The 72089-nt window shown below is 34.6% G+C and overlaps 2 protein-coding genes across 3 annotated transcripts in view; both read left to right on the top strand.

The window, feature by feature from the left end:
- LOC120075255 (aminotransferase ALD1, chloroplastic-like) overlaps window positions 1-4805 on the top strand; it is a 9360-nt gene extending 4555 nt beyond the window's left edge. The window contains exons 5-10 of the mRNA XM_039028472.2: window positions 616-678; window positions 774-878; window positions 1753-1803; window positions 3093-3413; window positions 3509-3715; window positions 4273-4805. Coding sequence (XP_038884400.1) covers window positions 616-678; window positions 774-878; window positions 1753-1803; window positions 3093-3413; window positions 3509-3715; window positions 4273-4590 — 1065 coding nt within the window. The 3' untranslated portion in view covers window positions 4591-4805. The remainder of the gene's footprint in view (window positions 1-615; window positions 679-773; window positions 879-1752; window positions 1804-3092; window positions 3414-3508; window positions 3716-4272) is intronic.
- Window positions 4806-45246: 40441 nt separating this feature from the next.
- On the top strand, window positions 45247-57238 carry LOC120075433 (ENTH/VHS family protein). Of its 2 annotated transcripts, XM_090313287.1 has the most exons (9): window positions 45543-45780; window positions 45993-46847; window positions 46918-47042; window positions 47828-48075; window positions 49569-49688; window positions 49780-49936; window positions 53247-53386; window positions 53489-53524; window positions 56103-57238. In XM_090313287.1, exons 3-9 carry the CDS (start codon window positions 46967-46969, stop codon window positions 56904-56906), a joined length of 1581 nt encoding a protein of 526 aa, XP_090169413.1. In that variant the 5' UTR covers window positions 45543-45780; window positions 45993-46847; window positions 46918-46966; the 3' UTR covers window positions 56907-57238. The 2 variants fall into 2 exon arrangements, with proteins under 2 accessions (XP_038884747.1, XP_090169413.1); XM_039028819.2 differs by lacking the exon at window positions 45993-46847 and having other exon boundaries at window positions 45247-45780.
- Window positions 57239-72089: the final 14851 nt, after the last annotated feature.

Here is a 72089-nt window from a genome sequence, read left to right as displayed (position 1 = left end):
TTAATATATACATAAAACAAGCTACTATTTATATATAATCATTGACCTTTTTTTTTTTTGTTTAATTCCATTTGATAACATAATTAAACTTCAAATTTTTATTAAATTTATAATAAACAATCTATAATATTTTTTTAGTTATTAATTTAATAAATAAAACAATAATAATACTAATTTATTAACTAAAATATTTATAATTTCAATATGAATATCAAATTTTAAATAAATAAAATAACAATTAAAAATGAAAATATGAATGGAGAATTTTTTCCAAGGGACCTGATCTCCGAAGGGAGATTTCCCGACCTCGACTTCTCAAAATGGGGAATGGAACAAAGACGGAGATAAAAAATCCGCATGAGGACAGAGATGAACAATCCCCTGCCTACCCTCTTGCCAATCCTATATCGTGATTTAGGTAGTGATATTTTACTATATTTATAAATAAGTTGTTTATTTCTTTTTATTATTATTTGAAATAGTCCTAAAGAATAGACTTTAGAAACTCATATCGAAATTTAAGTTTTTTTTTAATATATATTTTTAAAAACATAACTTTATAAAAAATTTGCTACATAAATAGACACAATGAAGGCCTTAATCATTTTAATGCAGCAAGCACTAGATCTGTCAACTGTCAAAGGCTACAGTGGGTATGGAGATGAGCAGGGTAACAAGGTAAATTCCATAACCTATTTTTAACATAAAATAAAATACTATTGTAATTTAATTAACCAATTAATTTTTTTTGGCCAATTTTGAATTTTCTTTAGGCACTGAGAAAAAGAATTGCTGAAAAGTTTTACAAAAACATGTGCATAAAGGGGGAAGAAGTCTTTGTCTCTGATGGAGCTCAATGTGACATCTCTCGCCTTCAGGTATTTGTAATTTATAAATAAATTTATTATATAAATAATAAATATAATTTTTTAAAGCAAAAAAATATATATTTTGGTCCCTAAATTTTTGTATTTTCTAACTTGAATTTTGACTTTAGTTTTCATGTGATCATAGATTTCATTATTTTACGCTTTTATCCTTGGATTTCTACTAATATTCACTTTAGTATTTGGCTTTAATTTTCAGTTAATTGATTTAAAATAATTATAATTTAAAAAATTTAACTAATTCTAATATTGATGAAAAATTAGAAAAACTAATTTAATTATAATTGTTATAATTATTTTAAATTAATAAAAAAAAGTAACACTGTGACTAGAAGTGAATATTTAATTAACAGTGTTCTTGAAACTATAAAGACCAAATTGAAACAAAGTCCAAAAGTAAAATTGTAACATTTTTTTAAATTAGGAACTAAATAAAAATTAAACTCGAGACTCAAGGATTAAGTTGTAACATTTTGAAATATATGGACCAAATAGAAACAAAACTCCAAAACATAAATATTCTTTTTTATTTATTTATTTTAAATATAACATCTAACTTTTCGGTGTCTTTGATATGCAAATTATTAACAAATATTAATTCAAGGGTAATTACTTTAAATGTAAATCTGCTGAAAATATTTTAAGTAGAGCAAAATGTTACTCAGTGATAGACTACGATAAACATTAATCTAATCATTGATACTGATAGACGTTGATAGACCACAATACAATGATATTTTGCTATATTTATAAACGAATTGACATATTTCAAGTTCATGTAGGTGTAAAATTATTTTTAAAGTATTTTGTTTATACGAAAATTTGAAAATAAAACACACTAATGTTTGGATGAACTGATTTGTAGATGCTTTTAGGGTCACACGTAACGGTGGCTGTACAGGATCCTTCTTTCCCCGTAAGTTTTCTACTACATATATGGAGAATAAATGAACTCATTTGACTATGAATCTAATAAGTAATTATATATTTATTAATATAAATAAGACTTTGACAATTAATATGTCAACGCATAAGGAGAAAAAAACAAGCAATTTGCTAATATTATTTAACATGTCCACACACATGACTGATATTGTGTGTGTGAGTGAGAATGGTTGTTGGTTGTTATAATTTTAATGAATTTGTTTGGTATCTATCATATAACACACACGTTTTAAGTTAGAAACTTGTTTGAATATTGAGTAAAGGAGGGTAGCTTGTCAAAATTAAAAAATGTATATATACATTAATTATGTTTCGTTGGATTATTCTTTCATTTTTTCATTTTAAATTTTTAAAAATTAAATCTATTTTCTCTCAAATTTTTACAATGTTTTGTATTTTCTTAAAGTACAATGATTGAATTCTTAGCCAACTTTCAAACTATATTTTTTAGTTTTCAAATTTTGACTTGGTTTTTTTAACAATTGATAAAAAGTAGATAACGAAGAAGAAATTTAAAGGTGGAAATAGTGTTAATATACTTAATTTTCAAAAATAAAAAAACAAAATCTAAATGATTACCATACGGAACCAAAATATTTAAAGCATAATGTCAACAAAATAAGTTAAACTATATAAGTTTCTATCTAAACTTTTAGAATGAGTTGCTTTACCGTCTCAGTGTTCTAATTAGTCCATTTATCGATGACAATTTTCTATTTAGAAAATATCTTTCATTAGTTTATTTATGGCTAAATTACATTTTAGGAGAGGAGATTCAAAGTAACTATAAATCTATTAGTTATTAACCGATACTATAAATCAGATGAACTATGTTGAATTTGACGGTTTGAATAGTTATTAATTCATTTTTTATTAGGAAATTTGGAAGGAACTGTGTTGAATTTGAAAAAAAAAAAAAAGGTTAGACAAAATAAATTAAACTAAATTCGTTTCCTCTTAAATGTTTAGGATGAGTTTCTTTACAATCTCATGCTTTATAAATGTTCCCATTAGTCCATTAACAAACAATTTTGTATTTAGAAAATATTTTTCATTAACTTATTTATGGTTAAATTTTAGAAGAGATTCAAGCCTGAATTTATTTGATCACTAATATATACTATATTTCACAGTTTGAATAATTATTAATTCCTAAAAAATATTAAAGGCTTATTAGATTTCTTATTATGGTTTATAATTAAAATTTAGTTCCTATTGCACCAAATTTACGATTTAACCCCTAACAATACATTGGGACAGGCATACATAGATTCAAGCGTGATTTTCGGACGAGCGGGGGACGTACAAGGGCAAAACGGTAAATACGAGAGAATAGTGTACATGGAATGTAACCCAGACAACGGGTTTTTTCCAGATTTATCAAACACTCCCAGAACAGATATTATCTTCTTCTGCTCTCCGAACAATCCCACCGGAACCGCCGCCTCGGCCGCCCAACTCCGCCGCCTCGTCGACTTCGCCACTGCCAATGGTTCTATCATCGTCTACGATTCCTCCTACGCCGCTTACATCTCCGACGGCAGCCCTACCTCCATCTTCCAAATTCCTGGAGCCAAACAGGCACTAATTTTCACCAAATTAAATTCTACGCCCTAATTTTTCGCTTTACATTTTCCTTAAATTGACGCCGATCATCCTCGATTTGTCTCTTGCAGGTCGCAATTGAAATATCGTCCTTCTCCAAATTCGCAGGCTTCACCGGGGTCCGCCTCGGATGGACGGTGGTCCCGGAGGAGCTATCGTACTCGAATGGATTTCCAATCATAAAGGATTACGATCGAATCGTCCGTACGTGCTTCAATGGCGCCTCCAACATTGTTCAGGCCGGTGGCCTTGCTTGCCTTTCCACTGAAGGTTTTCAGGTAAATAAAAACTTAGATCTCCAAATCTTCCCGTAACCATGGCTCCACCGCCTGCGGCAGTTCCGGTAAATTCAAAAGTTTCTATATTTCAAAACGATCGTCGTATCTCGGCCGCCTCCGAGATTTGAATAAAAAGATTCTTCTGGACTTTCTCGATGCAAAATGAACATCGAGATTCTCTTATTTTTTTTTCAAATATTTCGTAATCTTTACCAATTATACACCAAATCTTAGGTTTTTTTTTTTTTTAAAAAAAAAATTTCTTCAAATTCATTTATCTTTCGCCTAATTTCTCTTTCAATTATTTGAAATATCAGATTTTGTAAAAATATATGAAACAACAATGTGAATCCTACACCCAATTTATATTCACCCGAATTCTCAAATTGATAAATTTTGGAAAGGTTTAGGATCTTTGTGAATCTTTGTATGTTAACTTTTAAAAAAAATCTCAGTTGGCCAGTCTCAATCGAAACTACTTATGAGAGTGAAATTTAAAAAGGGTTATTTCGGACGATTTCAATTTCTCTAACACCGATCTGATTGATTGAGTTCAGGCAGTGAGCAATGTGTTAAATAACTACAAGGAGAACGCCAAGATTTTGGCAGAGGCCTTCCGAGGTCTGGGAATGGAGGTTTATGGAGGCCAAAACGCACCGTATCTGTGGGTGCATTTTCCAGGATCAAGCTCGTGGGAGATATTTGCAGAGATTTTGGAGAAGACACACATCGTGACGATTCCGGGAAGGGGATTTGGTCCCCGCGGTGAGTCGTATATACGAGTCAGTTCTTTCGGCCATAGAGAAACCATTCTAGAAGCTTCCCAGCGGCTCACAAGTCTTGGCAAATTAAACTTCAATTGGGTGAGAGAATAATTTAATGGATTTTCTCGAGCCGTTAAAACTTTATATTATAATTTTAAAATTTTCGTTATGATAAAAGTGAAAATTAAATAAATAAGTGAGAAATGTTTTCTTCTTGAGAGAAAACTCTAGTAATAGTTAATAAAGTTTAATGTAATCTTATTATGTTTCATAATGTAATACAATTGCTATTTGTCCCTTTAGAAATTGAACAATTATATTATTAATTTTTGGCGTGGGATTTTGGACTGAGTAAGAATAAGAACCACAAGTTTATAATTTACAACAATAAAAATGCATGGACTTGTTTTCATTTAAAATGTCAAATTAATGTACAACACTTCTTAAAAAATGGAAACATTTTTTTATACAACCAAACAAAAACCAAAATAACTAGGAATGATTCAAAGAAGTTAAAGAATCAGTCATTTTGAGGAATATAACAATACTTTTCCTAAGATGTAGCATAAGTGGTCATCCAAATATCTTCGAAAATATTTAAGATTTCAACGAAAGGATGATTCTTCTTGTTAAGTATATTAATGACAAAGAATGGATCCCATAATTGAGGCCAACTTTAAGCCTTTAACACTGTCGCTGCCTCAACTCCTATCGCAGACAAATCTTAATCATGGAACCAGTAGGAAGCTGCTAATATAAACATAGAATCGTCAAGTTTCACAATCCCAAAACCAATTTTGTCCATCCCCTCTCGACATGAGGTATCATTATAAATCACACATGAGCTAGACTAACCAAACAAGGATTCCCCTTTAATACAGCCCTGAGAACCTAGACAAATGAATTCAATCTCGAATATTGATTGACGTAATCAATAATCCATTAACATTGAAGTGGAACAGGAGCTACCGAGGTTGTTGTAGGTTTTCTTATTACGATCAGACTAGATAGTTCAAACCCCAACACAGTCAAAACGAATCTATCCATCACCAAAGCCATAAATTTATCCACTAACATATTTAGTTAAACATGTTAAAATCGAAAAGGAATCTATTCTATAATTAGCATAACCCAAATATGTTGAGCCCTACCACACTCAAACAACATATGCTCGATTGTTTCTGTCGTACTTCCACAAAGAGGACACCACCCTTTGCAATCCAAATGGTACTTCTTGAGATCAACTTTTGGAGGAAGATAAAATAGAACGCCCTCCATATATAGCGCTTCATTTTTTTTAGGGATTTGAGCCTTCCAAACCCGATTCCATCAATTAGACCAACCTTTCAAACTAGACGAGAATGTTGAGACTTTCAGTGGCATCACCAACTTATATATACTTTTGATGGAATATAAGTCCCATTTTGTCAAAATGTTAGCTACACGAATCAACCCCACCATATCGACTCAATGGAACGTCCGGAATAATATCAACATCAATAGGATAGAACATACCTTGAACTAGTTGTTCATTCCATTGACGGTCTAAAATAATTATATTATTGTAATGTTTAAAATATAAGTTCCCATATGGATAATTTTGTCATTAGCACATGATCATCAATGACTCAACAATCCGTTGGACAATACATTAATAGAAATCTATCACTGATACATTTCATCTATTTAAAATATAAGTATATTAAAAAAATTTCTTAGATGTGATAAAGTTTAGAAAAGAAATAAAGATATACGTAGATATCGCATTTGGTTTGACTCTATTTTTAAAGTTATGTTTACTTTTATTTTTTTTAACTTATTAATGAAATTTGAAATTTAATAAAAATAGGATTCGAAAAAGAAAATCTTCCTTTAATTTTCTTTAAAATATTAAAAGAGGTAAAAGAAAATAAAAAGTAAAAAATAAAATATGAAAAAAGTAAACAATAAATAAACAATAATAACAAATTCTCCAACTTCTCCCTCTTTTTTTTTCGTTCTTGCTTGGTCTCGTCTCCCAATTCACTCACCATTTCCTACTCCCCATATTTTCAATCGTTTCAGCTAATTTGAGCTTTTACCCAAATGCTTATATATGCAGGATACAATGGTGAGCAAAGGAATGGGGGAATACAGTAGAGTGTAGGTGAAAACAAAGGAAAAAAGAATTATGAGCAAGTTGTTGGTGAAAATTTATTACTTTTTAACGAAGGAAAAAGAAAAGTGGAGAACCCGACAACAAGTAGATGTCGCCTTATTTACCCCCTACCTTTCCTTATGGGTTTGGGTCGGAAGGGGTACCCAAGTTTTAGAAAGGGTGAGGAGGTAGGCAAATGAGAGCTTGATGGTCTTTCCACGCACGTGCGCCATTGTTCGGGCGAGCAGGCAAGGAATAAATAGTTTATTTATTTATTTTATTATTATTTAAAAAAATTTCCTTTAATTATTAATTTTTTTTTACCCACGTTACTAGTCAATTAATCACCTTCTTTTTCCTCTAATCCGTTTTTTCACGTTCAGTTTTTGCTCCATTAAAATGTGCACGTTACTCCTAGTTTTACACATTCATCGTTGGCTATAAATTGGGTTCGGTTCTTTAGAGGAGACACATACATAATAATCACAGTTCTTGTATTTTCTTTTTCAATCACAATTCTTTCTACATTTTTCGAGCACAGTTTGTAACGGTGTAAGCATTTTCAATCGATTTTTGGTGTAGTTTTGATCGAGACAGATTTGAACTGGACTGTTTTATCCTGGGAACGACGTGGTTTTCTTTCTGAATAGCTTGCACAAAGGGCAGAGCTGCAAATGTCTTAAAGAGAGCATGATCCACAACTCAACTTTTCACATTTTGTTTTGAAGTTTATGTATGCTACTAAGAATTTCCAAGCTTCCATTTCTGTCACTTCTCGTCGGGTAGTCATTCCAACAATTTTAAGACGTTGCAATCTACTACTGATTGTGATGGTCATGTCAACATAGAACAACATTTTGTCTACCAACCCCAACCACTCTTTTCAATTCGAAAGAGCACACTTCAAACGTTGGAAGCAGAAGATGTTGTACTTCCTTACTGTGAAGAAAGTTGCTGACGTTTGCACCATGGAGAAGCCAACTGTCCCACAAATAAATCCAACCAAACAGCAGATCAAAGATGCTGCTGTTTGGGAAGAAAATAATTTTCTCTGCAAAATTTTCATTTAAAATCGTTTGGCTGATGATCTATATGACTATTACAGCATGATGACCACAGAAAAAGAAGTTTAGGACGCTTTACAGAAAAATACGATACCGAAGAGGCCGGTTAAAAAAAGTATGTTGTTAGCCATTATTTGAAGTTGCAACTTGAAGGAACTTTAAATCTAGAGAACCAATGAGCGGAAACAGATCGTTCCAAACCCCATTGTGAAAGAACATAAGCATTTACAATCAAACAAAAAAAGTTATGCATCAAGGATAAATTACAACACGCTTCAAAGATTAAAATACAATGGATCGAGTAAATGATACCTTTGAAGAACCCTTTCTTCACGTATCCCTCTATCGTTCAGCAATTCAGCCAACAACACGAATGCACGAGCAACTGGAAGATCCTCGATCACCACCCAGTACAACTCAATCCTCAACCCTCGAATAGAACTGGACACCACCACTCAATTACCTTGGTATTCTCGGTGTGAGAATCCAGGAGTTGTGGGCTATGTATGGATTTGGATAGAGGGATGGAGGAACTAGACGATCGAGTATGCGACAGAAGGAAGAAGTCTATTGTATAGACTTGATACTCAATCGTGTAGTAAGCGAGTAACCATCATATAGTAAACTCGATCACTTGTCGTTTACTCTCTCGAATCTGAAAACGATCACTTGATGTGTGTGTCGTGTGTAATGAATAATGGAAACAATTTTCATCTTTATCCATCAGTTGCCATAAATCGTGTATAGCCACTCACTAAGTTGGTTATTGGAGAAAAAGAAAACTAATTATCTCATAATTAATATATTATAAACAAATACAAGAACTAACTTATCATATTATATTTACAACCTATAGTTTTAATATTTCATCATATGAAACATATAAACCATATTTTTTTTTCTCTTTTATGGAATTTAATATAAATCATATTCATATTAGTTCCTCCAATCAAATAATATATCAAATACATCAAATCAATTATATCATATATAATTGAACTAATTTAATTTTATCATATATAATCAAATTCCCTCTTGTTAATTTGAACATTTCAAACTAACCTAAAAACTGATTCTTAACATGAATCCATTGAGCTATCAAGGGGACCTTATGGACCTATAGCTTGAAGCTCTAACGGTACGTGAATAACTGACTAAATTCTTTAATCACGATATCCACCATATGTTAACTGTCGGGCACTCCACTAAAGAGAAACAGTTGCACTCTTCGCACTATAGATATATTTTTGTGTCCATTGGATATAACCAATCAACAATACAATGACTCTTCACAAAACGCTCGTAAGTACAGTTGGGCCAAATTGATGTTTTGTCCCTATAGTTACATCTAACTCTTTAAGTACTACTGATCCCTTTAATGAACAATACATCATAGTCCCACTATGACTAAACCCTTCTCGGGCCAAGAGAAGGTGTGACGCCACATTGTTCAAGCCTCAGAATCAGCTCTTAAGGGAGCAATTTATCTACTTACCCCTGCTTCGGGGAAGGAGTGAATTCTGTCTTGTGTAGTTGAGTTCCCAGCTCCCCAATAAGATGAATCCCCAAAGTTTTAGGTTTGAGTCGGCGATCTGCCCACTCACACCCATGCAAATTAAAAGACCGCCTTCATAGGCAGGAGTTCACAACTCACTCAGATTAAGGTCATATTACCTATGGTCATCCTAGTGAAATGAAAGTCTCTGTCATGAACGAAGTTATATAACGAGACTAAACATTTCGTGGTCCGGTCTTATACAAACTCCTTTGTATAGAGCATCACTGCTCGCATGTCTAATACACAAATGATCAGGATCAGACCATTTGTAGCACTTTACAATATTTATAACACCTACAAAATGGGTCACACTCGTAATGTCACTAGGATAAGACAGACCATTTAGGTTATCCCTTAAAGCATGATCTGTCATACCCCTTCCCAGACTATTCTCTTAGCCTAGGCAAGGACATGACTGCAACAGTTATCAACCCTTTTATGACACTTATTGCTTACTATATCTATTTAGATAATCTGATCACAACATGCAATCTCAAACACAACGACTGCCACTAAGGACAAAAGCCGCCAAAGAGTGGTCAAATTTATCCCTCCTATGAATTGAGACATTCTCAACCAGTCATTAATACCAGAACAATTCTTGCTCCTATAACGAGTAGCCATCATTGATTTGGTCAAGAAATAATTAACTTACTTAACAATTTCTTGTAAGTGTGACCTGTCATTTTAGGCCCTAGAGTTCCGCCTCAAGCAGCCAATCTGAAGGGAAAACATTAGATTGGGGAAAAAACTAAAGTGACCCTATCCATTTCTAGTTCACCTTGATATTGACCAACTGCACAAAACCCATTCGAAGGGGGACGTTCCTAGGGCGCCATGAGGGAGTGCAAGAAGATCTCACAGTGCGAACCAATGAAGGAGATCGCAGGACGTGTTGACACACACCTTTCACCCATTTACTATAAATACTCTCTTCGTCCACCTTGATATTGGTTCATGCAAACACCATCCGAGGGGTATGCTCCCAGGGCACCACTAGGCCAAGTATGAATCTCACGACGTGAACATTCAGGGAGAAACGTGAGTGGAATCATTGACATATCATATATATCTCTTCCTCCCACTGAGTATTTTATAACCTAGGGTTTATAAAAAATACGGCTAAGGATTTTAACTAAGTGACTTTTAAGTTTGCCCAAGAGTAACTCTTACCTTGGAAAGTTGAACAACTTTTGATCATCATTCATTAAAATCTTTAACGAAGCCATTGATCAACTATCACATGCTTGCGAAAAATCTATCTAATTCTTTCCAGGTAGGGGTATTCTATTTCCGTTAGCTTAAGTACCCCAACCTAGACAAAACCCGCCTTAAACAAAGGGTCCCTTATAGATAGATTTAATACAATTTTAATCTTTTATGCCAATCAACTTAATCCTATTAAACTGATTTAAAAGATTAAACTTAGGTATCTAATCTCATTAGAACCTTGAACTTAGGTCTATCTCAATCCAATTTTAAAACCCTTTTAAAACATGAGTTCGCCTAAGTCTGCTTGCAACTCTTTCTTATCGATTTTAGCTCTAATTTCCGTTATAACGCTTATAACAGGAAACAACTAAAACCAACAATGCGAAGCTACACATACAAGGCATTCACAAAGTTTATAAGCAAGCCTAAATGTCATGCTCTATGCATTGTTCATTCATTGTTACTTTTATATAACACTTATATAACTAAGCAACGAACCAAGCATACATGCTTCCATACACCCTTATACTATAACTCTTATAATATAAAGATGATACATGAAAATGCTTACTGCATGCATAAATATAACTCTAATATTTCATGATGCATGCGCATGCTTTCTTGTAATTTCATCATGCCAATAAGTATATTATAACACTTATAATATATGATATGTGAATAAAATGCATAACCTAAAGTGGGTTTCAAATCTATATGTCATACACTAAGGCATATAAACCAACATACATCTCATGTACATTAAATAAAAATCGATGAACCGGGATAATTAGCCTTAAATCCTAAGAAAATTAAGCTAACTATTATAAAGCACAATGAGTCTTTGGTTCAAACAGGAGAACCGGGTCTTGAACCGCCCGGGCGAAGAAACACGTCTCTTTGATCGTGTACCAAATCCTTGTGATCGCCTACACAAAAGAGTAAACGCTTTACTCAATCGTTTACCAATACTTCCTGATTTTAAACAATCGTTTAGTAACGATCGTGTACCTTTTACTATACGATGAAGCATGAAGGCACGCGATCGTGCAGTGCACATCGTGCAACGCAAGCCTTCAGCGATCATCTAAACGACAACGATGCGGTGAAGCAAAATCATTTAAACGATCGCTGAGCAAGTGCGAGGTATCATATACCGCGTGATTGTGTAGTCAGTGACTATGCGATGAGGAATGTTAACTACACAATCGCATAGTGCACGCACCTTTTATTAAACGATGAGCATCAAATGCTCTACACGATCGTTTACCTCCAGCGTCCAAGTGATCGAGCAACCAACGCTACACAATAGAGTAAACGCTTTACCCCATCGTTTAGCATTGGCTAAACGATCATTAGTACTACATGGTCGCGTAGAACTTTTCTACATAATCGTTAGCCAAATCTCAACGGTCGTACTTAGGCTACACGATACGACCAACCTTTGGTCTTCTTCCTTGATAAGAATTGTATCTCCCTGCTTCGAAACTACATCACGAACAACTCAACAAACTCAAACACGTTGAATTACATACTCAATTGCTTGTTAATTATGCCCAAAAACGCAGGGGCCCTTACAAATTAACACTTAATCTTAAAGAAAGCTATAAACAAAGGCAACCATCCCGTAAACATTCATGAACATATCCACAAACACATTTAACCTTTAAACCCACCACGACTGTAAAAGAAGTTCAAAACAGAAATGGCATTTGGAAGATCAGAACAATCTGGCTCTGATACCAATTGAAGGAAATCGAACATGAGGATTTCCATGAGCAGCGGAAAGATCATTCCAAATTCCATTCGAGTTGAACATAAATAATTACAGTACAAAAATGGAAACTAACAAGTCATGCACAACATGAAATTACAACATGCTAAGACGATAGAATCAAGGGATAGAGTATGCATACCTTTGAAGAACCATTCTTCAAACTCCCTCGATCAGTCTCCAATGTGTTCAACGCAGCCCTCGAACACAATGACTGAAACACAACATGAACACAACAAATGATAGCCTCCACGAAACCAATCGAGCCACACTTGATTCACAAAGTGAATGAGGACACCACCACAATGGTTTCCTTGGTATTCTCGATGTGAGAATCCAGGAGTTTGTGAGCTCTGTATGATCTTGGCTCGAGGAAGAGACTGGGGGACAGTGATCGTGTAGACGATCGAGCAAGTGGGAGATAGAAAGTTGTCTATCGTATAGACGATGTGCTTGATCATTTAGTAAATGGTAGCCTATCATATAGACTTGCCACTTGATCGTTTAGCTATGATCAGCTGATGAACTATCATATCGTCAAAGCACCATGGTCGTTTAGTCTCTCTATACAGCTATCGCTTAGTGAAACACTTTCACTTGATAGCTTATCACCGTTAGTTATTTCCGAATGAAGTAGCTCTTTAATTTTAAGAAAACATTTTTCCTTTTATCTCACGGTTACCATAAAACCACCAATAACCTCCCACTCATCAGTTATTAGAGGAAAAGAAATTAATTATCATATAATTAATCTATTATAAAAAAATATGATAACCAAGTTACCATATTATATTTATAACCTATAGTTTTAATATTTCATCTCATGAAACATACAAGCCATAGTTTTTTTTTTTTCTATTTTGTGGTAGTTAATATAAATCATATTTACATTAATCCTCCACTTGATGTATCTCATACATCACACTAATTATATCATATATAATTGAACTTCCTCTTGTTAATTTGAACACTTCAAACTAACCCCAAGAACAGATTCTCAACTTGAATCCATTGAGCTACCGAGGGGACCTTATGGACCTGTAGCTTGAAACTCCAACGATACGTGAATAACTGACTAAACTCTTTAGTAACAAGATCCACCATCCGTTAACTATCGGGCACTCTACTAAAGACCGACACCTGCACTCTTCTCACTACAGATATATTTCTGTGTCCATATCAACCAATTAACAATGTGATAACCCTTCACACATCGCTCGTAAGTACAGCTGGGCCAATTTACCGTTTGGCCCCTATAGTTACATCTAACTTCTTAAGTACCACTGATTCCTCTAATGAACAATAAGTCATAGTCCTACTATGACTGGTCCTCTATTCCAAAGAAAGGATGTGGCCACTATGTTCAAGACCCGAAATCAGCCCTTAAGGGAACAATTTATCTACTTACCCCTGCTTCGGGGAAGGAGTGAATTCCATCTTGTGTAACTGAGTTCCCAGATTCCCAATAAGACAAATCCCCAAAAAGGTAGGCTTGTTGAGTTGGCAATTTGGCCACTCTCACCTATACTAATCAAAGGACCGCCCCTAAAAGTAAGAGTTTCCAAAACACTCAGGATTAAGATCATGTCACCTATGGTCATTTAAGTGAGATGTAAGTCTTAAATATCAACGGCGTTATATAAAGAGATGAATCATCTCGTGGTTCGGTCTTATACAAATTCTTTTTACAGGGTACCCCCGCTCACATGTCTCCACATGAATGATCAGGATCAGACCATCTATAGTAGTTCACAACACTTGTAAACCTCTACGAAGCGGGCTGTATCCATAGTGTCACAAGGATAAGGTATCCCTCATTTATCCTTATAGTACAAACCTTTTAGGTTATTATTTAAGGCATGATCTACTTGTATATCTCATATACATGCTTAAGTTTACATACAATAACCACGAATCTTTGTTTATTGGATATGAGTAAATGCAAATAAAATAACTCTTATTTTATTAATAACTATGTGTACAAAGTTTACAAACTACGAGACTCCGGGAGAATTAGGACACTAATCCCAACAAAATAAACATTAACCATTAAACAAAAAACATTTACAGAATCTACAACATGTCTCATAAGTCCCAACTCCCAAATTTAATCCCTACATGTAACAACAATAACATGTGTACAAATATTTACAGTAACCACCTAGCTAACGAGTTACTAAAACTCCTGGCTCTATGTGGTAAACCAGATGCAGAGCAATCTTTGGGGGGATCTAACTACTACCTAAGGAAAGAAAATATTTAAAAACGGGGTGAGCTACTAGCTCAGTGAGTGACTTAAGAAAGAAAACAGGTTCCCATGCTTAAGTCTCAATAAAGAGATCATTTTGAAACATAAATCTTTACATTAGTCTTGTACTGAAAATGTAAACATTCCAAGAATTAAACATGTAAAGCTATTATCATCATAAAACATTAAACTAATCCTTAGTTGAGAGTAATCCTGCTATGGTTAAGTCCCAACGTCAAGCCTTAATCAAGAGAGAATCATTTTGCTCAATTCCTCGACATCTAACTACTTATGTGCACGTGGTTATAACTAAGTATCATCATACCTTAGGTACTATAGCTCGGATACCTTCTCCAAGTCCTTCAGTATCGAGCCTGAAGGTTTTAACGCATGCTTTGTGCACATGAACACACATAAATAGTTTTACAACATACTTTCATACATGGCATGCGTTTGAAAACATAAACTTATAGTTTGCTTGGAAAACTACTTTGTAAAATAGCTAGCATGAAAATAATCTTTCTTAAAATTATGGATTCTTAAAACATTGTAAATACTTAGTCACTCGCAACTTTAGGGCTACTTCTTAAAGGTTGATATGCTTCTAGTAATGGTGTCAATCCTATGGACACAACAACATATATTTAGCTACTAGCAATGGTTCTCCTTTTTGAGACTAACTCTTAATTAAGCTTGCATTTAGCCTTCTCCTAGAAGACCTTAAATCAAATGCATACCTGGCTATAGGTCAAGTACTAAGAAATTTCCTTTAGATTTAGGTTCTTACTATGTGGGCAACAAACCTCACCAATGCAACCAACATTTGCTCTAAGTGTTCCTTCAGCCGAACATGGTCATTCACATAGGCATCTATGCGTCCTAGTCTTCCATGCAAGCCTTCTCAGCCCAAACATCAGGTTAAACGCATAGGGGCATTCTACCCTTAGTCTGCTCGAGCGCCTACTATGAACTGCCAACTTACTCAACCCAAGCCGTTGCCTGCTTGTTCATAAAATTCCATATTCGATTTACTTCATTAATAACTGAAATTCTAAAGCTCATCTCGAGAAATTTCCTTCTACAAACTTGTTTAGAATTGTCTTAGAAATCTTACCTTAAAATTTTAGCTTAAAACTCTTTGTGTTTCGTCTATAGTCTTAATTCTTCATCAACAGCCTAGAATCACCCGTGAACTGAACCTCTTGTCACTTTCTTCCTACTCTGGATTTATTCTGGTGAAATCTTCTTCTAGTAGCACTAGCTCTGAAACTAGACTCACAGATCTTTCCAACAACACCAAGCACTCTCAATTTCACGGAGGAATTGTTCAAAATAACATTTTGAAGTTCATCCTCCCTTTTATACTACCTCCCACCATTCATCATAAATGCTTAGCATGACACCTCCACCTCAAGTGGGCTTAGTTCAAGAGATTAGGATAGCTAGTGACCCTAATCGATGGTTTAAGATTGATTACTTCACCTACTATTAGTGCATTCCTTCAACTAGGTTTAATGCACACCATAATTCTCACGCGAACCTATTCCAACGCATGTGCTTTGTGCCTTGGCCTCCTCTCGGCTTCAATCATCATCGCAACTCCAACCCTTTCAGCTTTGCAAAGCCTGACCAACGCAAGCTCTACTCATTGCATGCCAAGCTTGATCAACACACACCCAACCATTGCCCAAGCCATTGCTTGCCTAAGTGTCTGAGGCTTGTCTTGTCGCAACCCCTATCACCGTATTCAGCATATATGTGCCCATCGTGGCTTGGTCCATCACCTAGCTTATCGTTTGCTTCCTCAACACACGTTGCCTTACTTCACCGCATAGCTCTAACGCACATTGAGTAGCTAGCACCTTGCGCTCAATGCCTATACTGGCCTATACGCACGCAAAGCCTTAATCGTCTAGCTTTGCGCCCATCGCATAGCTCATCGTCTAGCGCTCTTGCTCTCACTCATCTTCTAGCGCTCATAGTCTCGCTCATCGTCTAGTGCTTACGCTCATCGTCTAACACTTACTCTCATTGTCTAGCGCTTATGTTCATCGTCTAGCTCATCATCCTCCTGCCACACACATACTAACCTCACAAGACTTGGTTGTCGCATGCCTCGTCCACGCATAGGGTTGCTTGCTCTCAACATGGCTTCTCTTGGCGTACACAACCAATGCATGGCTTATCCTTTAACGCTTAACACAAAGCCAACTCATGGGCTACACACTAACAACACTTAGCCAATTTCTAACTTCACCCAAGAGTCAAGCTTCCAAACTTAAACATTTCTTCTAACTCTTCACCCATTTCCCTACAATTAAACATTAGTTCTCACATTAACCTACTCACCATACTGGTCTTAGTAGTAAACATACAGAAGTAGGGAAATTAGGGTTTAGGGTTTACATTTTACCTCCTCCTTAAAAAAATTTCGTCCTCGAAATTTTTCTTCAAGTCTGTCAATTAAACAATTGTGGATACTTATTTTTCATTTGCTTCTCAGCTTCCCATGTAGCTTCTTTAGTGCTATGATTTCTTCATAATACCTTTACCAAAGGTATTGTCTTGTTCCTCAAGACTTACTTTTTCCTATCAAGAATCTCCATTGGTTTCTCTTCGTATGACAATTTTTCTTTCAACTGCACTGGTTATTCAGGTAACACATGGATAGGATCTGGCACATACTTTCTTAGCATCACCACATGAAATACATCATGGATACGAGATAACTCTGGAGGTAACTCTGACCTGTACGCCGCTGGGCCAACTCGCTCTATTATCTCGTAAGGTCCAATGTATCTTGAGCTTAACTTCTCTTTCCTACCAAGTCTAAGTATTCCTTTCCACGGGAACAACTTAAGAAATACCTTATCGCCAACTTCAAATGCTAATTCTCTTCCCCGCTTATCTGTATAACTCTTTTGTTTGTCTCGAGCTGTTTTAAGATTTCTCTAATAATCTTAACACCATATGACGCTGCTGAACAAGTTCTGGCCTAATAGTTTCCTTTCTCCCACTTCATTCCAACATACTGAAGTCCTACATGGTCTCCTATACAAAGACTCATACAGAACCATTCCGATATTCGAGTGATAACTATTGTTATATGCAAATTTGATCAGCGATAGATGCGTATCCCAACTACCCTTGAACTGCAATACACATGCCCTCAACATGTCCTCTAGTGTCTGTATCGTCTGCTCAGACTGACCATTCATTTGTGGATGAAAAGCTATACTGAAATATAGCTTGATATGCATTGCTTTCTGCAAGCTAGGCCAGAACTTCGATGTAGACCTAGAATCTCGGTCTGATACAATCGAAACTAGAGCTCCAAACTGACTCACAATTCTGTTAACATACAACTTAGCTAATATGTCTAGGGTAAAAGTAACCGTAACGGGTAAAAACTTAGCTGTCTTTGTCAATCTATCAACAATTATGCATATATCATCATAGCTTGCTGGTGTCCTAGGTAAACCAAATAAGAAATCCATTGTAACATGTTCCCACTTCCACTCTGGCACTGGGAGTGGATTAAGCAATCTTGTTGGCCTTTGCCGTTCAGGCTTAATTTGCTGACACACTAAACATCTGTCAATATACTCTGCTATCTCTTTTTTCATACCAGGCCACCAGTATAACTTTTTTAAAGTTCCATACATTTTCATATTGCCTGGATGCATAGCATAATCTGAACTATGTGCCTCTTCCAAAATAGCCTGCTTAAGTGCTAAGGTATTAGGTACACATATTCTACATTCCTTCAGTAGCACTTCATCTATTCTTAACTGATAGTCAGTTCTTAGGCCTTTACTTATTTCTTTATCTCACTTCTGGATGTCATAATCTCTTAACTGTTTACGTAGAATATCATCTATTAAAGTAGGGCATACCTGAAATGAAGCTAACAAACCTCCTGTCTGATCAATTGATAGTGCCGCTTTAGCACTATAAAACTCGTGCAACAATACACCTCTTACGAAACAAATAACAACTCTAGTTGATCCAGTCTTTCTACTTAGAGCATCAACCACCACATTCGCTTAGCCTGAGTGATAATCAATTGTACACTTGTAATCCTTGATCAACTCAATCCATCTTATCTATCTTAAGTTTAGCTCTTTCTGATCAAAGATATACTTCAGACTCTTATGATCAGTGAATATATAACAACGTTCACCAAACAGGTAATGTCTTCACAGCTTTAGAGCTAACACAACTGCTACTAACTCTAGATCGTGCGCAGGATAGTTACATTCATGCTTCTTTAACTGACGAGAAGCATAGGCAACTACCTTTCCTTCCTGCATCAGCATACATCCTAATCCCTGTTGGGATGTTTCACAATAAATTTCAAACTCTTTACTTGGCGTAGGTTCATGGGAATTCGCCACAGCACCACTATTATCACAATAAAGGGTGATGGGATTAGACATGTCTAGAAAAACTTCCAGATCATTCAGGAACTTCCTGAGCCAAACGACCTTCTTAGCAGCTTCCCAAGCCACTACATACTCAGCCTCTATGGTGGAGTCAGCGATGCACCCCTGCTCGGTGCTTCGCCATACTACAGCCCCTTTGTTAAGAGTGAACACTGATCCTAAAGTGGATTTCCAAGAATCTTTATCAATCTAAAAATCAGAGTTTGTGTATCCCGTAAGGATAAAATCCTTAGAACCATACACAATCATGTAGTCCCTCATTCTCCAAAGATACTTGAGGATGTTCTTGACGGTTGTCTAGTAACTCTGTCCTGGATTAGACTGATGTCTACTGACTATCCCCATAACGTAGCAGATGTCAGGTCTAGTATATAACATCGCATACATCAAACTGCCCATGACAGATGCATAAAGAACTCGTCTCATTTCCTTAATGTGAAACTCGAATTTCCATTTTCTCTACTTAAGCAGGTGGTTAAGGAAATTAACTAAGTGAGAGTTAAATCCTATGTTGAAGTGAAGGAAATTTCTAAGTGTTGAATATATTTTCCTTGAGTAGCTTTGAGTTAAGCTTAAATTGATGAAAATTGACTAAGTGTCGGACTAGGCATTGCCATGCGTTGGCCATAAGATCTTGGAGAGATTACTTGGGCTAAGGGAGAAGTTGAAGTGGGAATGACACGTGCCTTGGAGGTTAGACCAGCGCATTAGGCTCAATGGATGCATTGGAGGGTGGTATGCGGTTGAAGGAAGGCAGCCGAGGGTGATGCATAGAGGTGGCACATGGGCATGCGAGGATGCATGGGGTAATCTAGGACGTGGGGCAAGGTAGGCGTTAGAAGGTGGCATGTGTCGATGCATAGCGCCCATGCCAAGCGCCTATGCGTCGACGCCAGCGGCCGTGCCAATCGCCTATACATCGATGCGGTCGAGCGAGCCATGGTAAGTCGATACGGCCAAACACCTATTCGTTGATGGGGCCGAGCGAGGCCATACGTTGGTGTCGTACAACCTTGCTATGCATTGGAGTTTGACGATGGCTTGCACGATGGACACGTTGGACATAAGTCATGCGATGGGCTAGGTTGAACGCATGGTGGTTGGCTCTTGCGATGGTTAAGGCTTGCGATGACTGAGTAAGTTGGGTTATGATGGACGCGGCAGGGTAATACTATGAGTTGATGTACTATGCGTTGATGCACTATGCGTTGATAATATACTATACGTTGAAAGGAGTGTTGGTCATCCGGACATGTGGCTTGTTAGGATGAATGCATATGAAGTTGGATGAACGCATATGAAGGATGAATGCATATGAAGGATGGACACATTCAAGGACGTCATCCGGACATGTGGCTTATTAGGAGGAAATCTTAAGCCTTGAGCAAATTAGGTGGATACATAAGAAGACATGTAAAAGTTGAGGGATTTGGTGAAAGAAGAAGAAGATACTTTGGCTTGCGTTGATGTAGAATCATGCCAGGGATAAACGATGTCCAAGAATGTCTCATCCCAGTGAAAGGGCACTCGATCACTCCAACGGTGACTTTTATCTTCCTCACTGGGCATCATTGCAAAATAGATGTCACTTAGGGTATAATATAACTATTTTGCTAAAACCTAATTGGTATTAAAAGTGGTAATGCAAGTAGACTCATTAAGTTTGTTCTTGTTTTTAGCAACTTTATAAATGGCAACCACTACTTTAGCTTTACTAGCCACCGACAAACTGATTGGCAAAAACTACGCTAGTTGGAAAAATACGATAAACATGATACTTATCATCGATGACCTTGGGTTTCTCCTTATGGAGGAGTGTCCTCTTATTCCACCTCCTAACGCTGCTCGAAATGTTTGAGAGGCATACAAGAAATGGACATGGGGAAACAAGAAGGCCCAAACGTATATCTTAGTTAGCCTTAACGATGTTTTGGCCAAGAAGCATGAGCCCATGGTCACTGCACGTAAGATCATGGAGTCCCTAAAGGGAATATTTAGATAACCGTCAGCACAGCTCAGGTAAGACGCCTTGAAGTTCATTTTCAATTCTAAAATAAAGGAGGGTCATCTATTTGAGAACATATTTCAAACACGATGGTTCACTTTAATGTGGTGGAGATGAATGAGTCTAGCATCGATAAAGCCAGCCAAGTTAGCATAATTTTGGAGTTGTTACCAAAAAGCTTCCTTCACTTCATATGCAATGCTGTTCTAAACAAGGTTGATTACAACCTTACAACTCTACTCAACGAGTTGCAGACATTCCAATCCTTATTGAAAAGTAAGACGAAAAAAGTTGGTGAGGCAAATGTTGATTCATCATCCAAGAAGTTCCACCGAGGTTTGACCTCTAGAACTAAGTCTGCACCTTCTTCTTTCGGCACCAGCAAATGGAAGAAGAAGAAGGGTAGTAGGGGAAGGGGAAAACGCTTGCTAACCCACAACCTGCTGTCCGCAGAGTAGGCGACCAGCGTCGGTTGACAAGAGAAAGTTTTTCCACTACAAAAAGAATGGGCACTGAAAGTGGAACTGCCTACGTTATTTGAAAGAGAAGAAGAAGGCCAAATAAGGTAAATATGTTGTCCTCATTTTGGAGACTTGTTTAGTGGAGAATGATGTTTCTGCCTGGATTAGAGACTCTGGGGCCACTAACCATGTGTGTTCTTTTTTTTTTTTAAGGAATTAGTTCCTGGCGACAACTTGAGGCTGGTGAGATGACCATGCAAATTGGCACCGGGCATGTCGTCTCAATTGTGGCAGTAGGAGGCCTCTGGTTGACTTTACAAAATAGGTTTATCATTTTGAATGATGTATATGTTGTTCATGAGTTAAAGAAGAACTTGATTTCTGTAAAGTCGTTGCTTAAATGAAAATACACCTTGAAATTTTCTGCAAATAAAGTATTTATTTCGGAAGATGGTATTGATATATGTTCAGAAAAACTGGAAAATAATTTGTATGTGCTAACGCCATTAGCAACAAATTCCCTCCATAACATAGAGATGTTTAAAACTGTCGTGACTAAAAAAACAACTTCAAGTTTCTCGTAAAGAAAATGCCCAACTTTGGCATGTCCGTTTAGGGCACACCAATCTCAATTGGATTGAGAGATTAGTGAAGAATGGACTTCTAAACGAGATAAAAGAAAATTCTTTACCTGTATGCGAGTCATGCGTTGAAGGCAAGATGACTAAAAGACCTTTTACTGGAAAAGGTTATAGGGCCAAAGAGTCTCTAGAGTTAATGCATTCAGACCTTTGTGGTCCGATGAATGTGCGAGCCAGTTGAAGCTACGAGTATTTCAATACTTTTACCGATGATTAATCGAGGTATGAGTATGTTTATTTAATGCAACATAAGTCTGAATCCTTTGAAAAATTCCAAGAGTTCAAGGCTGAAGTTGAAAATGCATTAAGTAAAAGGACTAAAACACTTCGATCTGATCGAGGTAGAGAGTTTTTGGATTTTGAGTTCCAGAACTATATGATAGAACATGGAATCGTTTTCCAACTCTCAGCACCTGGTACACCTTAGCAGAATGGGGTATCGCAGATGAGAAGTACTTGTTGGACATGGTTCGGTCGATGATGAGTTACGCTTCCTTACTGAACTCGTTTTGGGGTTTTGGGGTTTTGGGGTTTTGTAGTAGAAACTGCAGCATACATCTTGAACTGTGTTCCCTTCAAGAGTGTTGCTAAAATACCTTTGGAGTTGTGGAATGGGCATAAAGTTAGTTTATGTCACTTCCACATCTGGGGTTGCTCAGCACATGTGCATGAGGCTAATCCTAAGAAATTGGAACCACATTCGAGGCTATGCCTATTTGTAGGCTACCCCAAAGGGATACGAGGGGGTTACTTTTATGACCTTAAGGAAAACAAGGTGTTTGTGTCACGAACACTACGTTTCTTGAGGAGGATCATATAAGGGAGAACAGTTCAAGAAGTAAAATCGTGTTGAGTGAGCTTTTCAAAGAAACTACTGAAACTTCAACAAGAGTTGTTGAAGAGCTTGCTACATCCACAAGAGTTGTTGATGTGAATTCATCTTATAGGTCAAATCCACCTCAAGAGTTGAGGGAACCTCCACGTAGTGGGAGGGTTACGAACCCACCTATTCATTGTATGGGTTTAACTGAAATCCTAGCTATGGTAGCTGATGGTGAGGTTGAGGATCCGTTGTCTTACAAGAAGGCAATGGAAGATGTTGACAGAGATGAATGGGTCAAAGCCATGGGTCTCGAAATGGAGTCTATGTACTTCAACTCAGTTTTGGATCTTGTAGATCAACCTGATGGGGTTAAACCTATAGGTTGTAAATGGATCTACAAGAGGAAATGGGGTGCTGTTGGAAAGGTGCAAACCTTCAAGGCTTGACTTGTGGCAAAGGGTTATACCCAGGTAGAGGAAGTTGACTATGAGGAGACTTTCTCGCCTGTTGTCATGTTGAAGTCTATTCGCATCCTTCTATCCATTGCCTCATATTATGACTATGAGATATGGCAAATGGATGGATTGCCTTTCTGAATGGTAATCTTGAGGAGACCATTTATCTAGTGCAACTCGAGGGATTCGTAGCCCAAGATCAAGAGCAGAAGGTTTGCAAGCTAAATCTATCCATTTATAGACTAAAACATACATCTCGATCTTGGAACATAAGGTTTGATGTTGCGATCAAATCTTATAGCTTTGACCAAAGCATTGACAAGCCTTGTGTCTACAAGAAAATCATCAACAGTTCAGTAGTTTTCCTAGTGTTGTATGTAGACGATATCCTACTCATTGGGAATGACACAGGTTTACTGACTTCAGTTAACAATTGGCTAGCGACCCAATTTCAAATGAAAGATTTGGGAGAGCCTCAGTTTGTTCTTGGGATTCAGATCTTTCGGGATCGGAAGAATAAAATGCTAGCACCATCTCAGGCATCGTACATTGACAAGATGTTGATCAAGTACTCGATGCAGAACTCCAAGGGGCCTACTGCCTTTTCGGCACAGAGTTACATTATCTGAGGAACAGTGTCTTAAGACACATCAAGAGGTTAAGTGTCACACCTCGCCCCAGACTACCCTCTGAGCCTAGAAGAGGATGTGACCATAGTAGTTATCAACCCTTTTGTTGACACTTACTGCATAAAAGCTCTTGCGAAAATAACTCTGATACCAATGTACAAATTTAATGATCAATTGATTAAGTAGGCCCATTTTATTACAACAATGTAACATTTATACAACTCCAAGACTTAATTACAAGTTTACAACAACAACTGTAAAACCCTCCGGAAGTGTAACTGTGGTACGTGGCAGACCTTGACCTTAGCAGCACCCTGGAACTCCTCACCTTTCGCTACCTGGGGGGGAAGGGAATATAAAACATGGAAAACATGAGTTATAAAGCCCAGTGAGTGGTGCCTTTAGATAAACAAATAACTTTGTCAACATAAATATACTTTTGGAAAGCAATGCATAGTCAACAAGAACATTACCACAAGTTCAATATTGTTTTCCAGCTCGTCCGCTGGTTAAAACAATCAACCCCAGCTTAACCGCTGGTTATCATATAATAAAAATATCCTCAGCTTTACCATCGTTTATCCCTGGCATGATTCTACATTTTTCCCAGTACTTTCACACGTATACTAAGACAACAACAATTTCTGTGGAAACTTTTCCTGTACCCTATTATCCCGCCAATGTGCACATCGACTATTTTCCCACTAGCTATGCTTAGGTAACTTGACTATATTTCCCGCCGGTCGTCACTGACTATAATTTTCCGCCTACTGAAGCCGACTATATTTTCCCGCCAAGTACCTTTCAAACATGCTAACTATATATCCCGGTACAATTTCAGTTTCCAACACATACAAGCAATATCTTAACAAGCATATTAACAAAATAAATATATATCCCTGATCATGCCAATCTAACATCATCCCCTATATATATTTACCTATATATAGAAATTATATCAACAATACAACACAAAATAACCACTCACCTTGGTTGGTTAGGAACTTTCCTTTCCGAAGTTCCTTAGGTTTCCTTGGTTTCCTTTTTGAACCCTAAATTCCAGATTCAAATATCAGCTTAGATTACTCATAGTTCCAAACCTTATTTTAAGATACTTCCTTCTTCAAACATGTTCTAAAATGTCTTAGGAAGCTTACAATAAAATCTTCACTTATAAATTCTCATGGTTTGGCCGGAAACATCAAAACATTAAGATTGGCCCATCTTACCCGACAGCTCGACCCCTCTATCTTGTCCTAATTCTCCAGCCCGGTTCCTTGGAGATTCTTCTCTGGAAGACCCAACTTGAAAACTAGACTCTTTTAGAATTCAGATGGCTTTTGAATCACATCAAACGCATGAGTATTCTGGGAGAACTTCTCATTCTAAGTTGATGCTACTTCCTGTCTTTTCTGCCCAACAGGATCTCCCTTATTGGAACTTCTTGACCAAAGCATTCGTTCTTCTATCAACGCATAATCTTCTCCCAATTAATCCTCACACACCCTTCTTTATGTCCTTTGAAGAGAATTTGAGTTCTCATCTGAAGTCCTTGGCCCTATTTATAGGTGTCCAAGATTGCTCCACGACCGACACCTCGCGTTTATAGGTGTCCAAGACATGTAAAGTCACCGTTGGAGTGATCAACCTTAACAATTTCGCGTAAGTGTAACCCCTCATTTTAGGCCTTAGACCTAATATGCCCACTATAGGGAAAAAGTAGAATAGGACAATAGACCAAAGCAACCCTATCCATTTTTGGAGATCAGATAAAAAGTTGTGCAAATACAGCCATCCTTTAATGGGATACTCCTAGGGTGCCTCGAGGCGATGCACGAAAAGGTTATCCAACCTAATGAGAGAGACCGTGGGATGTGTTGTTACACGTCCCGCTTCCATTTACTATGAACATTCTCTCCATTCACCTTGGTATTGACCTACCCAATCACCATTCTATAGGGGGACACTCCTAGGGTGCCTCGAGGCCGAGGATGATCTCACGGTGTGAACTTTTACGAAAAAACGTGTAGAGGTTTAAGTGAAGTATCATATACCCCAAGTACCTCACACTGAATGTTCTACCTAGGGTTTTATTAACTTAGTAAATCCGGCTACTGGTTTTAACTAAGTGGATATTTAATTTGCTAAAAAACACACTTGATTTTGATAATTAAACAAGTTTGATTCAGTCTTATTAAACACTTTAACAAATTATCATCAAATTTACATGCATACAAAAAATCTATCTAACTCAACTTTTTAGGTAGGTTCCCAAGCGGGGTGTTCTATTTCCATCAGCTTAAATACCCCAGCCTAACCAGAACCTGCCTTAGATAAAAGTGTTGGGGTTGATGTCCGGAACTCTCGTAGGGTCCTATAGTTTGTAAACACCTGTATGAACAAACGCTTGTGATGTAATAATATGAGATATTTTCTTCATTGTTGTTTATGAAATATGAGATTTTATTTGCATTTACCACAAACCAATAAACTAAGATCTCTGATTGTCGTTGTAACTTAAGCATGTATATGGACACATACAAGTAAATCATGCCTTAAGTGATAATCTAAATGGTCTGTAGTATATGGATATAGGAGGGAAACCTTATCCTGGTGACACTACGGTAAGACCCACTTTGTAGATAGTTACAAGTGTTGTGACGTGCTACAAATGGTCTGATCCTGATCATTCATGTGGAGACATGTGAGCGGGGGTGTCCTAGATAAAGGAGTTTGTAAAAGACTGGACCACAAAGTGTTTAGTCTCATTATATAATGTCATTCATGATAGAGACTTTCATTTTACTAGGATGACTATAGGTAACATGACCTTAATCCTGAGTGAGTTGGAAACTCCTGCTTATGAGGGTAGTCCTTTGATTTGCATGGGTGCGAGTGGCCAGATTGTTGACTCAAACCTACCACTTTGGGGATTCGTCTGATTGGGGAGCTGGGAACTCAGCTACACAAAATGGAATTCACTCATTCGCCGAAACAGGGGTAAGTAGATAGATTGCTCCCTTAAGGGCTGATTCCGGGGCTTGAACGTTATAGCCCCACACATCTTCTCATGGCTCCAGAGGCGTCCCCTCATAGTAGGACTAAGATGTATTGTTCATTAGAGGGATCGGTGGTACTTAAGGAGTTAGATGTAACTATAGGCGCAAAACGGTAAATTGGCCCAGCTATACTTATGAGCATATGTGAAGGGTTATTGTACTATTGACTGGTTATATCCGATGGACATATAAATATATCTGCAGTGAGAAGAGTGTAGTTGTCAGTCTTTAGTGGAGTGCCCGACAGTTAATGGATGGTAGATCTCGTGACTAAAGAGTTTAGTAAGCTATTCACGTATAGTTGGAGCTTCAAGCTACAAGTTTATAAGGTTCCCTTGGTAACTCAATGGATTCAAGTTGAGAATCAGTTTTTGGGTTAGTTTGAAGTGTTCAAATTGACAAGAGAAAGTTTGATTATATATGATATGATTAAATTGGTTCAGTTATATAAGATATAATTGATATAATGTATGAGATACATTAATTGGAGGAATTGATATAAATATGATTTATATCAAGTAAAGGAGAAAAGGACTATGGTTTAAATGTTACATATGATGTGATATTAAAACTATAGGTTATAAATATAAGATTATAAGTTAGTCATTATATACATTTATAATTAAAACAATTATGTGATAATTATTGGTAGTTTCTTCTTTAACCGTGCGTGAAAATGGGAGGTTATATTCAGTTTTCATAACTGAAAAATGTTTTCATTTTGTAAAGTGTAACTTCATTAAGTACACTGCTAATCATTTAGCTCACGAGAGACTACATGACAACCTTCAAGTGTTTGTCTAAACGATCGTGTACACGCGTCATTCTCTAAAAGATCGTGTAGCTTTTTACTAAATGATTGCGTGGCAAGTGAGATTCACTAAACGATCGTGTAAATGATCATTTTTCTAAAGATCGCGTACCTGCTGAGATTTACTAAACGATCAAGCACACAAAGTCTATACGATAGACAGTTCATTCTCCCACTTACTTGGTCGTATAGTGCAATCGTAGTTTCCTCCTTAACTCTACCAAATCCAATAGAGCCTATACCTCCTAGATTCTCACTTCAAGAATACCAAGGTTATTGAGTGGTGGTGTCCGAGAGGTTGATTGTTCGTGGAGAAGATTGTTCGTGATTGACCAGACGATTGGCAACATGATCGTAGCGACTGTAAGAGGGTGTTGTTCCAAGTTCTTCACGAGAGTGAAAGATCTGTGGAAGAAGAGTTCTTAGTCTCTCACTCCCTTTTGTATTTAATTTCTAAAGCATGTCGTAATTTGTTAGAAAATGCATAACTAGTTTGTATATTTGTGAATGATTGTAATTCTGTCACAATGAATTTGGATCGATCATGCTTCCGCTTATGGGTTCTCTTTGATAAGAGTTCCTTTAATTGGTATCAGAACCAAGTTCTAATATTCCAAATCCACTGATGCATAGAATAACATTTACATTCTTGGTGGGTGTAAGCATGTTTGCATTCTGTTTAAGTGTTAAATATGTTTGTGGATATGAAATAATGGAGTTTCTGGGATGGTTGCCTCTGGTAATTGAATTCTTTTACATTTTCAAAGTTAATTGTGAGTGTAAGCATCTTTATCCATCAGCTATCACTTATTCTCTGTCAGTCTCTGTCAACTATTGCTTAGTGATAAACTATCAAGTGAAAGAGTTTCAGTAAGCAATAGCTGACACAGACTAAACGATCGCTTAGTTTTGTCTATACGATAGTCATTAAGCTGATCATAGCTAAACGATCGAATGGCAAGTCTAATAGGTTGCCGTTTACTACACGATTGAGCACATCGTCTATATGATAGACAACATCTTATCTCCCACTTGCTCAATCGTCTACTCGATCGTAGACCTCCAATCTCTTCTTCAAGCCAAGATCATACAGAGCCCATAACTCCTGGATTCTCATTTCGAGAATATCAAGGTACCATTGTGATGGTGTCTTCACTTAGTTCGTGAACCGAGTGAGACTCGATTGGTTTCATGGAGATTGTGTTCGTGTTGTTAGTAGCAGTTTGTTCATTGCATTCGAAAGTTGTCGTGGACGCTTGTAGAATGATCGAGGGATTCTTGAAGAATGTTTCTTCAAAGGTATGCATCCTCTATCCCTTGTATCATCTTAAAGCATGCTGTAATTTCTTGTTGTGTATGACCTGTTAGTTTCCATATTAGACTGTAATTGATTGTGTTCAATTCGAATGGAATTTTGAATGATCCCTTCCACTGCTTATGGAAATCCCCGTGTTCAATTTCCTTCAATTGGTATCAGAGCCAGATTGTTCTGATATTCCAAATACAATTTATGTTTTGAACTTCTTTACAGTTGCGGTGGGTTTTAAGGTTTCTGCATTGTGTTTAAGTGTTAAATGCATTTATGGATGTCTTGATGAATGTTTACGGTTTAATTGCCTCCGTTTAAAGCTTTCTTTTTTTTATTACAAAGTGTTAATTTGTAAGGGCTCCTACGTTTTTTTAGGCATAATTAACATACAATTGAGTATATAATTCAAAGTATTGGAGTTTGTTCGTGATGAAGTTTCAAAGCATGGAGATGCAATTCTCATCGAGGAAGAAGACAAAAGTTTGGTCGTATCATGGAGCCTAAGGTAAATGATCGTTGAGATTTGGCTAAACGATCGTATAGAAAAGTTCTGCGCAATCGTGTAGTATTTACTAAACGATCGTTTAGCTAATGCTAAACAATGGGGTAAAGAGTTTGCTCTATCATGTAGCGTTGGTTGCTCGATCGTGTGGAGTTGGAGGTAAACGATCGTATAGAGCATTTGATGCTCATCGTTTAATAAAAGATGCATACACTAAACGATCATGTAGTTACCATGCTTCATTGCATAGTCACTGACTACATGATCACCCGGTATACGATACCTCGCGCTTGCTCAGTGATCGTTAGACAATTTTGCTTCACCGCATCGTTGTCGTTTACTAGATTGGTTAAGGCTTGCGTTGTAAGATGCACGCTGCATGATCGTGTGCCTTTAATGGATACAACCCAACCTTTCACAAGTTTCTGTTTGGAAGGTTCTGTATGCTACCGATAATTTCTTAGTTTCCATTCCTGTCACTTCTCATCGGGTAGTCGTTCCAACAATTTTAAGACCTTGTAATCAACTACTGATCGTGATGGTCATGTTAACTTAGAACGACATTTTGTCCAATAACCCCACCACCTTTTTCAATTTGAAAGAGCACACTTCAAACGTTGGAAGCAAAATATGTTGTACTTCCTTACTGTGAAGAAAGTTGCTGACATCTGCATCGTGGAGAAGCCAACTGTCCCACAAATAGATCTGATCAAATAGTAGATCAATGATGCTGTTGTTTGGGAAGAAAATAATTTTCTCTGCCAAATTTTTATTTTAAATGGTTTGGCTGATGTTCTATATGACTATTATCGCATGATGACCACAAAAAAAGAAGTTTAGGACGCTCTGCAGAAAAAATACAATAACGAAGAGGCCGGTTAAAAAAAGGATGTTGTTAGCGACTATTTGAAGTTCAACTGATGGTCAAAAAATCGGTGGAGACTCAATCCCATGAATTAGAAAAGATTGCTCATTAAATCATTAGCGAAGGTATGCCCATAAATGAGAAATTTCAAGTTGCTATTATTATTGATAAATTTCCCCCTACGTGGAAGGATTTTAAAAATATACTTAGGCATAAAATCAAAGAATTTTCCTTGGAAAGTATGATAACACATATAAGTATTGAAAAGGAAACCCGAATGAAGGACCAGAGGGAGAAGGTAAACATCGGACCAAGAAAGTTTACTTTTGTTGTTCAGAAACCTGGGCTAAAGCTAAAGAGAAACAAGATGGTGGGTTCATCAACCAAAAGAATCAAAAGAATTAGAAACCCTCCTTAGAAGAAATGGTACAATTTCTTTGCTTTAACTATAACAAGCCTAGGAATATGGTCAGGAACTGTAGGAATAGGTGTCGTCTTGCTGTGCAAGCAAACCTGACTGAAGAAGAACTAGTAGTCATGATCATAGAAGTAAATGTGATCGGGTTTAAGGGGTGGTGGCTAGACCCTGGTGCTATGCACCATGTCTATCAAACCACAGTTTATTTAAATTATATTCTGAAACTAAGGATAGAAATACATTGTTTGCGGATCGCCACTCAATAATAGTTGTTGGAATCATCAAGGTAGACCTGAAGTTTACCTTTGAAAAGACTTCATTCCGAAGGAAGTTCTGCATAGTCTAGAAAAAAGAAAGAATTTGGTCTTGAGGACAGCAGGAAACTTTTGATAATTTAATCCTAGGTTCTGGGTTTTCTTCAAGTAACTCATAGCCATTTCTACAACATTCCAATACTCTATACTAGATCTGTTTGTAAACCTACATAGTAATCCTATAGCATAAGTTGTATCAGGTCTAGTGGAATCTGCAACATATCTGAGACTGCTTATGATGCTCGTATACTCAAATTGATTAATATCGTCCGTTATTCTTGAACAACTTAACACTAGGATCATAAGGAGTACATGTTGGTTTACATTCAAAGTAATTATATGTCTTTAGAATCTATTCTATATAATGAGATTGATCCAAAGAAATTTCCTTTTCATACCTAGTCACTTTTATGCCTAAGATTACATTTGCTTCTCCTAAGTCTTTCATATCAAAGTTTGCACTCAACATGGATGTCATATCATTTATAACGTGAAGTTTGATAAAAAAAAAATTAACAAATCATCAACATACAAACATATGATAGTGCATAAATTGTTTTCACACTTATAGTACATGTATTTGTCACTTTCATTAACTTTGAATCATTTAGATATGACTAGATTATCAAAATTTTCATGTCATTGCTTAGGGGCTGTTTTCAAGCCATAAAATATTTATCTAACTTGCACACCTTATTCTCTTGACCATGGACTATGAAGCCTTCAGGTTGTTCCATGTAAATCTCTTCTTCAAGTTCACCGTTCAGGAATGCAGTCTGTATATCTATCTGATGTACTACAATGTTGTTTTGAGCAACAAAAGAAAACAACACACAGATTGAGGTAATTCTAGTCACAGGGGAGAAGGCGTCAAAAAAGTCTATGTTTTCTCTTTATCTGAAACCCTTAGCTATAAATTGTTAATTGTTCCATCAGGTTTGAGTTTCTTCCTCAAGATCCATTTGCATCCTATTTCCTTGCAACTTGGGGGTAGATCTACCAAGTGCCAAGTCCTATTTGACTCAAAAGAGTCCATTTCATCATTTATTACTTCTTGCCATAAATTGGCATTTACCAAGGACACAATATCTTTTAAGCTCTTAGGATTTTCTTCCACATTGAAGGTTTGGAAGTCATCCCCAAAGTCCTTGATAGTACGAGTTCTTTTGCTTCTTCTAGGTTCTGAATCTACTTTCTCATTGAAGTTTGATTTCTAATTAATGGTACACTACTAGATCTCGAGGCTCTATTATTCCTTGATTTAAAGGGAAACCTATCCTCAAAGAAGTCAACATCATTTGATTATATAATCACTTGATTTATTAGGTCATAAAAACTATAAACTTTAATATTTACTGCATATCCTATAAAGACACATTCATGAGCTCTACTAGCAAGCTTCATTGTTTTAGGATTCGGTATTCTTATATAAGCTATGTTGGGTTTTATGCCTTAAAACTCGTAAAGATAGTAAATGTTATCAATTGATCGTCATCAATAAAGAGTTATTGATATTAATTCAATAAATGTTATTGATTTTGTTGTATTCTATTTTGTCTTAATAACCCTAAATCCAATAAACTAACATCTAGAGTTGTCTTATGAGTCTATAACTATATATGGAGACAAATAGAGATCAATGTTCAAGAAACAACCTAAAGGGTCTATAATATAGGGATAAGGTCGGGTACTTTATCCTTGTGACACTATGGATACAACCCACGTTGTATTTAATGCAAACGCATGTAGGTGATTCACGAGTGGGAGGATCCTATTCGATGAGTTTGTATAAGACAAGACCACGGAATAGCAACCACTAGATGTAACGTCGTTGACTAGTTTGGTTCATATTTCAATTGGATGACTTAGGCAACTTAGTCTTAATCTTGAGTGTATTATTAACTCTTGTTCACGAGGGATTATCCTTTGATTGATATGGGTGAAAGTAGCCAATTTGTCGACTCAATAAGCCTACCTTTTTTGGGACAAGATCGAGTGAGGAGCTGGAAACATAATAATAAAAGATGGAATTCACTTCTTCTCGACTTCAGGGTAAGTAGATGAGTGTTCTCTTAAGTGGTGTCTTTGGGACTTGAACAAAGGATCCTACCATCTCATTGACCCGAGAAGGGTTTTTGTTTATTGGTTGGACCATAAACATGTTATTCATTAGAGGAGTACTGGTACTTAAGGATATAGAGGTAACCCAAGGGTAAAACGTTAATTTGACCCTGTTAGTGTTACGATCACTCATGAAGAACTAACTTGCTATTATTGGTCTATATCCATGGACACATAAATATATCTAAAGTGAGAAAAGTGTAACTATGGGTCTTTGGTGGAGTGTAGCCACAGTTAACGAATATTGATTAATTTGATTAATGAGTTTAGCCAATTAATCTCATGTCGTTGGAGCTTCTAATCTGCTGGTTCACCAAGTCCTTTTATTAGCTCTCTAAAAAATATTAAAGAGGACTAATTTGAATTGTTCAAATCAATTTGAGGAAATTGTATATTAATATGATTAATATGTAAATGATTATGGAACATTTGAATGAGATTCAAATGTTTAATTTAAGTAAATTAAATTCACAAAAAATTAATTAATTAATAGAGAGGTGTTGTGCATAAACATATGATGTTTATGTTAATTAAATGTGTAAACCCCTAAACTTATTTTACTAGTTAATAATGTTTAAGCTTTCCTAATTGTCTGTTTAAGCTTTTGTAAACATGTACCTAAGGTGGTTGTATTAGTCATAATGTAGAAAAGCCTAGCATGTAAGTATGAAGGTTTAAATGAGGAAAAATTCTAAGTGTTCATGATGATAGCACCGCTTATAATGTTATGAAAATATGATGAACATGTAGGTGTTGTTAAGGGGGAAGAAAATTTCTAATAAAAGTATGACTTTCGGGTACTTTAGAAAGTAGTAAAATATTCTAAGTATGGAAGGATTAAACTCTCGAGTGAGTAGGGAAGAATTAATACTTATAGGGAAAAAAGAGATGCCATGCAATGAAATCATGCCAATTCATGCGACCAACTATTCCAAATGACGTGCGGCCAAGTGTTTAAGGAAGAAAAGGAATTATATCTAAGAGTGGTTATGGGGTTTTAAGAAGGTCACGAAGGAAGTTAAGTTAAGGGTTGAGTAAGACGTTAGCTGAAATGAGACAAAGTGATATGCGTTCAGTTTCTTATTACCATGCGGCCAAAATAATAGTCAAGTAGAAGTAGGTTATGGAAATGGATAACGACCAGTGATTCACGTAAGGCTTACTACGGATGTCCAAAGTGATATAGTACAACAATGGCCCGATTACGCGATAAAGCAATGAAAGAGCCTAAGTGATCGCAAGTCTCATATGGTGAAGATGAGTTGAGGATTTTAGCCTTAATTGTTGAGGTGTATGCTTTAAAGCCTCGTAGTTTTATGTTAGTTGAATCAATAGTTAATTGATTTTATATTAACTTGTGCAATAATTCATTGACCTAAGATCCAAGGTTATATGATGTAACTTAAACATGTATGTGGAGATATACAAGCGGATCATGTTTAAGTGATAACTTAAATGGTTTGTAGTATATGGATAAGGTTGGGTGTCTTATCTTGGTAACACTATTGATGCGCCCTACTTTGTAGTTGCTACAATTGTTGGAAAGTATTACAAATGATTTGATCCTAATCATTCTTATGGAGACATGTGAGTGAGGGTATCTTATACAAAAGAGTTTGTATAAAGACTGGACCACAAAATGTTAAGTCTCTCTTTATAACGTCGTTGCTAGAAGAGACTTACATTTCACCAGGATGACCATAGGTGACATGACCTTAATCCTGAGTGAGTTATGAAGTCTTGCCTATGAGGGAAATCTTTTGATTTGTATGGGTAAGAGTGGCCAGATTCACTGACTCAATAAGCCTACCATTGTAGGGATTCATCTGATTGGAGAGCTGGGAACACAACTGTATAAGAAGGAATTCACTCTTTCCCTATAGTTAAGGTACGAAGATAAATTGCTCCCTTAAAGGCTGTTTCCAAGGCTCGAACAATGAGACGTCTCACCCTCTCCTGGCCCAAGAGGGGTTTGGTCATAGTTGGACTATGACCAATTGTTCATTAGAGGGATTATTGGTACTTAAGGAGTTAGATGTAACTACATGGGTAAAACAGTAATTTGGCCCAGTTGTACTTACGAGCAATTTCTGAAGGGTCAACGCACTGTTGATTGGTTATATCCAGTGGACATGTAAATATATCTATAGTGCAAAGAGTTCAACTATTAGTCTTTAGTGGAGTGATCGATAGTTAATAAATGTTGATTAATTTGATTAAAAGAGTTTAATCAATTAATCTTGTATCATTGGAGCTTGAATCTATAGGTACATAAGGTCCCCTTGTTAGCTCAATGAGGACTGATGGGAATCAAATTATTTTGGTTTAATTTGAATTGTTCAAATTAATTAAAGGGAATAAATTTTATAAGATACGGTTAAATAATGTATATTGATATATAATATAATATAATATATGTTGATACATTTTTATGAAAGAAATAAATATTTGAATATGATTCAAATATTAATTATATGAATATGATTCATATTAAATTTATATAGTTTTATGAGAAAAATAAATGTTTGAATATGATTCAAATATTAATTATATGAATATGATTTATATAAGAACTATATGTTAAAATTAATATGAATATGATTCATATTAAATTTATATATTTTATTGAGATGTGTTATAATTTGAATATGATTCAATTATTATTTATATGAATGTGATTCATCTAAAAAACTATAGGTTAAAATAAATATGAATTTGATTCATATCAATACCTAAGGTTATTTGAGAGAATAATAAAGTATAGTTTATGTTATATGTGATATAACATATAGTTTAAATATATATTATATATATTATGTTGTTAATATATATATATATATATATATATATATATAATTGATTTTTTAAATTTGAATTTATTAAAAATAAAGGGGAGGGAGTTATAACTCCCTCACCCCACACGTAACAATTTGGAATAGAGAGAAAGTTCTCTCTCTGTGTCTCTCTTTGGTTCTCCTTCTCTCTGTGAATTTCACAGAGAAAAAAAACTCTCAATTATCTTCTCCTTCCCTCACGCCAAGATTGAATGCAAGCCCACACTTTTGTACGATTCTCATCCCTAAGAAGAATGGGGAAGACCCCTTGATTATGTCCATTCCTATTCGTTGAATTAGTGGATGCTGAGTTCGTGAGATTAGAAGAAGACGACTTGAATTGTAAAGGAATGTGAAGATTTAGTCTTCAATGGTATGTGATTTCTTAATCCTTTCCTCTCTATTTGAACTATAGAAAGCATGCTTAGATTTGTGTTTTTCCATGGTTTCCGTCACTTTGAATTCTGTGTATTCTGTAAAATGATATTCAGAGATTGATGCGTCCAATTGCTTCCATTGGGGGGAATTCCAATCCCTTCATCAATAACTTGTTAGTGGGCTAAGTGGCAGCTTTAGAGAGGGTTAACTAAGGATTAATGGACAAGTGACACTTAATTAAGCAAACTTACCATGCAAATCCTAAGTACAAATAGGCTTAGCAAAGAAAGAGACTGTTTTGCCAAATTTCCTTACGCTCAAGAGAAGTGCGAGTGTTTGTTAAGGTATTGAAAGTGCTGAAGAAATTCTGAACAAGTTTAAGGAGACTTGAGAAGTTTATCCAGTGGAATCAAAAGGTTTTGATGCTCAAATTCTAAGGTGAGAGAGCTAAAAATTCTTTAGCAAGTTTTAATAAAAGGAGATTTAGTTAATAAATGGCTAAAAAAAGAACTATGAATTTTTAAAAGTTGAAATCTGAATTAATGTTATGGATGAATAAGTAGACAGCTGCATATGAAGAGTAAGCAAGCAACTGGTTTGTCAAGGTGTGCGACAACGCACATAGGCGTGAAGTATGGCATGCAAGGGTTGTTTGATGCATAGGCATAGAAGGGTGTGTCTTTGTGACCATAGAACACCCATAGAGAGGGTAGACATTCTCTAGCAGGAAAGATGTAAGATGGCTAAGTTTAAGGGATGCAATGAACTCAATAATGATGTGATGAAAATATGCAATAATGTTAAGTTAAGTATTATGTTAAGCTCAAAAGAGAACTAATGTAACTAACCGAGGGATCTTTTTTATTACAAGGCAGACGCAAGTAAGAAAGACTTACAGACCCCTTGAATAAATAACTTAAGACAATGAGTGACAAGTTTTAATCATTGTTTTTTCAAAGATAGTTTTTATGAATGTTTTATCGCATAGGCAGTTTAAATGAAGTTTTCATAATATGTTTTAATGGATGCATGCTCTAAACAAATGTTGATCGCATGATCCCTGTGTCAAATGAGAAAGTTATTTATGAATTTAGCATGCGATTTTCAGTAAGCCGATGCCATGGTTATAGCATGATACAGTTTTATCAAGGAATTTTATAGCATGCATAATGTTTTACAAGGCACCATGCGTTGATATGAAACCATAAGGAATGTTTTAAATGAATGTATATTCTGTCGTGTGCATAAATGTTTTTTAAGGAACCTGGTCCTTGAGTGGAAGCGAATCATCCTAATTTCCAAAATTACAGAATTTAGATTTTACGGAGAAGAACAAAAAATGTGCATTTAAAAAACGGATTTTACAGCATGCAAAAACCAAAAGAACGGAAGAATAAAATTGGTTAAAAAAACCCCTCACCTTTGAAGATCTAATCTTCACTGGAAAAATTCTTGATCTCCAATTGGGCACCACCACGAAAGAAACTTTAGTATTCTCTGGGATGAGAACCCAGGAGTTTGTAGGCTCTGACTATTTTGGTAAAGAGAGGAAAATTGAGAGAGGAGAATGGAGGAGAGGAAGGGATCTTACAAAACTTTTTTGTATTTCTCGTATGTTTACTGTAAACTTTGTTTCCAATAACTAATGAAATTTGATCGATCTGCTTCCGCTTAAGGTTCTCTTCATACAAGTTTCTTCACTTAGTTAATAAAAAAAAATTACTTCATATTTCAAAAAATTGATTTGAAAGAATCACGTATATTGTAAGAAAATTCCTCAATTTGTGTATGTCCGTACATGAACATTAACTACAAATCAGGTTTCGACGACATGAATAATTCAAAATAATCTAGTATAAAGTAATTGAGCATCGAGTATGACGTGGATATGATCGAGTATACATGTGTCGATTGTAGCCATATTGAGTGACCATAGTGACAGTGCATCAAGTAATGTGTGACGAGCTATCGAGGATTGAGTAAATTCATATTGGCAGGAGCAAGGGGTGTATCTTAGAGTTGAATCGGTAAAATCACATCTTATAAGAAGACCACCTTCCATTACTTCATCCGTACATGTTACCATTTTTCCTTCTTTATTTCACATTTTCTTTTAATGTAAACACGGTTGATATTCTTTCTTAAACCAACAAGCGTAGGTCCAAGAAGTAGGCGCCAGGCAGCTTTGTCGTGTATTGTTTTGCTTGGTGAGCAAGTCGAAAAAGAAAAGCCAATGTCATTTTTGCCGCTCCACTTGAACCCGTAGCCGCCAATTCGGCTTTCCCATTTTCAACAAACCTACAAACCTCCCTTTCACCACTCTCTTCTTCCTCTTCTCTTCTCTCCCTTTTTCTTGCCTTCCAAGCATTTTCCAAGTTCCCCCCTCTATAAATTCCCCCCTGATTTCCATTCTCAACCATTTCAAAATTTCCTTTCCCTAGCTAAACCACATTCTCCAAAATCCTCCATCTCCAGCCGCCATGAATAACTACTCTCTTGCCGAAGCCTACGTAATGAGGAAAATTAACCACGAGAAATTGAAGAAGGAAGAAGAACGAGAAAATGCGAAGAAAATCAGTGCTGATTCGAGCCCTAATTGCGAAGCCAAACAACGATCCAGCTGGCTCTTGAGGAAAATGAAGATTCATCCAAGTAATGCTAATTCTAAGAACTCTACTAAATGCATTAATTGAGGCGATATGATCGTCTTGATATAATAGCTCTGTGCAATTAGTTCCTTGATCGGCGTTTTGTTCTTCGCTTCTGTTTTGTTATTTTGTTCGTTTTGTAATTGTAATTTTGTATAGTTTAATTGACCTGATCCAATCGGAGATTTCTATATATAATGTCTCTCGGTGGATTCAATTATTAGTGTATTAATTAAATAATTATTTGGCATTCTTTTGATATATAACCATTTCACTTTTAGAATTTTGTTTATGTTATTTTATTCACACCTTTTCAACAAGGTAAAATGGGTTTGGTTTTTAAATTTTTATGAAACTAACAATTTAGTCCATTCCTAAATTTGGATTCGTAAAAATTTAGTCGGATACTCCTTTAATTTTGTAACAATTTAATTATTAAATTATTACAAAGTTTCTTCAAAATTAGAATCAATTTTTATTATTTTATGACGTAGAATTTGTTTATTGTAAAAATATTGAGTCTCTAATTAGTTTATTGATTTATTTATATGCAAAAAATTTCATTAAACATTAACACTAATTCTACCCATAAGAAACTAAGTCATTTCAAATTTTAAAGTACAAAGACTAAAATATTAGACTTAAAGTTTTAGAGGACTAAATTGTTACAAAATTGAAAATATAGGAATTAAATTATTACAAATTATAGTTCATGGATTAAATCGTTAATCTATGAAAATTTAGGGACTATAAGTGATTTTTAACTCTTCTTTTTAGTGGGACACATGAAATATTTGCATTTAAAAGAAAAAAAGAAAAGAAAAAAGAAAAAAGAAAATTGACAACTATATATATACATATTCAGCTTTCACTTTATTTTTAAAACATTTATAAACATTATATGGTTGATTATAAAACATATTAGGATTTATAAGCTTAATTTTTTAAATAAAAAATTAGTAATTAATAATTTAACTTCCTAAGGATGATCTCACGAGTCTTTACTCGATGGTTACAATAGTTAATTGTTCCTTAAAGTAGTCTTGAGGCAAGATCACTGGACTCCATAATTGTATGATATAAATTAAATTTGTTTTCACTCACTAATTTAAGCTTTTGGGTCAGTTGATGATTGAAGATGATATAGAGCAGATGGTTCAGGGAGGTCATTTGTTCAAGTATTAAATGATATGAAATTAAATTTGTTTCACCCACTAGCTTAAACTTTTGGATCAATTGGTGATTTAAGACTAATAAATACCTATACATGCCGCAATACATACATACATAAGAAAATGCAAATGTAAGTTTTATGCCAAAGCTTATACTACCGTTTTTTATGTCAGAAGTTCGATCTTTTCCACACACAAAAAAAAACATGCATTTTTTTGATAATATGTATGAGGAGGAATCGAACCTCATATAAAGAGTTAAGTTTCATGATTATCGTGGCATAAAATGTTTATACTTCACACTTTATGAAGAAAAAAAAGGAAAAAAAGAAAAACAATCGAACAAATAAAGCATGTTTTAAGAAATTAAATAAAACAACAAGAAACTCAATAATGAACCATTTACATTCCAAATATGTTTCTCCGAAATGTGTATTCACGCATAAAATTACTTTAATAGGAATATGAACATAATTCGCCAGATTTTTTTCCTCATTAAATTGAACATAACTAAATTGACATACAAATGTGTTAAGAACTATGAGAATATGTGATTCGAATCCCCTGTCTCAATTGTACTAAAAAAATCACGCCAACCATCGACAAAAGGAAAAAAGTTGTAAACATCAGACTTGCAACTAGATGCTAACCATCTCGAAAAAGTAAAACACGGTTATACGGGAAAATGAGACTGCATAAAATCCTTGACAAGCTAACACGTGGACATAATTCAACTGGTTTAAGTATAATATCCTTAATGTGAGATATTCGAATCTCCCGTTTACACTAGTTAACTAAAAAAAAATTATTTTATATTCAAAATTGCAAAAAAAAATTAATGATGCTGAAATATCTTAAATTTGTTCATTATTATTTATTGGTCTACAATACTTATCGAGAGACAAAACAATCCAAGCATCTAAGATAGTTAGAAAACCAACAAAATAGAGAAACCAAATTAACGATACATATGGATGTGAATGAATAAGATAAATAAGTAAACACAATAAACTAATTAATCAATACTTGCATTAATTTGATAAGCTTTTATTTGTGAAATTGAAATAAGTATATATTTTTAATAAAATAGTTATCGATTTATTCTAGCTAAATAATTAGTTGTATTAATTATAGTAAACCAATATCAATTAATTAAACATCTATTTAACTATATTCAATATAGTTAACTAATTAACTACATTTAAAATAAAAATCAAAGGAATAGATGGGCTAAGAGAAACCTCATGCTACCAGAGCAAGAATAACTCACATATAATCTGGGTTAGCGATCAAAACATTCGTAGTTTAAATTTATCTAGTATACTATTGAAAAAGAAAAAAAGAAAATGAAGACCTATGCTTTCTAAGGGTGCAAATATCAGTATCTATAGATATAAAATAGTGCACATAAAACTATTAATCACATACACGATCAAATAAATTTTATAACAAGAGAGGTTATTTGGTCATCGAATCGAGCATAATTCAATTTGATCATCGAATCGAGCATAATTCAATTGACATGTGAATGTGATAGTAACTATGAGATCAGTGGTTCGAATCCTCCTACCTCCAATTGTACTAAAAAATAAAAATAAGAGTTATTTGATCTATGGGTGAGAATGAGATGGATTTAATCTCACCCCTTGTTTGGTCTGTGAAAACAAGGAAACATTAGTTTTTACTTTAAACTTGATAGGGTGTATGTATTGTAATCCTAATGGGCCATTTGGGGTAAGGATTATCTTAAGATATAATAACCACCTTTGATTACAGCAAATACTACTTTAAAACCCCCAATTAGCTACATTCAACACTATTTACTATTTACCATCATTTTTTATTTTTTGCTACAGTATTTACTATATCTTTTTCAAATTGAAATAATTTACACCTCAAACCCATATTATTATAATCCAAACTAAAATAATATACACCCCAACATACAGATTATTATAACCCGACTATAATAATCTAGGATTATAATAATCAACTTCTTGCACCAAACGTCCTCTAAGTATTTGATTCCATTAATTTAAATCTTAAACTTGAATAGTAGATGAAATTGAAAGTTTAGGTTTAAAATTGATACAATATGACAAATTTGAAGTTTAAATGGATGAAAATAAAAGTTTAGGGTTAAAACTAATACAATCTGTCAAGTTTAGGGTAAAAAAATGTTTCTCTTGTTACAATTTAAAAATGTTCATAGATAAATTAGAGAAACAATTTATATAAAATTTAATGTTTAAATCATATTTTAGTCCATGAACTTTGGATCTTGTTCTATTTTGGTTCATAAACTTTCAAATACGTTCATTTTAGTCCCTAAATTTTTAAAAAGTTTTGATTTTAGTCCATATTAATAAAATTATGTCAACTCTTCAACAAGAACGTGAGAGAGATCCCTACGCTCTAGATGCATTGAACAAGATGAAAGTGAAGTAAAATACCAATAACTAACACGCCAAAATACCGAGTAACCAAAATTGTGAACTAAAAATGTCCTTTAAATTGTCCCACTTTGCCACCTTATTCAAATATGAATTCTAGACTTTTTGGCATACCTAATTTATCTTGTAGTCTAGTCATCTAAAAAAATAAGTCATCTCGCCATTTTGTTACAAAGTTAATAAAATCTTAATATACCAGTGACAAAAAATGAACACTTTTTAAAAGTTACTAACATGAACATTTAAAAAGTTTAGGGAGTAAAATAAATAATATTCAAGGTAAGGTACTAAAAACATTTTTAAAAGTTTTGGAACTAAAATAAAACATTATTCAAAGTTTAAGGACTAAAATAAGATTTAGGGCTAGTTGCAGAAATAGAATTCAAACTCAAAGTAATAGAATATGTAGTACAAGGATAAAATAATTGCATATATAGATAAAAAAAAATGGTAAAAGGCTAAAAAACTAATGTCTAGCCACCATTTGCTCACTTATTTCCAATTTTCTCAAATTTAAAACTATCACTGATAGCAGCTATCGCTGATAGCTTTTATCAATTACTATCGATGATAGTTACTATCAGCGATAGCTTTCAAATTGAGAAAAATTAATACAATCTTAAAATATTAGCTTTTAATTTGCTATTAATTATCAGTAGCTATCATTGATTCACCTTCATCAATTGGAATCAATCTTGAAATATCGATACATAAGGCTATCGATGATAGATTTAAAAATAGTGATCAACTTTGAAAGAAGACCAACAACTTTGATTACCACCATAGCTATCACTGATAATCTTTTATCGTGGTTATCATTGATGTAGCTATCAGTCGCTGTCACTGATAGACTTTCATCAATTATAATCAACCTTACACTTAAGGTTATCAATGATAGATTTCTATAACTGGATCTTTGAAAGAATTGCGATATATAGATATCACTTAAGTTCTATCATTGGTATCGCTAACATCACTCATATTGTGGTTATTAGTGATGACTTATTCCACTAATGACATTATTGATAAGATGCTATTAATGATCTCACTGATATCATGTTATCAGTGATAGTTCTCTATCACCGATAACATGCTATCGGGTAGCTTCTATCACCGATAACGTGTTATTGAATAGCTTCTATCATCGATAACATGTTATCAATATTAGTTTCTATCACTGGTAACATGCTATCAATAGTAGCTTCTATCAATCATAACCACTAAATACCTTTTTGCCCCTTTTTTGTTATTCCTAAACATTTATAAGTCCCTTTTATTTTCGATGATAGCTTCTATCACTGATAAACATACTATTAGTGATAACTTCTAGGCATTCCACTTACATTTTAGTTCGAGATTCAACTTTATTAATTAAATTCACTAAGTTGGCTATCAATGATAGATTTTGATAAGTGGCTATTAACTATGAAAATATAATCAAATATTAAGCTATCAATGGTAGAAAATATTAGTGCCTATCACTAATAGACTTTCATTTGCTATTTATATTTAGGGTAATTGCAATTGGTAGTATTTTTAGGAATAATAACCAAGAGTATAACATCATTTAAAAAAATTGCAAATATAGCCAGATAGACTTTTATCGTTGATAGATTCTTACTAGTGACATGGTTTATCAATGATGAATTCCTACAAATAATATGGTTTATTACTGATAAACTATTTAAATTTGGCCATATTTGTAATTTTTTTTTTACATTATGTTATATCTGCTAATACTTTGAATTGAGTACTTTCAAGTCTTGGGTACGAAACTTAGCCTCATAATTATTGTGAAAAAAAAGGAAAGAGGAAAAAAATTCAAATAAAGAAAAGAAAAATTTTAAAAATAAGAGAAAGAGAAGAAGCAAAAACGGAAGAAATGAAAGAAAATTAAATAGAAAAAAAGAAAGAAAAATTTAAAAACAAGAAAGGGAAGAAGCATAAAATCAGAAAAAGAAAATAAAGTAAAATAATAAAAAAAGGAAAGAGAAGAAGCAACAACGGAAGAAAGAAAAGAAAATTAAAAAAGAAGGAAAAAGAAGCAAATGAAAGAAAATAAAAAATAAAGAAAAGAAGCAAAAATCGGATAAAAGAAATAGTAAAATAAAAAAAATGAAAAATGAAAAAAAGGAAGGAAGAAACAAAAATCAAATAAAAGAAATAAAATAAAAAGACAAAAAAAAGTGTGCAAGACAAAGGAGGGTAAAATTGAAAATTAAAAAAAAAGTTCAAAAATTTACTAGTCAACTTATACATATTTGTAAATATTTTAAAGACGTAATATATTTTTAGATTTTTTCTCTTATTCTACTATCTATTGCAAAAATCCTAAGATTTAAACCAAATCTAAAATACAAGACAACTAAAAAAAGGGACCATTACCTTCCATATTAGTTTCAAGTCCGATATTTTTCCAATAATTGGATATATGTGTTTTTATTATCGGATCATAGGTTCAAATCTTGCTGTGTATTATTATCTTACCCTAAGAAAATTATAAATTCTAAAGTACAAAGGTGAGGAAAGGAGGCGCGAGAGAAGACCTGGCGCGCCCAAGTAGCGGCGCCAAATCCCGACCCGATTCACAATCGCCGAGCCAAAATCAGTTCCATCCCACTACCACTTTCCAGTTCCCACACCCGTGCGGTGCGGCCCAAACTGTAGCGACCTCGTGTCCAGCCGAAATTACTCCTAAACTTAACCATACCGCCCATCTTATCTTAGCCCCCCAGGCCACCCCCTGATTCCAAATTCCCCGCTTCCTCTTCCTGGGCTTTCTTCTTCTTCTTCACACACTCCCTCACTTCCTCCTTTTCCCTTCTATTCCCCCTTTCCTCTCTGTTTTCGCTAACCCTTTTACCGTTTCCTGTAATTCCCCTCCTTTCTTCCATGGAGAAAGGCCTCCAACCACCTAATTTTGCCCCCTTTTAGTTGTTTTCTCTCTAACCCACATTCCCTTTTTCAGGTACCCTCTCTTTCTTCTTCTACTTTGTCTATGTTGTTGAGCTCTGGAATTGTTGTTCTATGGGGGATGGAATTTATCTCGTGATCGTTCTTACTTTGTTGCTTTCGAGTATTTTGCTGTTTTTTCTTCTTGTTACTTTCGAGTGCTTTGTTTTATTTTGTAGCTTATTTGCATCTTTTTGTTTTTGTGTTTTCTTTTTTTCACTTGATGAGATGGAGGGCAGTTTCCAAAAGTAGATCTTGACTTGCGGCTACATTATCAGTTTTTTGATGTCTGAATTTTTTGTTTTGTGTGGGAGGGAAGAATGATTATTTAGTTTTTGATTTATTCTTAGAATTGGCTGGAATTAGTTTAACTGTAGTGGATTAAAATATGCATTCTAAAATTTAGTCATATATGGACAGGAGCTTGTTTAAATTTTGAGGAAAACTTATGTCAATCATTGAAATTGACTCTGAACTTGCATAAGATATTCTCCTAAAAGCCAAAAGTTTAGATACCACACATAAGTAGCTCTTACCCTCCCTCAACTTTCTTGTGCATTTTCTTTTGGAGTTAATGCTTTGTTTCTTTTTTGAAAAAGGTGGCACTAACACTGTGCACGTATGGGATATTGCTATAAAAAAATCCATAAATTTATCTTACTTACATCAACAACTCCGATTTTAATTACTCAAATTGTAAATTGCACCGAATAGCTTCAATCTTTCCATCTCCTCTCTTCTGCATCTTTTCTTGGAATACACTGTTTTTTCTTTTAGGAAAAGGGGGGCTAAGCATTATTGGGATATTGTTACAAAGAATCCAGAAATTTATCTTATTCTTACATTAATGGCTATATTTTTAACAACTAAAACTATAAGTTGTACCAAAAATGTCCAAGTTGTCTTCTCAAGATTTTAAATACACCAAGTCTAGTACTTGTATATCGGTAAATATCACATTTGAGTTGATGTTTTATGTTTTAGTAATATGTTGAGATCACACATCTACTTTATTTATTTTATGAGAGAGATTTTGTTGAGAGGGGAAAAAGAATAAGCAACTGCTGCTACAAAATACTGAAGGTAAGAGAACATGCATATATTATATTCTTCATTCATTCCCCTTTCTTTGAACATTTTTTTCCTTACACAGATTGGCCTGCATATTCTACGTTATTTCTGCAAAAAAATTATCCAAATCAATGGGTGGTACATTCAATCCACAAATTTTGGTAGACAAGCTAGCCAGGCTCAACAACTCACAGGCGAGCATTGAGAGTATCCTCTTTGAAATTTGTACTCTGTCTTGTCCAAGTTACTATTATTAATATTTCTTATTATTCTCTTCTTTTGGCTAAATCACTTTCATGGATATTTATTGCTTTAGTTCTCTTGTTTTGTTGACAGAATTCTGTATTAGGTCCTTTCTGGTGTTTTTCACCCATTGTTTCTTTGGTAGCATTATTGTGGTGAAGTTGGCGTGACAATGGACTTGTTTAATGTTGTTGTGTGTAACCCAACCCAGTGAATCTGTAATGAATTACTTTCACTGTTACACATTTGGAAATTGATTAGCTTCCATTAGTGTATTAATTAGGCTACCTGTATTATCTTATGTTTTGGGAGAACTTCTTCTTCTCTTCATCATTGGTATCTTTGGCTAACTGTCCTGATAATATTCCTTTGCATTTGCTTTTACAAGATGGGGTTTGGATGTATGTTCTCAGTTTGTCTTTTAGGACTTATTGTGATTTTCCCCCTCTGAGTTGCATCTTCTTTTCCATGTCGGTGTATGTATATTATATGGTATAATGGTATAATGGAATAGTACTGTCAACTGTGGACCTGTGGTACTGCCGTACTGGTACCTAATAGTCCATTTCTGGTATGCTTCTATGACACTATAAATATATGAAATGAGAAGATGAAAATAAGGTTATTGGAACTAGCCACTATTTGAGGCATTAAAAGTGCATTAGAGAGTGCCTAATTCCTTGGTGTGTGCCTTATTACTTGTCCAGTTGTCTGTTTGGTTGATTAGTTTGATCCTTAATGTGATGAAGCTTTATCCCACTGGTGTATATTTCACATGAACAAAGCCAAGCAAGTTGTAGAAACATGGGATAAGCAGTTTCATTGTTCTCCACGTGAGCAGAGGTTGGCCTATCTGTATCTTGCTAATGATATTTTGCAGAACAGTAGGCGAAAAGGCTCAGAGTTTGTTGGTGAATTTTGGAAAGTCCTTCCTGATGCACTTCGTGATGTAATTGGGAATGGAGACGAATTTGGAAGAAATGCTGCCCTACGACTGGTACATCAATGCTTACTATGTATCCTTATCCTTTGTCATTTTTTTTTTACTCGTGCATAAAATTTCTTGAACCTCCATCTTGCATGTTTCTGTCCTTAGGTGAAAATCTAATTGGATACTTGGTATTCAAGTCTCTTGTACTATGTGGAATGGAATCCCTACGTGTATTTAAAGATGCATTCTTATATATTGTTAACACTGTTTCTTAGATACTTAAATTTGATATTAAGGGTATTCCATCTCTAATTTTCTCCCCCTGTACACCCCGGATAAGTTCTAGTGGGGTTTTATTTTTATTTCTATTATTAATTTTTTAAATCGAAATCGGACTCTTAAGGAAAGATGGATGTTATTTCCTGCGTTAAAAAAGAATAGACGTCTTGTCATTGTGGATTTAATCCAGTCCATACGACCATTATGAGTTGGCAACCTTCCTAGGATAAACATCTAACAAGTTTTTCAATGTAAATTATGTTGTAGGATAAAGGTGGGCTTCATTGCATGCCATATGATATTATGTATCTCTATGCTAAAGTTAAATAGCTTATGTACTTAAAGATGTTAAGATTTAGAAAGTTTTATGAACCAAATTTCCAATTCATGGAAGTACGTGGGATTGTCCAAAAACAAGAAAATATTGGTATAAATAATAAAATCTAGAACCCTCTCCTTGAGCTGAGCGAAACTGAATATAAAAGAACCACAAAATAGTCTATCACTATTTTTTTTTCTGGTCTATTAGAGAGCTTCTTTGTGGCCTCCTTTGATTTTAGCTATTTCCAACATCATCACCCGATCGCTCCATTTCTCTGAAAATCCTATTCTTCTTGATCCAAATACCTCACAAAACGACAATGATGACAACAAATATTGATTCTCTCCTTCTTCATCTCACCTTCAAGGAGGCGAACTTTTGTGGCTCAACTTTATTATTACTTTGGTGATGTGGGTTGAGGGAAACCATAGAATTTTCGAGGCAAGGATAAAATTTTGCTCTCCTTTCTTGCTATTTGGTGTAAGCTTAGTAATTCCTTTTATAACTCAATTTCTGATACTTTGGCTAACTGGAACCTTCTCGTAACTGAGGCTAGAGGCTTCCCCCGCCTTTGTAAATTTCATCTTCTTCATTTGTAGCTAACTTATACTCAATTTTCTGGCCTCTTCCATTTAATCCGTTGCCCATTAATTTTTCCTTCCAGCAAAAGTAGCATACTTGATTCCAACTTTCCCATACATGTTTTATAGCTCCTTTACTAATTAAACTCCAATGTGTGACATAGTACTATTGAATATGGATAGTACTATTGAATATGGATCTTCAACCTGGGAATAAGTTAGTTGTCAATGAAAATCAAATCTTCACAATTTTCCATGTCACTCTTTTTTATTTATTGATTCTTGACATGTTGAAGTGGAATTTTTTTTTTTATTGTTTTATCTGGACTCTGTTATCAAGTATTTTGTTTATATACCTATTTTAATTTTACTCATAGATTGGCATTTGGGAAGAGAGAAAAGTTTTTGGATCTCGAGGACAGAGTCTTAAAGAAGAAATAATGGGGAAGCATTTGGAAACTGGTAGCCGAAATGGGAAGCCATTCAGCAGTAAACTGGTAAGTTATTATTTCTCTTTCATCTTGTCTGAGTTATGTTCATGAATAGTCTGACCATTAAATCACCTATTCTTATTTTTCTTTTCAACAGAAACAATCTGCCAGTGTATCATTGGATAAAATAGTTTCTGGTTACCAAGTTGTTTATGGAAATGAGATTGATGAAGATGCAGTATTAAGCAAATGCAGGAATTCTATTAGCTATCTTGAGAAACTGGACAAAGAAATTGGCACTGATGTCAATTCAGGTATTTATACATTGTTGATGGGCTTACAATTATTTTTGCTGCATAGTAGTATTATATCAGCTCTCTCCTCTGTAGAACTTCTAAGATTGGGGAACAGTTTGTTTCTGGATTGGGGAACTAATTAACTGTCGGTGCGATGTTTTTTTTGTACCGTCCTCCACCTGACCACTTCAGACTCAGGACCACAGAAAAAGGTTTATTATTATTATTTTATTTTATATAAAATGAATTTTTGGTTTTTGAGAAACCAAACACGTGAATCATTGGAAAAAGGTCTTTATTTTCAATTTTAGCACTTTGTTTGGGTGGTTGGGTTAAAAGAAACAATCGAAGTTGGAAGTGCCAAGTATTTCGGGAAAAATACTACTTTTTTGTTTTGTGGTCTATAAATGTCAAGTTGGGTTCCTTGTATTCTAGATAGTCAATACACACACACACACACACTAAATTTGCTCTTTCATCTTCTTCAGAAAAGGATTGTTCGTGCCTTTTTTTTGGATTCCTTTATTTTTCTATAACCTGTTATGTGGTTCCTGTCCGAAAGAAAAACCTCTGGTTGTAGATTTAGATGTAAGAATACAAATTAATTTGGTGATATTATTGAACAAATTCATTTTTTAACTCTTTTTTTTTTTCTTCTTTTTGAATATTATTTGGGTTGTATTACAAGCCATAATAATTTCAGTGTTCCTAGTTCTCATCTCCTTTTGGTAACTTACATAACTTGTTACATTTTCATGCAATGTAAAATTTAAAAATAAATCTTGTTAGTTGTTTGTTCTCTTTACTTGTTTTCTTGGAAGCACAAACACTATCTTTTTGACCATGCCCATGAGACATGGGTCGGGCACAAATATGATCATGGTCTTTGAGGTTTGAGGTAGATATCTATTTACTCCTTGAGGTTTCAAAAAGAATGCTTTAGTCATTGAGATTTCATAATTGATTCTAAATGGTTCCGCAATTAATTTGATCGTTAGTTGACTAACAAAAAAGTGACTTGGTATGTGGAGGTGACAAAACTTAAATGAGTTGATACTTTTACCAGTTTTATATATTTTTTTTTATGGATTATGTGGATTTTTCTTCCTTTTCTCTTCCTTTCTCCTTTCCCTCCTATCCTCCCTCTCTTTCCTTTCTTCTTCCTCTTTCTCTCCCTTATCCTTCTGCTCGAGGTCTTCTCCAGTTTGTTAGTTTCATCGAACTTGTCGTCCCTCTTCACTCTTCCCCATACTCAATATCCTCCTCCTTATAGATTAAAAAATGGATCATAATTTCAAAACCAATTCCAAAAGTCCCACTTCCAACTGTGATGAACCTCTAGCACTAATGACTAATAAAGCCCCCAAAATCTCACCCATGAAGCTAGACCACTCACCAATCCGTTAATTCCTTGTTGTGCCTTATTTCTGGTTATTTTGCTTGTCCTCTATGGAAAATGTTGGGTGGGGGCTATTTTGGCTTAGTTCATGTCCTCCCTTTCATTGGGGTTTGGAGAGTTTCGTGGTTGCCCAAGGAGAAAGGGTATTCGTATTTGGAACCCTAGTCTGTAGGAAGGCTGCTCTGGTAACACCTTTTCTCGTTGCTTAACTAATCTCTCTCCTTTGAGTGATTTTGTTTTTGCCTCGTTGTGAAAGGTGAAATTTTCCAAGGATGTTAGGTTTTTTGTTTGATTGGTTATCCATGGAAGTATTAACACCTTGGAAAGGGTGTCGAGGAGGGTTCCTGATTTGTTGGGCCTGTTTTGTTGCACCTTGTGTAGGCGAGCGAAAAAGAAATTTGATCAAATTCTTTAAGAGTGTGGCTTAATTCTTTCCTTTTTTTACTATAAAATTCCAGCTTGGGTTGGTGCCTTATCCTTTCGAATTTGGAATGCATCCGGATCGGATGACAAATCCTTGGACACACTTAAAGCTCTCTTGACTTCCCAAACAACGCTCAGGATCTCGCTGAGGTATCTTTGTTAGAAGTCGAGACATTTTGACTCTTTCGATCTATCAGGATACATCAGGCTATCTATCAATCGATTTGAAAATAGCACGTTCATTTCCGCCATAATAATAAGTAGGCGAAGTAACTAGAAGTGCTGGATAAAAAGAATTTTAGTTATAGTTTTCCTTGCAACGGTCTTAGGACGAGGTGGTACTTATGATGTTTCGGTTTGGGACACCTTTTATTTGGCAATTTTCTGGATGTTAAATACCATTGGATGGGTTACTTTTTATTGGCATTGGAAGCGCATCACAATATGGCAAGATAACGTTTCACAGTTTAATGAATCTTCCATTTATTTGATGGAATGGTCAAGAGATTCTGGAACAATCTTATAAACGCTTTGTGCTTCAATGTTTGACCACCGAACACCTCCCTTCCAACACAGTCTATTACAATTGCTCTTATGTGTCTTCTTCCCACTCAACATCCCTTCAATCCCAATGATTCAACAATCCTTTTCTCACTATAGTTGAATTGACTTCCTCCTCCACCGCCGCCTTCATCGACGATTTTGAGTATGATCTCAAATCAATTTATGGCACTGGGGATTTCCAAATTCGATTCCACCAACCCTAGAAAGCGATTTAGGAAATTTGATTCAATTTGCTTCTTGTTACTACAACTTCTTTGTTGACCTCCTTGGAGCTATCACTTTCAGTGGTTTTGGTAGTTTCTGCTGATTTCAACGTCGGTCTTGTCCACAATCTCCTTGCTTGTGTCAATGTTGTTGATACCAACAACCTCAACCTCATCGTTAGAGAAGATGGAGTGAAAAGATGAAGGCTGGGGAGAGGAAAAAAAATGAGATTAAAGGAGAGGTGGAAGGAAAAGAAAACTATGTAATCCATAAAAATAATATAGAATTAGTAAAAAAAAACTTGTCAGCTCATTTAAAATTTCTCACCTCAACATACCATGCCACTTTCCTGTTAGCTCAACTGCCAAATTAAACAAGGGACCATTTAGAAGTTAGAACAATTTTCCAAACCTCAAGAATTAAAGTGTCTTATTTTGAAACTCATGGACCAAATAAAAGAACCTCCAACCTCACGGACCAAAAGTGTATTTTGCCCAAGAAATTATGTCCGGAGGTCTCATGTTAAATTTATGTGTCTTCTCAATTTTGAAGTATCAAACATTTTAGTATACATACATATATTTTCTTTTTCTAAAAAACATATCCTAGCCGTCCGCGTCCTACATTCTAGAAACAGATGCGTTGCCGTGTTGTATCCATCCTTCTTAGCTTGTTTTGTTTTAGTTAAACTTTAAGATTGATGTGTTTTGTTGTTGTTCTTCTTCTTTAAATACACAGGGCAATACCGTGGATCTTCAATTGCAGATGATTTGCGGGGACATCATACCATTTTGAGGGACTGCATCGAACAATTAACATCAATTGAAACATCAAGGGCAAGCCTCGTGTCTCATCTGAGAGAGGCTCTTCAAGAACAGGTATTTTGGGAAATTAATGGCATGGTTATTCGAAGTAAATCTCTCTCTCTCTCTCTCTCTTTTTCTTATTCTTTTTTTTTTAAATAAAATTTTTATTTTCAGGAATTCAAATTGGAGCAAGTCCGAAATCAACTTCAGGTTTGCTTTTCTGCTTCACATTGTCTTGGATGGGTTCAATGATTTTCTTTATTTTTCTAATTACTTGGTTTAGATTGACCCTATATGAAAACTCCATTGGTTTTGTGGGATTGGTTCAATTTTTAACATGAAACTAACCTTCCTAGCCTCAAGTTGAAATTCGTGCCTAGTTCTATTCTTTTCCATTTTAAAGTTCATACTTAACCGAACCTTTATAATGAATACGCAACCAAACCTTGGTAATGCAAAGAAATTTAATCCATGGATAGGCTTTTCATAATAGTGTTGTTTGAACCATACTGAATATGTGTGAGTTGATATAAAGCAAGTTAGGGTTTCTTGTATCTACCTTCCCGAGTTGATGAATATTATGCTGATTAGTTCATTCCCTGTTTAGTGGATTGGGGAACAATTGTATACGTTTTATAGAAAGCTTTATGCTTAGTTTGAAGGAGAAACATAAAAAAGATACGTCAAGGTCTTCCTCTGTTTGAGAAAACAGTGCATCTAGTATCTACGGCTAGATTTTGGTGCAGACACCTCTCTCCTTTTACTGACTATAGAGTTACTTTGTGGTGCAAGAGAAACCAAAAAACTAAAAAAAAATTGCTTTAACTGACCAGAACCGCTGGTTGGTTCCATTGTTGGTTTGGGTTTTTATGTAAGAAAAACCTATTATATTCGGTTGGTTTTGGGTTTGGCAAGGCTGGACTGGACATACTTGAGACTTAATATTTATTTTAAAAATAAAAAATATAATTGAATAAAGTGACCAGTCCAATTGGCTATATATGCGCTCTTGTAATTTTCGGGTCTTGAGTCAGACACCTGTGAATGCCTTTTTTTTCATGTGAACTATAAACAATGCAGTTGTGTTTCAGTGGCACAAGCCCAGTGCCGGCACCCATTCCTCTTTCAAGGGCTGGAGGCCCAACAACATGAAGATAACATGTTTGGATTTAACGCAAATGGCGAACTGCCGAATCGAACCAACTGAACTGTTCAACTCAACAGTTTGGGGCCATTCGGTGCAATCTTTATTTCTTTATATTTTGGCAGTTCGGCACTCTAACCATTACAACCCCTGTCCTATACTTTTGGCCATGTGGAAATCCTTTTGTAATTCCATTTTGGGCGCTGGGATACTTCTCCTTCCCCTCGTTGTATATTCATATTTTCATTTTCTTCTAAAAAATGACTTCCCCTCTTTGAATCTGTGTCACGCTAATCTTCATTGAAATAACTCTAATTTTTTTTTTCTAGTTCCACTTTCCAATCATAAGATCATAAGTAAGGAGTGAAGAGAAATATATTTTAAAAAATGGTAGTTTTGTGATTTGAACACGATCTTTGAAGAGATAATGTCAAAATTACATGCACACTAACCTGGGACTTTCACTGTCTCAAATCCACTTTCTTGAATAGTTTCATTTTTTACCGAGCTATGGATACCTTTAGTTAAGTACATCTAGGAAGGAAAATCGAAACCTTAGCTATTTAAACTCCCAAATGCTTGCGGTATGTGCTTTAGTTCCTGCATTGCAATTTTGCTGCTAGACGTTGGTCCCTCCTGCTGGGAATTTTAAATGTTCTCCATGCTATGTAAGCAGTAAAGGTTTAAGAGAGGAGTTTAAGCCACAATAACTATCGAAGATTTAATATCATATGACTTTTTTGGCAACCAAATGTAGTACACATGCAAGTTGATCCATGCGCTCATGGATATAAAAAAATTGTTGTATGTACTACTGGATAAGATTCACTCATGGCTTGTCCGATGTTTTTATGGGTTGGTGGCCAACGCTCAAGTTCTTTGGATGTGTGGATAGATTAGATACTCTCGTAGGAGTCCTTGGATTGAGGAATTATGGAATTTTTGAGACAGTCCAAATATATTTTTACTGTTTTCCCTGCTGACTATCTTACAGAAGAACTGCTAAATTGATGGAAGTTACATTAGAGAAATAGGGAAGAGAGAACATAACTGGGAGAGGAGAAAATCAGAGTTTCCGGATCCAAATAAAATATCCAAAACTGCAAAGTTCAGGCTTAGTTTGATAACCATTTGGTTTTTGGTTCTTGATCTTTGAAAATTAAGTCTATAAACACCTCTTCCACTTCTAGATTTCTTGATTTGTTATTTAATTTCTACCAATGTTTTAAAAAACCAAGCTAAGTTTTGAAAACTAAAAGTTTTAGGTTTTAGAAACTTATTTTTGTTTTTGAAATTTGCTAAGAATTCAATTCTCATTCTTAAGAAATGTGAAAACCATGGTAAAAAATTGAGACGAAATAGACTTAATTTTTAAAAACCAGCCACCAAATGGGGTCTTAATGTTTTTATTTTTTTTTTTTATTTATTTTTTGTGTGTGTATGTATGTTTGTTTTGGGGCGAGGGGGAGATTAAACAAAGCCTTTGGGAATCTCTTTTTGGCTTTGGTTGGGAATCTCTTTATTTTCCTTATTTGGTTGGTTGGTCAATATCCCTATTACCAACTGCAACCTAACTAATGCCTTCGTGAGACCTGTTTCAAACAATACTTCGTGATCTCTTCTTGCATCTTTGTATTTTGACAGGCTTCTCATTCTCAGTCTGAACAAACTCAGAATCTCTGCCGTCAGTTTTTAAATGGTGAAAATGTGCAACCTATGACTGAGGAGGCATCAAAAGATGCTCAGACCTCGATAGCACCTCACAGCCTTGTACCAAGGGACAGAGAACAATCGGCGCCAGTAATGTATGCAGGCTCATTACCTTTTCCTACAAAACCTGGACCTAGTGAGGAAGATCCCCGTAAGTCTGCTGCTGCTGCAGTGGCAGCGAAGCTAACTGCATCGACATCCTCGGTTCAGATGCTCTCTTACGTCCTATCTTCTCTGGCATCAGAGGGCGTAATTGGAAATCCAAATAAAGAGTTACCTGGCGATTATCCATCTGAGAAGAGGCCGAAACTTGAGAATGACCAGTTGCCTTACACATTGCCTCCCAATCCTCAGCGACCGCCAGTCTCTTCCTTCCCACATCCGGAGTCTCTCCAACTCAACACTTCGTCCACCAGTCAACAATACACTCCTTCTGACCCTCCACCTCCCCCATCATCATCTCCACCGCCCATGCCTCCGTTACCTCCTGTCGCACAGTTCCCTGTGCCCCAGTTCACACAGAATGTAGGGTCAGTAAGTAGCATACCTTACAGCTACAGTATGACACAATCACTGCCACCATTAGCGATGCCTGGCTATCCAAATGTCGGAGCCCCAGTGACGGGGTTGTCTCCTTTCACAATACCAACAAATTCTTACCAGAGTTTTCAGGCTCCAGATGGTAATTTCTATAATCAATCTTCATCCATGCCGATGGCACCGATTTCTAGGCAGTAGAGCTATGCAATACTAGTGCTACTTGATCTGTTGTGCTAACAAATCTTTCAGGAAGTGGTGCATCCCATTAAAGGCCCTACGAGGAAATCTTGCATCCTTGTATGCTCCTTAAGTTCTGACGACTTAACTACATGGATATTGCACATAGTAATAGTTTGTAATTTATCTTCACTTTCCAATGTATTATTTGCTTGGAGTCTCTGACGATATTTCACGTAGTTGAATGGTGTAGTATGATAATTAATTATGTTGACTTAATAGATTTTTGCACATAGTAAGAGTTTGTAATGTAACTTCATTTATTAATGTAATGCTCCGAGGTTAGAATAGAACTTCATCCGATTCACTGAAGTCTGATTGTTTTTTTTTCCCCGGTTTGATTTGTTTTAGCTAACAATTGGGAGAGTTAAAAATGAGAGATCCTATAGACTGAATAAATTGTTTGCCAACATCTAAAAGCAATGAGAATGATTCTGTTTTGATGGCTATAAAGTCTTTCTTACTTGGATCCTCTTTGGAGACGGTCAATGACAATCCTACAAATCTTGAAGAGAATTCAGGTAATACTAATATAAATTCTCATTTAATTTGGAAGATGAGGGAGAACAGAGATCTTGTTAATTATAATAGGTACTTATTAGTTGTAGCTCGGCCGACTTATTAGGGCATTTGTGAATTGTTGCAATATGGTTGTAGTGTAATTTGTAGGATAAAGGTTAGGATTGTGGCCAATGGGAAATGGCCATATACTGTTGCTCACATTGTTTGATATGATTATGGTTCATTTGGGGACATCTGATAAAATTAGAACGATATGATTATAGGCTTTTGACATGAGCTCAGTGACAAGTCGTGTGCTATTTCGAAAGGCTTAGCTACCTTGAGTCAAGTCTCTCAAGCCACATAGTCTCGCATCTCTTTCGGTTGACCTTCATACATGACGTGTGGTTTCTAACATCACTTGTTTGGGATATGAGCCACCCAAATTTGGTGGCTTTTTAGCTCATTTTGGGGTTCAGGACGTGTAGAATGATTTTTCAAGTATTCGAAATCTTTTTAGCATTTTAAAGTTCTTTTTAAGCAATTAAAGTTTGGCTTAAGAAGTTTGTGGGTCACATTACTAAAAACATCAATTTAATACTTTATTAACTGTTTACACTGTGGGCCTAAAAAGTTCACAATTTTTAGACTCCATAACTCTATAGAGTTCACAACTTTAGACTTCATGACTCCATAAAGTTTGCAACTTAACTTTTTGTCCCAACCTTTCCTTAATGTTCACTCTAGTAGTTAAATGACCATGTATTCAAATATATAGATGGTATTGTTTGATCTAAAACTTGAGTGTTTGTTGGGTTCTCTCAACTCTTGAGCGTTGAGAGACACAGTTTATATGATATTGATATCTTCGACTTACTTTTTTAATGCATTTCTAGGAATAGTTATTCAATGAGATCCTTACAATATTATTGTCTTTTGATAATCATTGGATGTGAATTCGAAAATTTGTATATTCTCTAACATCTACTGCTTTTACCGATTTTCTTTTATAATCCAACAATGAAAACTTGTCAGGTATATTGTGGATGCCCTTTCTCTAGTTTTAGATTTTGTGATTGCTAACCTAATTCTCATCTAGATGGTTTTTCTTTTTGACCCTTCTTTGTGTGTTAGAATAATTAATTACCATTGTATGATGTTACATCATAATCTTCTGCCTTCTGTTTTCATTGCTTATCCCTTAAACATTCTTTATCTTATACTTCCTTTTCTGCTTCTCATGGTGCATTTTTTTTAATGAAGATTTCATCTCATTTTCAATATCATTTCTATCGCCTAAGCGGTCCAAGTTTGAAAAATGGCGGCATGACCAATGAATTAAATGGGAGATAGAGGCAAATAAATATTAGTTAGTCCATGGTTTCCTATTTCAACTACAATAATATATATATATATATATACTTGGTTTCTAAATTATTATAACTACTTGTTTTGGTTCTTCTTGCTCAACTTTTGTATTGCAAATAACGAAGATTTCAAGCCAACTTTTTTAGAATTTGATACATATTTGAGCTTTGAATCTATGTGATGCCTCACGAGTTTTGAAATTATTAGGTCTCGTTGTGTAACTATTTTGTTTTTTTAAAAAAATTAAGCCTATAGATACTAGTTTCACCTTCAAATTTCTTCCTTTGTTATCTACTTTTTACCAATAGTTTAAAAGCCAAGTCAAAATTTGGAAACTAAAAAAAGTAGCTTTTAAAAAGGTGTTTTTGTTTTTTAAATTTGGCTAAGAATTTAACAATTGTACTTAAAAAAAATGCAAATCATTATAAGAAATGGGAAGGAAATAGACTTAATTTTCAAAAACCAAAAACAAAAAACAAAATGGTTACCAAATGTAGTTTTGTACCATTGTGGACGAACTTAGGCACAAAAGGTCGAGAAAGAGTCCGAAAAGGACGAACTTTGGATTTTTGCAAATGGAAGTCTGCTATGACTAAAAATTTGGTCGAAGTTTGGTTAAAAAGGTACTTATGGACCCTGGAAAGTAGTTTTGTACCATTGTGGACGAACTTAGGCACACAAGGTCGAGAAAAAGTCCGAAGAGCTTGGATGAGTAGTTTTATTTTTTTGAACATATTTATAAATATATATATATATATATATATATATATTTTATAACAAAAACTAGTATTTATAGATATTACATTTTAAATAATCGTTGAACATTGTATCACCTTTGTTCATTTTAGGGGTGATTATTGATTTGCATGATGAATAAATAATTTATGAATGGACCATAATCATGAAAGTCATCCTTCAATTTAGATGTATAGCTGTTTTCAAAATTTTCCTTCTACCATGATTAATCTACAGATTGATCAAGTGTAATTACAGTAATTACTAATTGATTTGTATTATACTCTGTTGGTGTTTGAATCTTGTACGCATTTATTGTTGTTGTAGGTCTTTCGTGAGCTTGACTTCTGGCTCACTTCTCTTGGTTTGCTCTTACTTTTCAAGTTGATCTACATAAGAGACCCTTGTACTGACATGACAGTACCCTCCTGTATAGTTTAGGTAAGAACATAAGTAAAATCAAAGCTCTCTCTAGAGATTACTTACTCTTCTTTTTTGTGGTTGTTGAATGAGACTATTTCTAACGTCCTACCTCTACCAAATTACATGTGGTTATATGTAACTTCGGCGATGTTGGGATTGTTTATGGCACTCATGGCTGCAAGGAGGAATACAAGTGTATATATATACACCAATGAGAATACAAATAAGGAAAACCGTAAATAATGAATAAGAAACTATACTAATTAACTATTTTGTACAAAACGTATTGAAGGAATTGAATCCTCAACGAAAGCAAGTGAATGCCTTGTGCCAATGTAATTCGTTTTGGAAACTCAAAAATAGAGAAAAAATACAGAATCACAGGATAAACAATGTTAAATTACAAAATGATTAATAGATTAATTCTGTGAGCTAAAAGCTCAGTGAGTGACAATAGAATCGTAAAGTAACAAACGTAGCATCACTATAAATATGTAAATATGCCAATGAATAAACTCAAGAAAATGTCTCTACATGTAGCTATAAACATTCTCAGACATCATTAAACATTATTATTCCTAGTTGAGAACGAGCCTAAATGCTAAGGGAGAAAATAACAAACCTTTGAAGACCGTCTTCTACAGGATTTTCTCCATAGAATGAACTTTCACGAGCGTCACAAATAGTTGGATTCTCCCTTGAACTCAATGTACAATGAACACCACCAATTGTTCTTCCTCGCTATTCTCAATATAAGAATCGAAAGAGGTGTGGACTCTTCAATTTTGGTAAGGGAAGGAAAATTGAATTTAATAGAGAGCTTGAGAGTATTTTTTTCCAAAGAGTATTTTTTTTTTTAATATAAAAATCCAACAAACCGTGTTATGTAAAACTGCAAAAAAAAAAAAACTCTTACGTTCTACGTGAGAGAGGGAGAGGAACTTATTACTCACTAACTCCCCACTCACCCGTAAAAAATAACTCCCTGGGATTTATTCTTAATATTATTAAATTAATAATAAAAAAAATATATTAAATAATTTTTGATATATGATTAAATAAATAACATAAATTAATTAATAAATAAATGAAATATAACATATTTATTTTAATTTGAATCATATTCAAATAATATTCTTTTACATTACCTATAGTCTAATAATATGAATCTCATTCATATTAGTTTTAGCCTATAGTTTTATATGAATCTTATTCATATAAATAATATTTGAATCTTATTCAAATATTCATATCTCTTATATAATAAAGTATAATTTTGAGACTCATTCAAAATTAACTTTTTATTATAACGTATCTATGTAAATTATATTAATTATACCTTATACAATTAATTCCCTTGTTTAATTGTAACAATTTAAATTAATCCAAAATTAATTTCTTCTTATTTAACCCTTAATAAGCTAGTAAAGGGATCTTATAGACCTACAAATTAATCAATATTCATTAATTACAGATCACTCCACACTAAATATCTACAGTTGTACTCTTCGCACTGTAAATATATTTTAGTGTCCATGGACATAACCAATCAACAATAAATTGACCCTTCATGAATTGCTCATAAGTACAACTAGGTCAAATTACCGTTTTACCCCTGTTGCTACATCCAACTCCTTAAGTACCATTAATCCCTCTAATGAACAAAATGTTTATAGTCCAACTATAAACTAACCTCTCTCGGATCAATGAGAGAGTGAAACCTCATTGTTTAAGACCCAGAATAAACTATTAAGAGAGAAATTCATCTACTACCCTATAAATAACCTTGGATCTTAGTTTATTGGATTGAGTTAATGCAATTTAAATGTCAAATAAAATACTTCTTATTTTATTAAATAACCAATTTGTATTTACAAATTACAAACTACAAGATCCACGAGATTTAGAATACTAAATCCAACAATCTCCCATTTCTCTTAAAGCGAGTGCGGTGTATAGTACAAAATACAATATAAAGTACAATAAATAAACTTAGGGCATATTCTATGCCCCATAATACTCCAACTTTCCCTAGACAAGATAATGACCTAGACTCTCCAGATAATCCTAAAAAACTTTAGCTGTGAAAGCCTTCATAAATGGATAAGCAATATTGTGCTCCGAAGTGATCTTTGTGACGATCACATCTCCCCTTGCACTGCGATTGTCAAATAAAGTATAGTAGCAGACTGTTGGGGAACACCTATATCAACAAGTAACTATCGAAGCCATAGTAACTCTAAAGTAGCATCAACAAGGGCACAATATTCGAGTTCTATGCTGGAGAGAGACAATAGTTTGTTCCTTACTTCGCCATGAGATGAGAGAATCGCCTAAGTAGAAGCAGTAACATGTGGTAGACCGATGATCTGTGGGTCACCAGCCCAATCAGCATTAGAGTAGTTAGATAACTAAGGACAACTGGGAGAAAAACTGAAGTACATGGCCAAAAGTGCCCTTAACGTAACGTAGAATGTAAAGAACAATAGTAAAATGGATAGACCAAGGAGCCGCCATGAACTAACTGACAATATGAACAACATATACAATATTTGGACGAGTAATAGTGAGGTAAATAAGATTGTCAATTAGTTGTCGATAAAGAGTGGCATCTTTAAGAAGTTCACCATCGAATAAAGAGTGGATCCAGTTGTGTGGATGATGTAACAGAGTCAATAATACCCAATTGAGCTAGAAGATCAGAAGCATATTTCACTTGAGATAAGCAGTATCCATTAGAGCGGAATAAGACTTCAAGGCTAAGAAAATAGCTGAGTGACCCTAAATCTTTCTTCTTGAAATGTTGCTCCAAGTAGCTTTACAAGTCGGATTTAGTTTGTGAATCATCACCAGTAATGATCATATCATCAACATAAAAGAGGGGAATAACAATACCCTTTGGAGTCTGACGTGTGAAAAGAGATGTATCATGAGAAGTTGAGGTAAACCCAAGTTGAGTGACAGTAGACAGAGACGAATCCAAGCCAACGAGGTTACAAAAGGTATACTTTCCAAAAATGGTAGAAATCGATTATAGTGTTGCAGGGGGCTTTTGAATGTAGCAAACCAGGGTGTGGGAGTTTGTTTCAGACCATACAATGCTCGACGAAGAAGACATACTTTCTGAGGAGGAGGAGAAGTGTCAGGTGGTGGTTTTATATAGACTTCCTCAGATAACGTGCCATTGAGAAATGCATTTTTGATGTCCATCTGAAGAAGGGACCACTGTTTGGCAGCTACAACAGCTAAGAGATATTTGATGTCCATCTGAAAAAGGGGTTACTGTTTGGTAGCTACAACAGCTAAGAGACTATGAACAGAGGTCATTCGAGCGACCAGAGCAAATGTCTCTTCATAATCAATGTAATATTCTTGAGAATAACCTTTTGCAACAAGATGAGCTTTATACCACTCAATAGACTCATCAGAGCAAGTTTTTATTTTGTAAATCCACTTACATTCAATAGCTCGTTTGCTAGGGGGTTGATTCACGTAGTCTCAAGTGTGAGTCTTTTCTAAAGCTTGAAGTTCTTTATGCATTGCTTGCTGCCAAAAAGGGTTAGTACTGGCTTCACGATAAGACGAGGGTTCAACTAGAGACATGATACTAACTTGTGGAGTTTTTCAGAAGAAATATGACCAAGATGGAGATGCCATTGGTATATAGGAGAATTAGTAACAGATGCAGAGATATGTGGAGAGGTAGAAATATGAAGAAGTGTTAGCTAAAACAATCATCCCATTTTGCGACCTGTGCCAATTATCTGTCCCATATGCAAATTTTGAACCTAAAACCATTAGAGGAAAAAGAAACAATTAAACCAAGATCATACAGTAGACCAACAAAGACAAGATTAAAGTTCAAATTAGAGACATGATAGATATTTGGGAGATATAAGTCAGGTGTGATAGCAGTACCAACATGGGATATGGACATACAGTTTCCATTAACTGCATAAATAGAAGGAAGGGATGGAGCTAGAGTTGAGTAAGACATAAATGAAATGTTGGAAGTCATATGATTGCAACTGAAAAGGTAAAGGATTTGGCGAATATTACCTATTGCATAAAATTTTTAAGATTACTGATAGGAATGCTAGTAGAGGGAGGTTCATTGGAGGAAGAGGCATCAACAGTAGATGGAGAACTAGCTTTAGATAAGCTCCTTGAATTGGTGGATCTATTTAGAGGATGAGGTGGACATGTAGAGCAATTTTTCAAAATGTGGCCATATTTGTGACAATACCTGCACTCAAATTTAGGGAAATTAGTAAAAATGTGACCACATATGTGACTATTTGTGCAAAAAGGAGACATAGTAGTCGTGTTATTATAAACAAGGATGGAATAGAAAAATCCGAAGGGAAAAAATCCGATTGGGGCAAAAGCTAAAGCGGCCCAATCCATTTATGGAGTTCACCTTGATATTGACCAACTGCAAAAAACCCATCCGAAGGGGGACGCTCCCAGGGCACCACGAGGGAGTGCAAGAATGATCTCACGGTGCGAACCAATGAATGAGACCATAGGACGTGTTGACACACACCCTTCACCCACTTACTATAAATACTCTCTCCGTCCACCTTGATATTAACTCATGCAAACACTATCTGAAGCGGGATGCTCCTAGGGCACCAGAGGCCAAACATGAATTTCACGACGTGAACATTCTGGGAGAAACGTGAGTGGAATCATTGACATATCATATATATCTCTTCCTTCCATTGAGTATTTTATAACCTAGGGTTTAGTTTAATTAGAAAAAATACGGCTAAGAATTTTAACTAAGTGATTTTTTTTAGTTTGCCCAAGTGTAACCTTTACCTTGGATAGTTGAACAACTTTTGATTATCATTCATTAAATACTTTAACGGAGTCTTTGACCAACCGTTGCATGCTTGCAGAAAATCTATCTAATTCACCTTTCCAGGTAGGTTCTCAGGTAGGGATGTTCCGTTTCCGTCAGCTTAAGTACCCCAGCCTAGACAAAACTTTCCTTAGACAAAAGGTCCCTTATAGATGGATTTAATACAATTTTAATCTTTTATGCCAATCAATTTAATCCTATTAAACCGATTAAATTAAACTAGGTTGCTAATTCCATTAGAACCTTGAAATTAGGTCTATCTCAATCCAATTTTAAAACCCTTTTAAAACATGAGTTTGCCTAAGTCCGCATGCAACTCTTTTTTATTGATTTTAGTTCTAATTTCTATTATAACGCTTATAACAGAAACAACCAAAACCATTCACAATACAAAGCAAAAACATACAAGGCATTCAGACATGAGGATTTCCATGAGCAGCGGAATGATCGTTCCAAATTTAATTCGAAATTGAACACTAACAATTACAGTCAAGAAACGGAAACTTACAGGTCATGCACAATATGAAATTGCAACATGCTTTACAAAGAGATCAAGGGATAACAAATACATACCTTTAAAGACTCGTGCTTCAAACTCCCTCGATCACGAACGCTCGTTCAATCTCCAGGACAGCAACACACGAACGCTCGAACACAACGACCGCAACATAGCATGATTAGTAACAAACACGAACTCAATGATCTCTAAGATCACGAATCCAACGAATGGCCTCCAAAACCTCGAACTTAGTTGAGTTGAGTAAGACACCACTATAATGACTACCTTGGTATTCTCGGTGTGAGAATCCAAAAGTGTGGGCTCTGTGTGGACTTGGTTAGAGGAAGAGACCAGAGGAATAACAATCGTGTAGACGATTGAGCAAGTGGGAGATTACAAAAGTCTATCGTATAGACGAATGCTCAATCGTGTAGACGAAGGCAATCTATCGTATAAAAAAAACCCTATGATCGTTTAACTACGACCAACTGAGTGAACTATCATATAGTGTCACTCCACGATCGTTTAGTCTCTCTTTCAACTATCGTTTAGTGAAAATCAATTCACTTGACAACAATTCCGTGAGTTCTTTCCAAGAATAGCAACTCTTCTAAATTTAGAAAAATATTTTTCCTTTTATCTCTTACCATAAAACCACCAATAACCTCCCACTCAATTGGTTATTTGAGAAAAAGAGATAATTATCCAATAATTAATATTATTATAAATATATATGATAATCAACTTACCATATTATATTTGTAACCTATTGTTTTAATATTTCATCTCATGAAACATATAAACCAACTCAACAACGTTAAAGTTATAATCTTATTTACATTAATCCTCCACTTGATGTATCTCATACATCACACTGATCATATCATATATAATCAAATTTCCTCTTGTCAATTTGAACATTTCAAATCAACACCAAGAACTGATTCTCAACTTGAATCCATTAAGCCACCGAGGGGACCTTATGGACCTGTAGTTTGAAGCTCCAACGGTACGTGAATAACTGACTAAACTCTTTAGTCACGAGATCCACCATCTGTCAACTGCCGAGCACTCCACTAAAGACCGACAATTACACTCTCCTTACTACAGATATATTTTGTATCCATATCAACCAATTAACATTGTGATAACCCTTCATAGATCGCTTGTAAGTACAACTGGGCCAATAATCATTTTGTCCCTATAGTTACATCTAACTCCTTAAGTATCACTGATCCCTCTAATGAACATAAGTCATAGTCTTACTATGACTAAATCCTCTCTTCCAAGAAAAAAAAATTCTTAAATTTTTTCCAACAAAATTCTCACCAACCCGTGTTTGCAATTTTTTTTTTTAATTACACATAGCTTTGCCTATGTAGACATCTAATACGTAGTTACTTCCTTAATCAGGATTCTAATTTGTTTATGAAACAATGAGTTTTGAACTTTTCAAAACTAATAAGTGGAAAAAGAATATTCAAATTTGTCACCATCTCTTCCTTTATGCTTCCGCACTCTCACAAAGTGCCGAAACAATCAACATCTTCTTTACGGATTCAAATCCCTTTTCTTTTATATTTATTCAAAACTTAGCTCTCAACAGTTATAATGTATCTCTATTTTAACCTTTACTTTTGCTAACAAGTAATGGGTTTCTAATATTTAATTTCTTTTCGTATGATATTCCAAAATAGAAAAAAGAGGTGAAAATTTCCTCTTATTTAGAACAAAAGAGTTATTATCTAATTATTTCATTTCTTAAACCCTATAAGAGTTCTAAAATTAGCTCTACTTTATTGAAGTTGGGTAGAAAGTCAACTTTCTAGCCATAGATGTTATGATCCATTGAGTAATGTGTAGATCAATTAATTAGTTCGAGTTGGAATCAAGCTTTATTAATTTACGTTTTTCAAATATTATTTTTTATCTAATTAAAGAATGTTGAACTGTTGACATCAAAATCTGAATAGGAGAAATGAACATGACTTTCATGTAACACCAAAATATAATTTATTTGAAAATAAGAAGAATGTGACTTGCAAAAGAGAAAATCTGCACACCGGTGTGGTGCTTGTCGCAACTACTTAGATGCCTAAGTTTGTTGAGAAGTACGGTTCAAATTATCTCATATGAAGGTATAATGATATACTTATAAAGGTGATTAACCTAGGTTGTTATGTTAAGGTTTTAGAGTCACTTTAGGGTAATTACATAACCTATTAGGTCGAGGAGCATGTCCAATTTCGTGTTTGGCTAGCATTGGTCCTGGCTTTGGCCGAGGCCGAGCATATTCCCATAGGCCCATTTGATGTTTTGAGCTAGAACATGCATCGGTCATGTCCCATTAACTATTTTGCTAGATCAACGTTAAAGTCGAATATATTAATTTGAGTTTTGACATGAACTAACCTTCTCAAACTCATTTTAAATCCTAGGATGTTATTTTAATATTATTATTTTACGTAGATTATACCTTTACGTCTAAAATCACCCTAACAACTTCTATTTCGTCAATTCACCAAATTTGAAAGTATTAATTAATTGAGTTTTCTTTAGTCCAATTATTTGAGTAGCTTGAATGAAAATGAAAGCCACCTTAAAATATCACATCACATGGCTGGATGTCGTGGGTGCGAGACGACTTTGACTTTGGAACAAATCATAATCATATCTTTAATATTATTGTTTTTTTTTTTAAAAAAATCTTTAATATTAAAATTTAACCCTCCTTTCTAACTCATTCATCGATTTTGAGAACTTCAAGATATACGTTGAGCTTTCTTAAAAATACTCCAGTAATTTTCTTTATTATTATCATTTTTTTTTATAAATATCAATTTATACTCTGAATTTTGAATATTGTATTAATTTAAACTCTAAACTAATAATTGTATCCATTTATACCATGAACTTTTAAGATTGTATCAATTTTAACCTTAAACTAATAATTTTATCAATTTAAATCCTGAATCTTGACCTTTCATAATTGTATCAACTTAAACCCTCTATTATGTTTTATCTGGATAAATGTTCAGAGTTTAAATTAATATATTTATGAAAGTTCAAGGGTTAAATTAATACAATTATAAAAGTTCAAGGTTTAAGTTGGTATAATTATTAGTTTGAAGTTTAAATTGATGTAATCCCCAATGTTCAGGGTTTAAGTTGATACAATCTAAAAAATGTAAGGTTAATTGATACAATTCTTAGTTTAGGGTTTAAAATTGATATTTTTCCTATTTGTTAAATTACAAGTTTAACCTCTAACTTTTAAGTTTTGTGTTTATTTGATCCTTAATTCTTAAATTTTTTTAATAAGTCCTAAATAATAAATTGTGTCTAACAAATCTTCAACAAAATTGAAAATTTTAAGAAATTTTTCAAAGTAACATATACAAAGCTGAAAGTTCATAATTTATCCATTATTTATAAAAGAAAATATAGTAAAATAATAAATGTATAAAAGTATAATAGAACTAAAATTTTTTTTATTTTAATAATTAATTTTATATAATATTCAATTAATTTTATTAACATATACAAAAATTTAATATATAAAAGAACGAATAGTCAAGATTATTATGGAGAGGTCATTCTCCATCCTCATCCAAAATTATAATTTAGTCGAGGGACCAAAGTTCTATTCTTTCCCTATTCTTAATCAAATTAAAACTTAGATCATTTGCTCGCATCATATTATGGTAAAAGAAAACTATCTCAATCATGTTTAAAAATTCTCCTTATTTCAGATGAACTCCCACAACAGTAATAAGAATAACTTCAATTAAGTAATTGGTAAGCAATCCCAAGAAGCTAAATAAATTTGACTTGGAAGATTGATCGATGATCAAGAATAAAAGAGAACTTGTTCCTAACTTCAATATTTCAATCTCTCCACAATCTAATTAATCAAACTAGGTTGAAAGTTCTAAAACATGCATTCTAAACACAAGAATATAAAGAAAAACACAAAGCTTGAGAGAATAAACTCTAAGGAAATTTTATTCAATTTCAAAATCTTGTTTTAAAATGTGGAGATTACAACCCTATTTAAACTATTTGAAAGGACACCATGAAAGATGGACCTTTCACCTATATTGGCTATATTCATCCAATACTCTTTCAACTACTCTCATAAATGTAAATACATGAAAGGTTAATTATGTGGATGAATATAAAATTCAAGATTTATTTATGTGGATGAGTCTTAAATTCCAGATTTATTGTGTCTCTTGGTGGTTTTGATTCTTGAAGGGTCGTAACTCTTCATATTTGGAAGTAAACCTTTCAACATTTCAGCTCCTAATCATTGTCAATTATTTGCTTATCATTCTCCCTTTCTTCGAGAGGATTCGTCCTTGAATCTTAGATGGTCTTGTAATGCAACTTTGTATTCATCGTTTCAAACTTTGGAAAGAAGTTTGAAAGGCTCTTCTCCTCCAAAATCAAATGTGAAATTTCTTTGTAGCGCACTCCACTTGAATCGTCTTTGATGAAAATATTCAAATTTGATCATCTCCCATCATGCCTTCCATGCAGCATACAAAACACAAGGAAAATAATAGGAAGGTGTTTGGTTGTATGTCCTAAAACTCACAATTTGTAAATATTAAACATATTCTATTTTGCAATAAAGATGTTATTGAGGTATATTCAGTAAAGTTGTTATTGAATATATAAATTGCACTTGTTAAAGCCTAAATCCAATAAACTAACGAACTCCTAGCTACAACATAAATACTTGAATTTTATGTAGAGACATAAAAGTGCATGAAAAATCCATAAAATCTGAAATTCATACTCATTTTAAGCATTTGATTCATGCAGACACTAAGAGAGCAAGCTGAATGACATTTCAATCAACATTATCGTAGTGGGATAGGTATTGATTAGTGGATTGATCCAATTTTTCCTTTTTCAAATTCATTTTTCCAATTTAATTTTCACCAAAAGATTAAATTTTAATTTCAAATTCAAATCTAAATTTGAATTTTATGGAAATGAAAAGAAAATTATTTAAATAATTAATTAAATAGATTTAATTAATTAATTAAAACATAATTTAATATCAAATATTCAATTAATTAAACACCTAATTTATACAAGAATCCCATTCATGTTAATTAATATTTAAATCAATATTTAAATATTTTAATCTCTCCAATTTACGTTTAATTTCGATAAACTAAATGTTTAATTATATCAAATATAATTAACCAAACCCTGAATTGAATTTGAACTCTTCAAATTCAAAACCTTAATTTCAATTTTGAACATTTAAATCCGCTCAATTCACTAATTCAAGGAGTTATTTTACGAGCTAGTAGAGGGACTTTATGGATCTACAAATCATGAGCTCCAACGATTTAAGATTAATTGGCTAAACTCTTTAAACCTAAATTAATCAATATTTGTTAACTACCGAGACACACCACCATAGCTCGATAGTTGTACTCTCCTCACTGTAGATATATTTCTGTCCATTTTAACCATAAACAATTAGTTGATCCTTCACAAGTCGTTCGTATTTACAACTAGGTCAAAAATACCGTTTTACCCCTGTAAATACATTTTGCTCCTTAAGCTCCCACTAAGCCTCAATTGAACAATTGGTTTATAGTCCAACTAATAAAACATGACCTTCTCGATCATGAGAGAGGAGACCCTATTGTTCAAGACCAGGAATCAGTACTTAAGAGAACAACCTATTTGCTAAACCTAAAATGGGTAGGAGTGAATTCCATCTTGTAGGACTATGTCCCCAGCTATCTATCCGGTCTTATCCCCAAAATGGGAGACTTATTGAGCTATTGAACTACTCTCATCTATGCAGATCAAAGGATAATCTTGAATAAACAGGAGTTCATAGTTAGCTCAGGATTAAGATCGAGGTACCCTAGGTCATCCAATTTGAAATAGTCAATTTTAACAGTTAATGGTCGTAAGAAAAGTGACTATTTTGAGGTTCGGTTTTATGCAAACATCCTTTGCATAGGATGTCTCCACTCGCATGTCTCCACATGAATGATTTTGGGATCACATCATTTGTATCAGTATATAAAGTGGGTCTCATCCAATAGTTACCGGGATGAGGTACCCAATCTCATCCATATACTTACAGGCCATTTTGGCTATATACTAAAACTTAATCCACTTTTATGTCTCCACATAAAGTTAAAGTATTCATATTATAGCCATGGATTTGTTTATGGATTTTTATAACAAAATGCAATATCAATAACTATTTATTGAATGAAATACTCAATAATACTTTTATTGATAAACATAATATGTTTCTAACATTTAAGTATTGCGAGTTTTAGGAAATTCCTAACAAAAAAAGTAGATCAAGTTTGAGTATATAGCCAAAACGGTTTATAATAAGGATAGGGTTGGATACCTTATCTTGGAAACACTATGGATGCGACCCACTTTGTATTTAAGACAAACGATGTGATTTTGAATTATTCATATAGAGACATGTAAGTGAGGGTATCCTATACAAAAGATGTTTACATGAGACCGGATTATGAAATAGTCACTTTTCTTTATAACGTATTTACTGTTAAAACTGACTACTTCATTTTGATGATCTAAGGTAACTCGATCTTAATCCTGATCTAACTATGAACTCCTGTTTATTCAGGGTTATCCTTTAATCTGCATGGGTGAGAGTGACTCAACTGAAGGGGAACCATTGACGATTTTGATGCGGAAGAAGGGATAGATCTCTCTCTTTTTTTTTTCC

This window comes from Benincasa hispida, chromosome 4 (assembly GCF_027475165.1).
Source record: "Benincasa hispida cultivar pf3 chromosome 4, pf3_genome.v1.1, whole genome shotgun sequence".
In the NCBI taxonomy this organism is placed as follows: Eukaryota; Viridiplantae; Streptophyta; class Magnoliopsida; order Cucurbitales; family Cucurbitaceae; genus Benincasa; species Benincasa hispida.
This window is presented reverse-complemented; position numbering and strand designations above follow the sequence as displayed.

Coding starts and splice junctions, on each gene's coding strand:
- LOC120075433 (XM_039028819.2), top strand. CDS start 46,967: ATGGGTGGTACATTCAATCCACAAATTTTGGTAGACAAGCTAGCCAGG. Junction 49,937..53,246: donor TGGCACTGATGTCAATTCAG/GTATTTATACAT, acceptor TTAAATACACAG/GGCAATACCGTGGATCTTCA. Junction 53,387..53,488: donor GAGAGGCTCTTCAAGAACAG/GTATTTTGGGAA, acceptor TTTTATTTTCAG/GAATTCAAATTGGAGCAAGT.